The sequence below is a fragment of the Cibotium barometz genome, chromosome 7, assembly GCF_041138505.1.
Source record: "Cibotium barometz isolate CiBa-2024 chromosome 7, ASM4113850v1, whole genome shotgun sequence".
In the NCBI taxonomy this organism is placed as follows: domain Eukaryota; kingdom Viridiplantae; phylum Streptophyta; class Polypodiopsida; order Cyatheales; family Cibotiaceae; genus Cibotium; species Cibotium barometz.
In genome coordinates, this window is record NC_141052.1 from 57,237,216 (window position 1) to 57,309,304 (window position 72,089).

Below are 72,089 nucleotides of genomic sequence, written 5' to 3' on the forward strand. Positions count from 1 at the left end.
GGCTGGGGCCATGAGCTTGTCCGTCAGTTCTTGCTCCATCTTGTCCGTCAGTTCTTGCTCCATGTGAGCAACATGTTTAAATGCTTAATTGACAGTTCTTTTGGGCTTTTGATGTTTATCTTGTGTCATTATGCAATGCAAACCCAAATCTATGTGAGAGGTCTTACCTCTTGCCTTATTCTGGACAAGGGCAGTGTCTCATCCCATTTTTACACTGATGTAATGTGCCCAATACATAATGCATATAGCATTCATTCTTATGCACATTCCCAAATGTAACTCTGGTTGTGAATAATCTTGAATTTGAGTGTGATTTGCAAGCATTAACCAAGGGTTAAATGCAAAATGATGATTACCACAAATTTATCAACATAATTTAAATGCAAAATGATGATTACCACAAATTTATCAACATAATTTTACCAGAAATTACATTAAATCAAGAGTAACCAATTTGTACGGAATGATTGGAGTATCAAACCATCTCCGAATTGCAATTTGAAGTTATAGGGATCTGTATCAGATACCTAATGGTTAATTTGAACCCTCAATTGCACCAAAATACAGTGATTAGTACTGATACTGATTAGCAAATTAATCTTCTATTTTGTGTGCAAAAAACAAAGTATGCGGGAAGCCCAGATCTCAGGCCTTAAGAGTTCAAATGAGCTCAAATCCTTTCAAGGCCATCAATAGCAAATTAGTCTAGTAGAGGACTAAGCCAAGAAACACAAGATATGACCAAATATTGAATGCTTAATCTCTGTTTTACCAAAGTCACCTGCAGATTTGATGAAGAGCTTGGATCTCACTGTAGACTTGATCAAATCAAATCAAATTCTGACTTCATCAACTTGTAGAGCATGCTTGAAAACCCCTGGAGCTAAGAGGAATTAGACACATTTCATTTGATGAAGTAGAAAACTCAGTTTTCCTCCAAAAAAATGGTGCCTGCAAATCGTGCTAATGGCGGCGTTCTGCGCTGAATTGCTTCAATTGCTTTGGGCTGTGTGTAGGCCCTTGAGTCTAGTATGAGTCCATAAAAGGGCTTGGGCTAATGTTGAGCCTACAAGGAGAGGGAGCTCCTCCACTGGCTGGGGGTACAGAAAGCTTCTTGAAAATAACTAAAAAATTGATTATTTTCTAATTATCTACTAATCTTAATTAACTAGATAATGGGCTCATAAACTTAATGGATTCTAGGCTTGGCTCTGATACCATGTTAAAATTACAGCGATGTGATGAGCTATGATGGATCAAATGCTAGAATAAACATCATTAACAAAGTGATTAGATGATTAAGACATGATTAGTGAGTAATTAACTAATAGCTTAATGTAGGCATGGATAATAAAAAACCATCAAATTCTCATTAGGCCAATGCCTCAATTTATAGAGTTTACATCCAAGCATCTAATCCCACTAATTTCTCCTTGATTCACTCCACCTCTTTTGCTTGATTCTCTCCACCTCTCCCAGAATATCTCCACACTTCCTAAATCTTCTCATGCTACCCTTTATTCTCTCCCAATAGATTCTTCTCACCTTTTCACAGGTTCTCTCACATTTACACATTCTCTTTTACAGCCTCTAACCAAGGGCTTGTTCCCGCACACACCCTATTCACTTGTATATTTCAACACATAGGACACTCCTAGTTTCTCAGGTTTTTTCCTTTTGGTGTTGGGACCTTTCTGTTTTTCACTTAATAGTTCTTGGATCGATAAGGGACTTATTTGCCATAGGCTAGCACTTCAGCTATCCTAGGATATATTTTCATGGTGTTTATACTAGGTCTTTTCATTAAATCCTTCCGACTAGATCAGAACTCCTCGGTTGCCCTCAAGACTTCCACATATTTTAAATATTGTTCTTCCCCCTTGAGGCTTGACAAGTCTCTAACTCTAATTTTTGCTCGTTTCTTAGCTCTTTTGAGTACCTCTCTTTTTAAGGAATTCTCCAAAGAAGGCCTAGTGTTTTGGTGATACTACTCCTTCGTCGTCTTCGCTATCAGAGGAGCTACTTAGTGCAAGACTTTTAAGCCCCTAATTGGTACAATTTTTGGCCTTTGGAAGACTTTCTCCCCATTGATTATTCCTCCTTCCTTGGCAAAACTAGTATATCTATTTTTTGAAGCATAGGGTCATAGTCTTTACTATAATTATGTCTTGGCTATCCTCATCACAAAACTATGTTCCCATGGATGTAGGACATACATCCATTGTGGCTAGCAAGTGCATTTGGTTTTCCTCCTCATCAAGGTCTAGTAGTAAAGCTATGGAAGCTTGGCCTTCTTATTCACATCTTTTGCCACTTTATCCATTGAAGTGGTGCATATGTATTAAGTCTGAGCAAGCCGTCGCAACTGACCCCAAGTCATCCATAGTAGGCATTATGGTAAATTCTTTATACCTATGGTCTTTCAGGTTCACCTTAATAGTATTTCCCTCTTAACAGAGATAAATGATGTCATAACCCCAATCTCAAATCATCTTAAAGGAAGTCTCTCAATGAATCCTGCCATTAGGGATTCTCCTAGGGCATATTGCCTCTCTTGGTTGAGCGTTTCTTTTATGATATGCTCATGGAGCACAACCTTATATTCTGTATTTCAGCAAGCTCTTGGAGCTCTTCCAATGTTTTTGTTCTGTTTTCACGCTCTTTGTGAGGCTCAAGAGTTATTGTGGGCAATGATTTTGCCTCCCTTGGTGTTTCCTCTTCTAGTTTCTTATTCAAGGCACTCCCCTCATGGGATTCTTCTCCGATAGCTCTAATGGCGTTTTTAATGGGGGTTCTCTATGGAACATGGAAATCGGCCCTAGAAAGCCCTTTTATCTCTAGTTGGGTCTATCATATTAATTCTTATGCATCATTCAACCTCGAGGTTTCCTCACTTGGGTTATATATTAACTTCTTGGGAAGGGGTTCTTCTAATCCTCTGAATTTCTACTTCCCTTCCACGGCTTTCTTAGCCATTTCAAGAACCTCATCCGTCTTCACTTTCCTCACCTCTTTCTTCATCGAGAGTGATGTAAAAAACTGGTTGTTCCCATGAAAACTTGGTTTGGGGCTTTTACTTTTCTCAACTTGTCACTGCCAATGGTCTTCACAAATGGTTTATTTATCCCTTTACAAGATATCTTACTTAGAACTCAATTCAACATGCTCCCTCAGACTTGGGCTCCACCTTTTCCTCGGACATCTTTTCAACGCTTCTCCAAACTTTCTTGATCCAAGTTTTCTTGCTTACATTGCAATGTAAGCAATGTACCCAACAAATCCCCATCCTTGTACACAGCACACCATTGCAGACCTTCCCATGCATGTGAAATTTTTAATCGTAGTATTCTTGTGCTTAATAGCTCTAAACAAAATTGGGCATGCTTACCTTTCATTTGTGCATATGGAAAGCATCTAATCTTAATGATTATTTGTGTTCGTGCGTTTCTTGGTTGCATGTTAAATTCTGAAGCTCTTGCATGTAGTTTTTGGCATACATTCATGGGTGCTAGCACTCATAGCAAGGTAGGTCCCTTCTCCAACTCCTTTCCTGCCCTGATTTCCGACAACCTAGCCCGCTACCAAGCTCACAAGCGCCTCCAGATTGAGGGCATTCTACTCTATCGCAACTCTTACAAGCTTTGATGCATTGAAAAACTACACATACCTGGAAGGAGACATTTCAAGAAGACATTAGACCACCCACAGCCTCCAAGTAGAGAAATGCCAAAGCCCACTTCCCGTACTCACATGATGGTTCCCGAGGTGGTAACCTCTTTATTAACCCCAGATTTAAAAGTTTAATTTATTTAAAACTACTTTGTTTCAGTTCTTTCAAACTAGAAGGGCAGGCCTGTGGAGAATCCTTCTGTTTACATAACTAGTGACTATAAACATGAAGTAAAAAACCAGTCATGAGTTCTCACCAAAGTTATTAATCTGGCCTTCTCTACCACAAATGCGTTAACTCCTGTTAAATTACCAAGAGTTACAGAAAAGGGAATACCATTGCTTGCCCACTGCATATATGATCAAAACAGAAAAACTATGTTATCCACTGATACAATTTTACAACCTCGTTATATTCACAAGCCTCATGCCAGTGTAACAGGCTTATGGGATAATCCACCATGTAAAATACCTATAAAGAATCCTTGGCAGAGAATCTATGATTTGTGGCTTCTCAAATTCAGTAGTAGATAACAGTGGTAGCCTGGCTAGCATAATTGTGTGATGAAAATTGTAAGGGCAAAAAAAATTTGCCCATTTGTTGGATGATTGGTACAAACATAACCTCTATTTCTTTTTGGTTATGAAGAGAACCTGCTGCTAAAGAGACCAGCTTTATGGTATGTTTTTTAACCTAGTGTACACAAATCATTACTGGTTTCACCAGCATGGGTGGCACATGGAATCTCATTAGGGGTTTACCTTGCACCCCAGATAAAATACCTCGGGATCATAGACGTATTGAGAGCTCTAATTATTTTGCTGAGCATTACCTATCTTACTCACTGATAGTGGCGCTCTCGCCTGTGCTTAGAAACCCATCTGACCAGCTGCCAAATTTGCAAGCAGACCAGCTAAAAAGCACTCATGTCAGCAATGCAGCCAAGGCACGTACACGGAAGTACAAGTCAGATATCGCACTTCACATTCAGATTCTCCAACACTTGCAGCATTCCACTTTCTTGAGCAGTCAGACAAAGGAAGCTCCACACTTGGAGATGCATTCCAAAAGATCCTGTAGTCTTGCTCAGAACACTGATCTGTCGGGGCACAAAGTGCATGTTCAAAAATTCCTGACTGAGAGCATTAGGCAACTTGCATATACAGCCCACACACCCATCTTTACTATCGGAAAAAGGCCAGCTATACGTGCAGTGAGCCTCGGCTGGATAAAAAGAATTTACCAGATTGGCATCTATGATATTAAGGATGAATAAGCAGAATGTTCTTTTAAAGATCCTGTAGCCACATTTTGAAGTAATTCTTGCAGCTTCTTTGCATTCAAAGGCTTGCTGATATAGAAATCCATGCCTGCCGCAAAACAGCGATCCCCATCTCCTGACATTGCATGGGCAGTCATCGCAACAATAGGGGTGTGTCTATCTTGGTTGTTAGTTTTCTCCAGTTCTCTGATCTTAGCAGTCGCTTCGAATCCATCACAAACAGGCATTTGAACCTACAAAGTATTAGATCACAGTCTATTTTTAGTTCAACAATGCGTAAAACAATCCCATAATCAAAATAATTTACCCCACTTGACATGAAATCACACAAACCTTTGTAGATTAATTTCTAAAAGGAGCACACAGCTTTAAGATTATACTTTAGCATGCTGCATGCAGCGGGTTCCTTGCTGTGATACCACTGACCGCCAATACACATGCATTGGGCCTGCGTAATATGCCATACTGTAAGAAGCCATATCATCCCCCAGTGCGTAGTTGTTGCCCAGCCTGTATTTCTGTTTTTGAATGCTGTATGAAACTCCAAATACACATCCGCGTTCTAAATTTATTAAGAGACTAAGGTTATGTAGAAGAGTGAGAGAAGGGTGTGAGTGTGAATGGACTTAAGGTCCACTAGCTCACCTATTTAAAGGTGGAGCTATGAGGCATTTTGTATGGAGCAAGGCCTAGTTGTATTCATAAACAACTTAATAAGCAAGATATTGTTCTTGTATTTTGTGAGTCTCTCCTCTCCACACACTTGATCTAGCATGAGCACCACGTTTTCTCAACATGGTATCTAGAGCTTGGTTGATTTGAACCACTTGTGGTGTAGAATAGGTCAAATATCTTCATTTTTCCCTTATCTTTCTTGTGTGGAGCTCAACCCTCTCATGGTGGAGGACTTCCAGCAGCGTGTAGAGGCAAGATCTCTTGGAGATTCCTTCATGGAAAATGTGGAGGACACCTGTGCGAATCTAATCGTACCAACAATTAGCTGATTCCTTCCTGTGCTGTGACGGCATTGCTCACGGAGGTCGACGGCTGCTGTTTTCTGTTCCTGCGCTGGTCGTACAGCCATTGCCCAGCTGTAGACCATCATAAGGCAAAGGGCCTTGGGGCTTTGATAGCCCACTCTATGAGGAGTCCACAGCTCTAATATGAGCTCATTTCATCCACCGACGCGCCGGCTACAAAGAAAAAACCAGGCGCCTCTTTCTTCTTTTCCTTCAAGCTTCCATCAGGTTACGGGAGATGGAAGGTGACCATAATATGGGTGTAGAGAGAAAGAGAGAGAATGCTCAAATGTACAAATAATTTGCACGAGTCAATAATGATTCAATAAATTCATGTTGAAAACTTCAACGAGTCCAGTGCTTTTATAGGCTTATAGACTTATAGCCTTACCTTTTGACAGATCACATATATTGGGGCAATGACACATGGCTAAACATAGGACATCACTACATATCACACTCACATATAATATCTAGCTATAAGTGGTTGTTCACATGCATAAAGACACTAACACGTACTAAGAGTTGGTTCACATATGAAGCTCCGAATACCCAACAACCCCCCTTAGGAGTGAAGGTGTTGAGACCAAACGCGGAAAGGAAGTAGCTCCCTTCTAACTCCATCACATGCTACAAGGGAGTGATCTAGCCATGCACACCTCTCATGCCATGCTAATCCTCCAATCAACAAGTAACCAAAGCACCAAGGCCAGCTCGTAACGCATTGATTATTTAACACAGATTCCCGGGACTCCCTGTGCAGAGAACCCATATTGACTCCACACACAAGAAAACTAGAATGCCCAATCATAGTCTTCCTCATTGAGGGAGACACTGTTTTGCTGTAATTATATCTACTTCTTTAGTCAGCTCCTCCAAATCTTCGGCAACAAGATCTAGATGGTGCTTTTCTTACTCTTTTTTCAAGCTTTTTGTAACGATTTGCTTCTTTGTGGCCCATTCATTTGCAGTACCAGCATTATATCTTTTTATTGCTTTTCCATTTCTGTGCTCCGACAAAAGCCTTTTCATGGTCAAGGGGCTGCTACTAACTTGTTGTTCCTCTTTATTTCTTCTATCCTTCTCAAGAAGCAACTAGGCTTTCATAGTCTGTGACTGCCACACGAAGGATTTCCAAAGTCTGCTCATACCGAGTGACCCCTTGCATACTCTTAATGAGTACAACAACCTTGCCTTCGCCTTCAAGCTCACAGTTAATACTAGCAAGCTGCTAGACTATCGACCCAAACTTGGCTAGATGATCACTTAACTCTTCATTTTCATTCATCTTAAGATCATAAAACTTGAGCTTCAGAAAAACCTTAAAGTTAGTGATTTTATTACCGAAGATACCTTCCATTTTCGCCCAGATTTGCTTGGTTGTGAATTTGAAGTCTATGGAGGAATCTGCAAGGCTTAGGCTGATCAGGGCGATAACTCTCTCATTGCATTGCCCCACATCTTTTGCTTGTTTGGTCCCAGTATCTCATGGATCTTGGTCGTCTCCTCAAACTACCTCACATACTCCCTCTCGCATCAGCAAGAGCTGCATCTTAGTTTGCCAAGTAGGGAACCCGGTGCCAGAGAATCTGTCAATTGTTGCTATTGATAGTGCCATGATATCAAAGCAAAAGTAGGTTAAAATGAGATGCTCATGGTGATGTCACAGGAGAAGCTCCAACACAGGAGTTTCGGTCTAGATCCTCTGGTTGTTGGTTCCTGTACTCTAGAGGAGGATCTCGAATGACATGTTGGTTAACAGAATTGACTTGGATATCCCCATTCTCCCAAAGATATCTATAAGCTAGATCTCTCGGATTTTTTTACATATACTTGAGCAAGATCCCCAAAGATGTCCATAACACCTCGATCTCGAGCCCCTCTGCCCTGAAGAAGTCTATTAACATAAGGGTCCCAAAAGTATGTCAATAAGGCTTCTTTTTCAGCCAATCGCTTCGACAGTTTATCCAAATCCTCAGAACAGGACTATTGCTGTTTGTCAAGAGTCTCATGAAGTATAACAGTCATCTGCTCAAGAAGCTTGTCTGGATTATTACTCAATAAAGCTGCCTTGTCCATGATAGAGAAGCTATCGAGCCCGGATTCCACCAAGATCTTTTCCTTCCCAAGTGTTGCTGTCAAGCCTACTTTGCTAGAAAGGTTGAGCTCTGATGCCAATGAAACCGGACGGGAACCCGGAACGATGAACATACACTTCAAAAGCCCAACAAAGATATGAACATTGAAAACGCAGCAGAAATGACCATAAACAATGCTAAAAGGAACACAACACTCAGCCGGAACGGCCGGCCCCCCATAGAAACTTCTTTATTAATTGAGAAGCTTTACAAAATACCAAGGTGCGGGTGTGAACAACACCAGATCTTTCCACAAGTTTCCTCATCAAAACACTTGCACAGGACTCAAAGCACAAACCGCTCCAAGAACCAATACGAATCAACAGCCCGGGTTGGTGTCAATCCTAACACCGAACTCTGTGCCAAATCAGCCCTGAAGAGGTTCTCAAAACAATCCCTGAATACCTCCCAAACACAGCCCCGGCACTTCAGGAACAAGAGAGAGAAAAACTGCCTACTACCCACTGTATGTCCGGTGCAAGGGAAAGAGAGATAATCTGCCCACTGTATGGCCAGCAAACTGACCAGTCAGCTACCCCCTTCTGTACGGCCAGCAAACTGGCAAGAAAGCAAGGAAAAGCTGCCGCATGCTGAAGACTGGGTGAAGAGGGAGCAAACAGAATTTGAACGGCCAGCGCATCTACTGCTGAAGGTCCTGTATGGCCAACGAAAACAGAGAAAAAGCCTGCCCGTCTGCTCTCGCCCAGAACAGAAGGGACTGCTGCCCACTGTACGGACAGTGGGAGAGAACACTTCTCAACTGCTGCCCGCCTACCCTCCCATCATGCGCATACTTGTTGTGTTGTTTTAAAAGAATCCACCAGTCCAAAAATACCTATGCTTGCTTTTTCCCCGTTAAAAGTGGCAGACCCTCCAAAAATACCACAAACCTCTCTTTTTGGGAGATAAAAGAGGCGCCCACTTAAAGTGTTCACACATGGTTAAAAGGATTAGGTCCACCTCATATATATATATATATATATATATACACATATATATCTTGCCCAAAAGCCCACATGTCCACCCACGTATAAGTGTGAACACATATCCTTATAAACCATAAAAGTGAGTAAAATCTTGTAAACTCATGTCCTGTAAACCGCCTTCAAATAGAAATATTCCAAATAAGCCTTCACACACGTTCTGTGATAAAACTTGGCTTTACACAAGCGTCTTCCATTCTGTGGTTTTGCTGCTCCTGTGGAAAAAATCCCCGTTCGGACCTTGGTTCTACCTAGTGTATAAAACACTGATCTAGACGGGTGAGGGACCAAATGGTGACATGAGCTTTCAAGGCTCTCAAAGCCTTCCATTTTGCTACAAACTTCTTGATCCTCTCCTTTGTTAAGAGTAAAGCTCCAACAATCTTTGCATCAAGGCTCTTAAGGCCATTGTGGCCTTCACCATCACAACTGATTAGAGAGAGTCCACTCTCTTTTCACAAGCTTCCAACATGCTATATGTGTCATGCCATGTGGCAATCCCTTTTCCACATGCTTCCATGTGACTCTCACCATCCACACATCTCATGTGGCATTCTTATCTTTCCACAACACACAAGATAATATCTTGTAGTTCTAAGGTGTGTTTACGCACACAACCAAATAAGCCGAGCTTACATATTTCGACATAAATAAGGTGTAGACATGCTTTTCAAGATTCATCCATGATTTGCTAAACTTACGTCTAGCTAAATGTTCAATTCTACATACACTTCTACCACCTGATAATCCAGAGATTATCTTACTAAGTAAACGAGTTGGCAATGAACTTACTAGTAAATCAACTGAGCGAGATGAAATAGTTTTTATGTTCATCGTGGGAATATATCTCATCCAAGAGCCAATAAATAATCATCTAACTAGAGGTGTCATCACACCATGGTCATCCAACCTAACTATATAATCCAAGTGCCAATATATAATCATCTAACTAGAAGTGTCGTCACACCATGGTCATCCAACCTAGCTATAAATTTTGAACCTATGTTTTATCGGCTTAACCTTGCAAGTGCTAGTCATCTCGATATCCTAAAAGACGGATGCCCAACTCCAACTGACACCAGTGGCTAACCCACTAGCCAAGTTAAACAAGTAACAAGACCAACAAGCCCTACTAAGTTCATTTGCTTTATACTTAGCTAACTATAGAGAAGGCAAGCCATTAAGAGGATACCAAAGAAAGAAGCACAATCGCCAAGAAAGCATGTGTGGCTATATGCTAGAGTGGACCGCTACTCCTTAACGGTTCACACATGGAGTAGGTAGACATTACTCTCTGACAACCTGCCCCCTAATGTTTCGAGATTCAAATGCAACCCAAGACAGGGCTGGCTAGCTATGAAAAGTCACGCACTTATGGACCAAGTCTACAAAGCACACAATGGCACCAACCATGACCGGGGAACTACAATGTCTAGTCACATCCCCTTGCGAATACATACCTACATCGTGACATCAATTCCAAATCAGCCATCAAAGCTACCTTCAGAGAAGCACATGAGTATGGACGCTTTGTCATCTATTGTATCACATCAATTTAACAGTATCCTTTCTATACCTGGACGAATCCACAAACATGCCCAAATTCACCTTTTAGGAATGTGCATGTTATATACTCATGGTAGTCAACCCACAAGACTATATAACTATCAACTCCATTATGCATAGTATGGACTAGATACTACGACATCCCCACTAGCGTCATCAGTGCCCAATGGTGGGTGTAGAACTTTGTATCAAGATATGCTCTCACACACACACACACACACACACACACACAAGAGCATATATTCACACAAAGCCCTTCGTACTGAGTTTCTGTAAACCTCCAGAGATGCAGGGCAGACTCAGCCATAATGAAGCCTAGCACTAAGGGAAGTAGCAAATAGAAAGAATTAGTACAGCAAATAAGTAGTTGATATGGCAAATGCACCGCTAAAGATAGAAAGAGTAAGCACAATATCAACTGGCCGCAACTCGGACGAAAACTTCACAATGTATATGCATGTCCGCTAATACGGCTGAATTATATACCTAGATGAATCTAGGAACATGCCCAAATTCACCTTTTAGGAACATGCATGTTATATATTCATGGTAGTCAACCCATAAGACTATATAACTATCAACTCCATTATGCATAGTATGGACTAGATACTACGACATACCATCATCAGTGCCCAATAGTGGGGTGTAGAACTCTGTATCAAGATATGCTCACACACGCAAATTGTGATGTGAAAGATCCTACTTCTTGTAAGTGTTGCTGCCTGCATACACCACAAATTGTATCCTCTCACATAAAGCCCCCCAGCTTGCCAAAGAAAAAACGATGAAGAGCATCCGCATGGCTAGTTACGGTGTTAGATGATGCTAGATACTATGCGTTTGGGCAACCACTAGGCATGTATCCCACTTGTGTGTCCAAACATTTAGCTGCCATGTCTCAGAATGTCCACACACAAAAGCTACCCACGCCCATGACTGACTAGGTGCTTGATTATGTTATTACTCATCTGCCCAAATTTAAGTGTCATGCGAACTTGCCACTTATACAATGGTTATAAAACCTTAAAATAACAAAATGGACCTGGAAATTACACTCATTATCCACGAAACCCATAAAATCACTTATTAGGCCTTACACAAGTTCAAGCACACACGTCCATGGCTTCCCAAGCATATGTGGCCCCGTGGATATTCACACACATTTGAATCTAAGCAATGTTCATAGTAGAAAAACGTGTAAACTATATACAAGGTAACATGCTAATACATTGTGCACTATGTGTTTGGTTGACCTTCCATCTTTCAAGCTTGCGCATCAATATCATGGATTAACGCCTCTCCACACAAGTAGTTTCCAAATGGAAATCTAGTGAATCAATTGGATGTCTTTGAAGCTTCTTTCTTCTTCTCGTGACATGGTGAATGGTTGGGTGGTTTTTCTTCCATTCACGAAATGCTCTCACTGTAGGTAGCCAAGCTAGATCACAACTATTGGGTATTCGGAGATTCGTAGGCCGATCCTATGGAAAACCATAGGCGAGGTATTGAGATATATTTCGTCACTCCAATCAGGCACCATGTCAATCTTGAACAAGCATGCATCTAGAAGATGATCATCTATTCCAATGGCCGGTTCGCCATTAGGAAATTGTGATATATGATCAACTCAAAAATGTTACGATCCTTTTCTCACAGTGATTGTGAAGTTATATTCCAAACGTAAAAGCAACCATCGAGAAATCATCTTGTTGTGCAAGGCTTGTTGACAAGATATAACAATGCCTAGTGGACCACAAAGAATACAAATTTGTTGGCCAAAAGATAGTGTTTGTACTTCTTCACACCACAGACCATGGCCAACCTTGCTCTCTGAACCAACCCTTGTATGTGTTTATATACCTAGATGAATCCAGGAACATGCCCAAATTCACCTTTCAGGAACGTGCATGTTATATACTCATGGTAGTCAACCCTTGTATGTGTTTATATGTCCATGGCCAACCCTTCTCTAAACCAACCCTTGTATGTGTTTGTGTCCATGTGTGCGTTAACCCACTTTTATGAGTGGATAAGATAAGTGTGCCACATGTCATTGGTGTGTGTGTGTGTGTGTGTGTGTTGACATGTGTCCTGTGTTTGTGTCAAAGGATAAGGCTACTCTAAAGCCTACAAAAAGCACTTTACTTGGTCAGTTGCAGCACTTCAATCATATCAATAGAATCATCATTGAGTCATGAATATACTCTCTTTGTCCCTCTCTCTCTCTCTCTCTCTCTCTCTCTCTCTCTCTCTCACCATCGCCAGATCAGAGCCATTATTGCTTGGCATCGGAGGCGCCTACCTAGCTTCTACGAGCTCTCCATTCTAGACAGCCCCATGGCGGAGATGCTTGATCTAAGGAGAGGGCAACACTTCAACTGATCAGCATACATGGATCTACCTGATATACATTTTCCATTATTTTCTACTCAGTATCATCTCGGAGTCTTACAATTCTGTTTTTATAACTGGAAGACAATCCGTTTATTGTACTTTTTAGTCTCATTTAGTTGTTCTCTTTGATGAGACACCAACTTCACATGTACTCTCAGTTTTGGTCTCATAGGCCATTATGGCCTCTTAGAGACGTTAATATATCATTTCATTTCATTTCTCTCTCTCTCTCTGCACATGCACACCATGAAGCCTTCTCATTCGCATTAGCTCCAGCCTGCACTCCTGTGTAGACCTAATACAGTCAGTTTTGGTCTCATAGGCCATTATGGCCTCACATGTACTCTCAGTTTTGGTCTCATAGGCCATTATGGCCTCTTAGAGACGTTAATATATCATTTCATTTCATTTCTCTCTCTCTCTCTGCACATGCACACCATGAAGCCTTCTCATTCGCATTAGCTCCAGCCTGCACTCCTGTGTAGACCTAATACAATCAAATGGTATCAGAGGCCATCTCTCCTTTGCCCTGTATACGGGACATCAACCTCTGCGCCGCCATGTACTTTCACCCACTGCTCCTCTTCGACTTGCTGTTCTGCCAGCACAGCCCATGAGCCGCCACCTCCCCGGGCTGGGATGAGCTGAGCTGGCTGCTCAGCTAGCTGGGTGGACAGGGGAGGCAAGGACCGTGGCTGAGCCGCCCGCTCTCTGGGTGGGGCTCCACCTGCTGGGTGGTGACTTTTCAACTTTGTTGGCCTTCCCGGCCCAGGCCCTTTTGTCGCTCTCTTGCCATCGGCTTCACACCGGTAGACTTTTTTCGCCCTCTTGCTGCCAATCGCCCCAGCTGCCTTCTGCCAACTTTTAAGCATCTACTCAGTGCAGCCAGCATCTGCCTCAGACTTCAGCCACCACCTGTATATTGCCTCCTCTGCAACCACCATCACCCCTTCTTAAGCGTTGCTCTCTTTCTCAGTGCATCACCATTGTTACTAATACTCAGCTGATCTACATAGCCTTTGCTACACAGTTCTTAACATGGACCGACCCACTTCATCCAATACCTACAATATGGCCAGATTCAGTGTCACAAGCTTCCCAACATGGCAGACGAAGATGCAACTATTGCTTATGAGGAACGGCTTGTGGAACATCGTCAAGCGAGTGGACAAGAAGCCCGGACACAAGGAAGGTGCTGAAAAGATTCGTCTCTAGGAGGACCGAAATGACCGGGCAACCGCTCTCATTGGGCTGAGCCTTGCCCATACATCATCCCGTTACATGCGGGTAAGATGGCAAAGCACCTTACGGTAGAACAGGTGGACAAAACCATGTTAACCGGCGAAGTCGTTAACAAAGATTAGGAAAAGCTTATACATTCCACTCAAGTTACCAAGTCATTGCACATGCAACTAGTGTTCCATGCAAGCAACGTTCCATAATATATTAGTCCGTCCACCTCTTATCCATGTGTCTTAAGTGGTTTGGTATGATTACAAAAGAGTAGTTGCCTTTGTTGCCATCTGCTCAAGAGGGTTTGAAGCAGGCCGACCAGGTTGTGGAGCTGGTAGACAGGCTAAAAAGCAAGCCAATAGTGGGGCCCAGATCATCGGCATTCCAGCACAGAGCAGAAGCACGAGGTACTATATTTGGTCCTTACCTATACATCTAGGTAGACAAATGCATTGCAGTGAAAAACCAGTTTACAAGTAGACAAATGCACTACAGTGAGGCAACTCACATCCATCAAAATGAGATCAAATGCTTCCTTAGTAGACTGCTCCACAGCTTCTGCTCCATTTCGAGCCAAGACAAATGTATGGCCCCATTTTTGTAGCAGCATTACGGCCACCCGTTGGTTCACAATGTTATCCTCTGCAACTAATATATGTAAGCTTTTTCCAGAGCTTTCGCTCCCCTTCGATACTTTGCCCTGCATATCCAACATACAGAACACTTGATAAAAAAGTTTATCGCACCATCCAGTGGCAGGCATTGAGAGCATGAATTGCGATTGTATAACACAACCAAAGGCATGTTTACCTCCAAGACATATGATTTATCTTGGGTACCAAGAGCTGACTGTAATACCCTCACAAGTAAGGAACGCTTGATGGGCTTTGATGTGTGACAGCTTAGTCCAAGTTCCTTGCACCTACAAGAGATACAACTAGCAACATTATACAAGCCTCTTCCCCATATATCATCAGAATCTAAGTGAGAAACAAACTCAATAAAGCTTTCATGAAAGAAAACACGCAACTTTTTTCATACCTGGTTGCATCTGTGTGATTGACTGATGTTAGCATAATAACAGAAGAAGAATCACAATCTGAAGTATGTGGTTGATTAGGACCCGGCAACACGTGAGTTGTCTTTCTTTGAGATAAGACTTTTTGAGAAGAAGATTCCGCACAACTCTCCCTTATACTTGGAAGAGGTGCAGCTGAAACAGAATATCTTGCCACCAAGTTGGGCCTCGCACGAAGGAAGTGAACCAGCTCAGATGCATCTGTTCCATCCAACCACATGTCTAATAACACCACGTTGTACTGCCAACCTGACTCGACTGCTGTCAGCAGTGCTGATTTGGCATCTTCCACACTCCCTGCACCATGTGCTACCATCCCCCAGCTCTGAAAGGTCAATTGCACAAACAACTCAGCAGGATGCTTTTTTCTTTTAATGTTCAAACATTTTTCGCGGACAATATATGTGAAGGTTAGGCTTTATCTGTTGTACATTAAAATAATTAAAAGCTAAAATTTACACCCATTGCCGGGTTGCTTGGTGGCAAGGGGTTACATTGAAAGCTCCCATGGCAGGGACCAGGGTTTCACAATGCCCCAACTTACACCCGTAAGGAGATAAAAATATGTATACATATACACATATATAAACATATGTAATATATACACACATACATATATAAATATAGATATAGGTATATATATACACATGTATAACTAAATGTGCACACATACGCATACATAAACATGCACACATATACATACATACATACGCATTCATATAAGTGCAACATATACACACGCATACACATACATAAAAGTGCACAAATATACATACACACATGCGCAAACATATAAGTGGACACATAAATACATACATTTGCATACATATATGTGATACACACACACACACACACACTTTTTTTTGTGAAACCACTTTATATTAAAATAGTAATCTGCACAGTCATAGTCACCTGAAGCGGGTGGAGCTATGAGAACGAACTAAAAAAACTGGGAAAATTTCTTCAAACTGCTGGAGAGAAAGCTCACCAAGATCATAGCAATCTCGAAGAGACCAGGGTAGGGCAGCACGAAAATAGGGGAAGGGATGAACAACATCACCAAAAAAGTGCATATGATTTCACACACACACACACACATGTGAGCGTCAGACATACACACATATGTGCATACGTACACAAACCCACACGCGCACACATGTACGAGCAGACGTACACAGACCCCCACACACACATATACGTGCAGACACGTACAACCAAACAAGATGAACATGCTAGTACAAGTTCCGAGCAGGAGGGGAAGATCACCTTGTATGTGAAGGACTGTAGCAAGCCAAAACGCGAAGGCACAAGGCCCAGCTATATACATGCCCAATAGGGGCAATGGACCAGCACCACACGACTGAGCATAAAAACCCACGACTCCATAAAATGGGGAAAAGGTGTGAGGGATGACCAGCCCCTCATGCTAACATGGTCAGCCCTAGGGGCTCAAATAGGAGACCAACCCCCTCTCAGCACCGGATGTTGAGCGAACTCCAAGAAGCCAAAGACGCCATCCTCGATCAAAGATAAAAGACTGCAACAACAGGTTGCAGGAAAGCTCCACAAGCAATCTCCTGGGCGACTCAGCTACAAAAGCAATAGAACAAGCTACCAGGTACATTGCTCCTCTAGAAGAAAACAACCAAGTAGGTTGCTTTGTGCTACTCCAGATAATGGTTCCACTCCCAAGTGTAAGAACACTCCCCAACGTCGAATGTCGTGTTTCCAACTTGGAGAAGGTCAGAAATATCTCACAACCAACCAAGATCAAATCTTGTAGTAATCCATCCTGGGAGAAGCAAGCTGCTCCTCACTGGAACCCTCTGAGTCCATCTGCTCAAACTTTGTAACAAGCCAAACGCTGAAAGGAAGCATCCTCCGGAAAGGTTGGCATCACAACCTTCGGCTGAAAACGATGAAGCCCAGGTGAAGGTAGAGCTACCAGCAGCAACTGTCTAGAAAACACAGCAACCAGAGGGCTGTGAATCTGAAAACGCAGAGGTGAAGGGGCTGTAGACAGGGCAGAATATGGGGCAGCAAAAAAACGCTGAACCTAGAGCGATGATACCATGAAGGCATGCACAGTGGACAATGGGAAAGTGGAAACGCAGGAGAGAAATGAAATGAAATGATATATTAACGTCTTCAAAAGGCCAAAATGACCTATGAGACCAAAAAGGTTACAACAATTGGTGGATCTAATACAATGTCTGTGTAAGAAAAGCTAAAACAACTAAACAACGAACTGAAACTGAAACAACAACTATGGGGAAAAGTAAGGTACTAGGAGCTCCTAATGGATAACATCTGGGAAGGAAAACTCCAGCAACAAAGGTAAGCATCATATACATCACTATCCAAAGATGTCTCTCATCGATCGATGGCGGATATCCTCAATGTCCTCCATGGTGAGTACTCTGACTAGACATCTCCCATGCTGTGCTAGTATGGTCCTAATCCTCTGTTGTTGTCTCCGCCGATGTCGAGATGGGCCTCTCATCTTGGGGCGCCTGGACCGCCCCAGCTCTATAGCCCGATCAATCAGTGTACCTCTGGTGCGGCTATACTCTGGGGCTAGCTGCAATGCCTGCTGGCCTGACTGCTCAATCTCTGGTCAAAAGAAGTCTATAATCTGCCTCTGTAGGTGTCTCTCCCTCTCTGATCCCCTCCCTCTCAAGAGACCCTCTCTATGTCTACGCAGCTCCAACAAGTATAATCCGAGGCATCTCTGATCCTGGTATCTCATGACTCTGGAAAGTGGTCCGAAACCCTCTCTGAACAGGCAGTGAAAACGGCCTCGTATCTCATAATATACTGGACAGTGACATATGTAATGTAACTCTGTCTCTAGCTCCATCTCGCACAACTAACAAATTCTGGCCTCAGCTGGTACTCCTCTGAATCTTGCTGTCTCAATCTCTAGCTAGTGTGAGGATGTGCCCATCTGACCAATAGCACACCGTACCCCATGAGAAAGATGAGTATCCATGTAGCTGGGTCTAATCACAAACCCATCCTCCGTGAGCTGGAGAAGATGATCTCTATAGAAAGCCATCTTCGTACCAAGCTCGTGTGTCGGTTGTATCCATGTCCTCCTAGTGTCCAGCTGAGTCAAGTCTTGCCTGATAAGTCTGGTAATCTCTGCCCGTGTGAGAGAGAGGGAGGGTGCATCCAAGGAGTACTGAAATGGAGGTAGCCTGTCCATACTAAAGCCATGCAGCTGGAACCAAGCTGTCATCTGTGCATACCAACATGATTCGTCTCCCTGTGATGCCAACTGTCGTGAAGACTCCAGGGCTAAGCGAGCATATCTGTCTCTAGGGAGAGACCAAGTGCTATGTATAAAGGAGACTGATCGAGTGAGTGCCTCTACTACCAAATGGGGGGCAGCCATCTATCTCTACACAGATAATATCATGTGGTACAGAGACCTTGGCCCTAATCATCCGGGAAATCATAGAAACCAAGGGCCTCTCCATACATCTCCATCCATCAATGCTACCAGCTCGGCTGTGGTGATCCACTAAGGGTCCCCATATCTCCACTCCATACAGCATGGCTGAAGTGACCAAAGTGTCAAAGAGCCAAAGCTTTGTTCGAGGTTCCTGAAACTGAACCTGCGAACACATCCTCTCTAGTCTCCCCAATGCTGCATAAGCTCTAGTCAATCTGGTCTCCGCTGCTCTCCTCAAGGAAAATAGTGGGCCACTAAAAACCACACCAAGGTAAGTATATGCATCTGTGTACTCCACTGTCTCCTGACCATATGTAAAGGTGGGTGCTGACCTCCTAACCCACTGTGCTGTGGTGTTAAAACACCACACCTTGGTTTTACCAAGGTTAACAGACAATCCACTATCCTGTGCAAACGTGTGCAATGCATCCAAATGACGTTGCATCACCTCTGGAGAATCTGAGATCAACACAATATCATCAGCATACAATAACAACGGAATCCATGTCCCTGCTAGCTGTGCTCCTCTGTCACCCTCCCGCTCTACATAGTTCGAAAACTCATCCACATACATCCCAAATAAGGTGCGAGAAAGGGGGCAGCCCTGTTTCACCCCAATAGTGGAGTGAACCATCTCAGATATACCCTGAGTAGTACGTACCTACCCCACAACTGTCCTGTATAAAGCCATGATTTCCCAAATCAGCTCTGTGGGCACTCCCATCTCCTGTAGTCTGCACATCAGTCTGGCTCTCAATACTGTGTCAAAAGCTTTACGGAAATCCACAAAGCAACAATAAACCCTCCTACCATATGATCTGCCCTCCTCAATAATAGCTCTGAGTGTCAAGATATGGTCAAGAGTGGAGAAACCTATCCTGAACCCTGCCTGCCTTGATGCACGTATGCCCTCTCTCTCTGCCCATCTATGCGGCATTTTCTAGTGGTAACTTCATAGAGACATCTAAGGTACGAAAGGCAACTTCTTTCCTGAAGGGTAACGCTCTTCAATGGTGGTCGACACTTCTTCATTAGGAAATAGCACCTAGCACTCGGGTGGAGTTCAAGCAAGTCTTCTCTTCCTTATGGTTGACACCGACTTTTGAGGTGGATGTTATGTGAAACCGGCCTCTGATAGAAAACCAGAGTGCGGTAGGAGCAATCACCCGTCCACTTGTAGTCTAGATGATAAACAAAACACAGATTGGGACTAGAGTGCCCAAATCTGAAAACACAGCGACACCTGTTGGCCCCAAAGCTTGGCGCCCCTTGCGGTATTTCTTTATTCAATTAAAATAATATGTATGGCTGAGTACAACACAAAAACCAGCCAAGAGTTTACACCTATAAGTCCAATCTGACTGCCCACAAATCCTTCTCAGCACAGAGGATCTATGCACACAGATCTGTGTCCTCAAGCAACACACTGTGCCTCCCTCTGATCAGCCAAGTTCACAAAGCAGGCCAGCCATGGGCATACATCTGGCATAACTCAAGAGCATGATACATCTTCTCAGCTCAAACATACATATGCTGTTCAATCCCTGTCTTAATCCCTTGTCAATCTGCCATACTCCTCCTCTCACAAGGAGCCAGATAACACATACCTGTAGCAGACATCAAGCAATAGAAAGAGAGATAGATGAACAGAGTCAAGGCTTACCAAGTTCAGCTCGTGAAACAACACTGGAGGAAGCAACAGCACTAATCTGTGCCTGCAGGCACTTGAATCCACAACCCTGCTTCACACGTGTGCTTGCACTTGCCTGTATCTTCCTCCTGATGCTCACTCCTATGCTGTCCTTGTAAAATACAGATCTGAAAATCAGCACAGTACCCGTCTGTACCGCCTCGGGATACGTGCCAGGCGTTGTACTAGCATAAACAGCCTGCTGTCCACTTCTGTACCTGCCTGAATCAGCATACACAGGTCTGTCCAGCACCCAGAAAAGCGCCGCCTGCACCAGCAGAATTCAGAAAAGCATGCGTCAGCCCTGTCCGTACACTGTACGGCTGTCGTACAGGGCTGTACGACCTGTGTACTTGCTGGTACAGCCTGTACTGGCCTGTGCGCAGAGTTTCCAGCAGTAGTCTGTGCGCAGCCAGCAGCAGAGAAGAAAGAGAGAGAGAGAGAGTCTGCCCAGTTCTGGCCGTACAGTGCTGTACGGCTGGTTCCACTCAGAAAAACAGCAACCCAACTGGTCTTCAGCAGTCGCCTCCTCCTTCTTGAGCTTTTCCACGCTAGTTCTCAAACGCATGAGGGCTTCTCCACTTTTGCTACACGACTCCCCAAAAAGGGAAGAGAGAGAGAGAAGAGAGAGAAAACTCCTTCTCAATTTAATCCCTAGGGCCCCAACTTAATAAGTTCCTAGGGCCACTAAGGCCTAGGGGCAAACTTCAATAAACATTAAAACTTAATGTTTTAATGTTCCCCCTTCACACCTAGGGATGTCCACACATCTTAAACACTGTCCGGGCACCCCCCATGTGAATCATAAAATATTATGACCCTGCAACCACCATGCCCACACTTGTCCTGCTCCATTTTCACAGGGCCATGACATTATGATAACTTGGCATCGATTAGATTCCAGAGATTGTAACAATCTGGAAGAATATAACAAGAAATTTTGGGATGCTCTGCTACCGGTCACATCCTTTAGGCTCATGTCACACATTGAGCAGATAGAGACTTATCGCTGTGGGTTACCCAAGGAGCTTCGAAATTATTGCATCAAAACAAAGGTCATTAATATGACTCACATGATAGAAAATGCTCAGACTGTGTCACACATTGAGCAGATAGAGACTTATCGCTGTGGGTTACCCAAGGAGCTTCGAGATTATTGCATCAAAACAAAGGTCATTAATATGACTCACATGATAGAAAATGCTTACTAGTCAGATGTCTGGATTCAAGGATCAACGTCTCTTCTCCAAGAAAGCATCAAAGGAATCGAAAGAGACCAAAAACACTGAACCACGAGAGAAGGGGCAATCCAAGAAGAGAAAATTTTAGCCCTTACCTCAAAGGACAGATGAAGAAAGGAAAGAGCTTATAGCTGGCAACAAATGTTTCTCTTGTGGAGAAGCAAGGCATCGGTACTATAGGTGTCCGAAGAGAGCACCTAAAAACGCAGATGATTCACAGGAAAAGCCTAAAGCAAAGAAACAAAAACCATCTGATGGACTAGTACCTGACTTGATAGGGATGAAGCAAGGGGATGCATCTTCAGAGTTATGCAGAGCATGGGGAAGACTTCGAGATCAGGAGGTTTTGATCTTTTTCGATCCTGGAGCTCGTGCAAACTTCATCACCCCTGAGCTTGCAGCAAAGTTGGATATCAAACTAGAGGAGATGGGTGTGTTACATGAGGCTACTTTGGCATGTCCTGGACATTCGGTTGAGGTAACACCGATCATTGGGAAACTACGTCTCAGTGTGCAGACTTACACGAACAGAGAGGATAATTTCTTCATAATGCCTTTGGAGGGTTGTGATGTTTTGTTGGGTGTGCCTTGGAGCCATAAGGTTAAAGCGGTAGTAGATACTTTCAACTGGAAAATCTCTCTCACAAATAAGAATAAGGAACACACTCTTGATGTAAAGCTTAAAGGGGAATCTATTCCTGTTGTATCGGCCTCTGCCATTTCTCGTCTAATAAAGCAACATCTTTCTGTTTACTTACTGTTTGTTAAAGAGAATCAGGATACCACAAATTCTAACCTATCTGAGTTGGATAAGGAAAGATTGGATTTTCTCAAAAGTTTTCAAGATTGTTTTTCAGAGGCTTTGCCAGGGGCATTGCCGCCTACTAGGCCTGAGGATCATGGGATTGATTTGATTCCTGGAAGTTCACCACCGAATAAGCCACCCTATAGGGTGAGTGCAACCCAACAAGAAGAGATTATGAGCCAAGCGCGTGATCTGTTGAACAAAGGGTTGATTCAGCCGAGCTTTTCGCCCTATTGTTCACCAGTGCTTTTGGTACAAAAGAAAGATGGTTCTTGGCGGATGTGCATTGATTACAGGGCACTGAATAAGATTACCATCAAGAACAGATTCCCTATACCTCGAATCGATGATATTTTGGATCGGTTACAGGGAGCAGCTTAATTCAGTCGCATTGATATGAAGAGTGAATATCATCAAATTCGCATCAGGCCAAAGGATGTGCACAAGACAGCTTTCAGGACAACTTTTGGACTCTCTGAGTTTTTGGTCATGCCTTTGGTCTTACGAATGCTCCAGCAATGTTTAACAGGATGATGGATCAGATTTTTCGACCCCACTGTGCTTTTGTGGGCACTTTCTTTGATGATATGATTGTGTTTTCTCACTCAGAGAAGGAGCATCGGGAGCATTTGACCAAAGTCTTTGAGGAACTCAGAAAGCATAGGTTAGTTGTCAATGGAAAGAAGAGTGAATTTTTCATGCAGGAGATTCACTTTCTTGGGCACATAGTATCTAAGGATGGTGTCAGGATGGATCCAGCAAAAGTTGAAGCGATAAAGAATTGGCCGGATTTGCAGACCATACATGATGTGAGAAGTTTCTTAGGACTTTATTCATATTGCAGGAGGTTTATCCGATTCTTTGCAGAAATTGCTTCACCTTTATATCACCTGACCAAGAAAGATGTAAAATTCTGATGGACAGTAAAGGAAGTGGAAGTTCTCAACAAGCTTAAGAAAAAGCTTACCACTAGTCCAGTTTTGGTTTTACCGGATCTTCATAAACCTTTTGTGGTGCAGTGTGATGCATGCGGGAATAGCATTGGAGCTGTTCTTATGTAACACGCGGAAGCTCTGGGGGTCTTCTTTCAGCCCTAAACACTCCTGGAAACATGCTAATGCAAAACGCAGATATGGAGAGAGAGTAGAGAGAGAGAGATATGCTGGTTATAGTACAAAAAGGTACTCTTACACAGCCCTAGGCTGTCTTCCTAAAAAGGTGATAAACACCAAAATTCTGGTCCTAAATCTGGACCCTAAGGATCCAATCCCTACTGGACTGAATAAAAAGAATGAGGAACCCTTGTGCCTATTTATAGGCCTTCCACAAGACATAGTAAACTGGCCGACTGCTGGTTGGCCAATCAACATCCATTAAATGCCCATTGTACTGCCCGACTGGGCTTTCCTCTTGTGCTCTAATGTGCCTGCAGCCGACAAATGTACAGCCGCCTCCTGAAGTGCAGCCGCCACCTCAGATTCTGGTACAGCCGACAACCAAACCTGCAGCCGACTGTCCTGGTCCTGCCTTGAATCCAACGCAACTGTCAGTGCATCCTTCCACCTATCTCCAAGTCCAACACTGGCCCATGTGCACTCTGTGTTGGGTTTTATGCTGTGTATGCACCCAGAGGAGTGCTAGTGATCATCAGTAGATTACTGGGGCACTTTTTACTTCAGTTAGTGGAGGTTTTTTCCCCCAGTTTAGTTCAATTTCACTTATATGCAGTTTATAAGTGTTTTGGTCCACCCGGCACATTTATGGCCGGACATGTGAACACATATCTTTAGGGTCACTATCAAGTGGCTATTGTACTTCACTTTTTTATCAATCAAGCATACTGAAGTCGTGTTCTCTCTGCATCTTGGTTTCCACGCCTGCTTGAACTTGTGTAAACCCTAACCCTAACCCTTCATTGCCTTCAATTGGTATCAGAGCATTGAAGCTTGCTCTGCCCTGCCCGTACACTGCCAGTGTTGCATTGAAGCTCTGCCCTGCTCTGCCCATTACCTTTGATACAGTCGCACAGCTCCGTACAGTGTACCTGCACCAGTCCGTACACACCTGCGCAGGGCAGTACTGCTCCGTACATCTCTGCTTCTGTACAAGACAGCGCCACCTTCAGTACCCGTACTGTACCTGCAGCGCACGTGTATACTGTACCTGCTTCGAATGACTGCGCCTGTCAGCGCCTGTACCTGAAACATACATCTGAACCTGCAGCGCACGTGTATACTGTACCTGCTTCGCAAACTGCGCCTCTGTACAAACCTGCGCAGGACTGTGTAGACAGCCGTACAGGCGACCTGCTGTGGAACTGGTCGCCCTGCTCCGTACAGTGCACAGTACAGAACACGACTGCAATAGTACAGTCAAAGTACCTGCACAGTACAGCCGACCAGAATCTGCTACGTCAACATTCGACTGCAGTTTAGCCTTCCGCTTCAGTACTGTACCTGCTTGCCCAGTTTCCGTACTGCTTTCGTACCTGCTTCCGTACAGCACCTCGACTGTAGTTGCTGTGTACCTGCACAATACAGTCGACTGTACTACTGCTCAGCATAGTGGTAAGCATTACATATTTTGAATATTGGGCATTTTTATTTTCTCTGTGAAAATATATAGGCACAACAGGCAGATTTTCTAGCAAAGAACAATACAGGTTTTTTGCACAGTTTGGGTGCAGCAAATTTGGGCATTTTTGGGGCATTGTGTACGCCATTTGCTGCTCTACTCAATCATTGGTGCATTGAGCTGCATATTCAAAGGATTGAGAGTGCAGGCATATTTGGGTGAACTGTATTCAGTGGAGTACAGTTATTATCAGGGTTTCTGCTATTGGGTTTTTTGGTAAACAGGTACAACATTGTGCGTAAGCATAATGGCAAATCAACAGCAAAGTGATCTATTCACATATTTGTCTAAGGAAGACAAATTGGATGGCACGAACTACTCCTTGTGGAGTTTTATGATGAAGAATGTGCTTGTGGCAAAAGGTCTTTGGGATTTTGTTAGTGGTGATGAACCACGTCCAGGTCCATTGGCTCCAGAGACTCCTCCCCAAGGGGGTGCTCGTGGACGAGGACAACAGGTACAGGCTCCAGGACAGCCATTGCCTGTTCAAAGAACAAATGCTCAAAAGACATGGGATGCCAGGGATGCACAAGCTTTGTCACTCATTACATTGTCAGTACAGAGGTCCATTATACCTCATATTCGTTCAGCTGGCTCTTCACAGAATGCATGGGTGACTTTGGAGCAGATGTATGCTGCTCGTAATGAGGCTAGGATCTCATTTTTGAAAAGAGAGCTGGAAAATCAGAAAATGAATGAAGGAGATGATATGTCTAGCCACTTAAACAAGCTGCAGGATTTGAGAGAGCAACTCATCAATGTGGATGAGATTATTCCTGAGACACAGCTTGTGTCCACCATCTTGCACTCTTTGCCAAGATCTTACTTGGCTTTTCATACCTCTTTGAACCTCAGCATGAGGAATGCTGTTGAACCCCTCAAGTATCAGGAACTTGTTGCTCTCTTACTACAAGAGGAGCAAATGAGGAAGAATATGAATATGAACACAAATGCTGAACAAGCATTTACTACAGGTCAAAAGGGGAAAGGAAAAACTCAGCCAAAGAGTGAAATCAAAACTCAGGTGATGGTGGTTCTTCACAGGATACCAAGAAAAGTGATGGACAGCCCAAGAAGAAGGGCAAATGTCATTACTGTAAGAAGCCAGGTCACTACATCACGGAATTTTGGAAGAGGATTGCCAAAGAGAAGGCAAAGGAAGCTGGGATGTCTGTTAATGATGCTTCTAAACCTCCTCCAGAGACTGCTTCTTTTGTTGAGGACAGGGATTACTGTTTTTATACATGCAGCTATGATGCCTCTTGGTCTTCACAGGCACTCAGTTTGACAGAGCATGCATGTACTTGGTATTTTGATAGTGGTGCCTCAAAGCATATCACATCTCGCAGGTATTTGTTTAGTCATGTTGGCCCTGCCCCTGTCGGCAAAACTGTTCAGTGTGCCAACAATGCTTCATATCCAGTTCGTGGCATTGGGGAGATTCAGCTCACAGCCATTGATGGCTCCATTCTCCGCCTTACAGATGCCTTATATGTACCAGGGATAAAGAAGAATTTGTTGTCCATTTCTTCTTTAGCACATTGTGGTATGCAAGTCCACTTTGATGATGATAAATGCATGGTCAGAGACAAAGCTAATGCCTTGACCTTGATGCTTACTGGTACATTATGTCATGGACTTTATCAGTTGGATGCATTTCAGCCAGTGCTGCTTATCATGCATTCACTCTTACTCCAGCTATGGTTGATGCGGAGTTATGGCATGCTCGCATGGGGCATGTAAATTTTGGTAGTCTTATGCTTATGCAGCGACATAATATGTTTACAGATCTACCTCTCATGGAGAAGCCTCCAGATCACATTTGTGAAGGATGTATTTTGGGAAAAATGCACAGGTTTTCCTTCCCACGTGATCAGGCTCTAAGAGCAACTGCAAAGTTGCAACTTATACACAGTGATCTTTGTGGTCCCATGCAGACGAAGTCATTAGGTGGTTGCTTCTATTTTGCAACATTTATTGATGACTTCTCTCGTATATGCTGGGTGTATCCTTTGACACAGAAATCACAGGTATATGATGCATTTTTGGCCTTTGTAGCACTTGCTGAGACAGAGTCAGGATGCAAAGTGAAGACTCTCCGTTCTGACCGAGGGGGGGAATATATGTCAAATATGCTGAATTCCTTTCTTGGGAGTAGAGGTATAAAACATCAGTATACTACTCCTTACACTCCACAGCAAAATGGGGTTGCAGAAAGGAAGAATCGGTCACTCATGGAGATGGCCAGATGTATGCTAAAGGCAAAAAGGCTACCACATATCTTTTGGGTGGAAGCAGTAATGTGTGCTTGTCATATTTTGAATCGATGTCCCACAAAGGCATTGGTTTCTATTACTCCTTTTGAGGCTTGGCATGGCCGCAAGCCTTCTGTATCGCATTTTCGTATCTTTGGGTGTCTTGCATATGCACACATACCCAAAGAGTTGAGGAGGAAGCTGGATGATAAAGCCACAAAATGCATTTTTGTTGGGTATAGCCGTGAGAGCAAGGGCTACAGGTTATATGACCCACTATCCAAGAAGATATTCACTAGTCGGGATGTGATTTTTGATGAAAAATCAGAAATATCCATGGCTGGTTATGAGGCAAATCAGGCTGAAAATGATGTGTTTGAAGGTCTACTACCCATGGAGTTTCATTCCACAGTTGGTGATCCAACTCATGAGGGTACAGGACAGCCAGCAAATGATGTAGGTGGTGCAGAAATTCAGCAGCCAAATGAGCCAGAAGCTGAACCAAATATGGGGCAGCAGGCACCACAGGTCAAACATATACCTAGATGGTATTTGAGGACATTACAGGACAGCCATTTAGAGGGTCCTCTTGTTGGTCGTACTCGTAGGGAGACAAGGACCAATGAGCATGCACACATCATGGATTTGAATCTGGTTATGGCAACCAGTTTACAGGATGATGATGAGCCTGATTCATTTGTGGATGCACGAGATAATGTGCATTGGAACAAAGCCATGCAGGATGAGTTTGATTCTATTAAAAAGAATCAAACATGGGATTTGGTTGATCTGCCCAAAGGCAAGAAAGCAATTGGTACTAAATGGGTCTATAAGTTGAAAAGACATGCAGATGGATCCATTGACAGGTACAAAGCCCGTCTAGTTGCAAAGGGCTATGCACAGAAAAAGGGCATTGATTATGAGGAGACATTTGCTCCTACATCCCGTATGTCGACACTTAGGTGTGTCATTGCATTGGCTGCACATCGTGGTTGGGTTGTTCACCAGTTGGACATAAAGACTGCATTTCTACATGGGGACCTCGAGGAGGAAGTTTATGTATTTCAGCCCATGGGATTTGCAGAACATGGTCATGAGGGGAAAGTTTGCAAGCTGAAAAAGGCCTTGTATGGTTTGAAACAAGCTCCACGAGCTTGGTATGCAAAAATAGATGCTTTTCTACTCACTCAGGGATTTGTGAACAGTCCATCAGAAGCCACTCTGTATGTAAAGAAAGAAGAGACAGATCTGCTGGTCATCAGTCTTTATGTGGATGACCTCTTGCTCATGGGATCAAATGATGACAAAATTGCAGCTTTTAAGGAGATACTGCAACAGACATTTGACATGTCTGACTTGGGCCTTGTACATTACTATTTGGGCATACAGTTTGTGCAGGATAACAGAGGCATTGGGTTGTTGCAATCACGCTATGTTGCTAAACTTCTGGAGAAGTTTAAATTTCAGGATTGCAAGCCTATTAGTACTCCTATGGAGCCTGGGATGAAACTGTCACTACAAGATGACAGTGTTTCCTTTGATGCCACTACATATGCTCAGGCTATTGGGTGCCTCATTTACTTGTGTAATACAAGGCCAGATATTCAGTATGCAGTCTCTCAGTTGAGCAGATTCATGCACAGCCCACGGTTGTCACATTGGCAAGCTGTGAAGCGTGTATTCCGTTATTTGCAGGGTACCTTGTCTCTTGGATTGCTTTATCCTGAGGGGGGTGACATGCAGTTACACGCTTACAGTGATTCAGATTGGGCTGGTGATTTTGATACCAGACATTCCACTAGTGGAAATTGTTTCTTTCTTGGCTCTTCATGCATTTCTTGGCTAAGCAAGAAACAGACCACAGTGGCCACTTCATCTTGTGAGGCAGAGTACAGAGCAGCCTACACTACTACTGTTGAGTGTGTTTGGTTGCGTCGTCTCATGACTGATATGGATATTTCAGTGGAGGAGCCTACACCTATCTATACTGATAGTCAGAGTGCCATTGCTGTGGCCAGGAATCCTGTGTTTCATGCTCGCACGAAACACATTGAGATTCACTATCATTTTGTTCGGGAGAGACTCCAGGCAGGAGATATCAGTCTGATCTACTGTCCTACAGATCAGAATGTGGCAGACATCTTCACCAAGGCATTACCACGTCCGAAATTTGAAGCATTCCGCAATGCTTTGAATTTGTTTCCTTTTGGTGGATGATGTACAGTGATCACATATCACTCCAGGGGGGTTTGTTGGGTTTTATGCTGTGTATGCACCCAGAGGAGTGCTAGTGATCATCAGTAGATTACTGGGGCACTTTTTACTTCAGTTAGTGGAGGTTTTTTCCCCCAGTTTAGTTCAGTTTCACTTATATGCAGTTTATAAGTGTTTTGGTCCACCCGGCACATTTATGGCCGGACATGTGAACACATATCTTTAGGGTCACTATCAAGTGGCTATTGTACTTCACTTTTTTATCAATCAAGCATACTGAAGTCGTGTTCTCTCTGCATCTTGGTTTCCACGCCTGCTTGAACTTGTGTAAACCCTAACCCTAACCCTTCATTGCCTTCACTCTCTACTCCAAATCCCTAACTCTAATGGTCTTTTTCTGGTTACCTCTGCTGGAGAATCTTTGAGAATGTCCATGGCATATTCATGCACATGACATCTTATGCAGGAAGGACATGTTATTGCTTATGAGAGTAGAACTCTGTCACCAACAGAAAGGAATCTACAAGTATATGAGAAGGAGCTTCTTGCGATTATTCATGCTCTTTCTACTTGGAAGCATTACCTTCTTGGAGCTGATTTCATTGTTCAGAGTGATCATCAGACTCTTCGCTATTTCCTTACCCAAACGAAGCTTTCAAAGAGGCATATGAGATGGGCAAACTTTTTGTCCATGTTTCACTTTCAGATTGTTCATGTAGATGACAAAAAGAATGTGGTAGCGGATGCCTTGTCTAGGAAACCACATGTGGCCGCCGTTTCCATTATCTTTCATCATGAACTTGATGATATGCGAGAACAGTATGTTCATGACTCGGATTTTGAGAGGCTTTTTGATCGTTTGACCGAAGGAGAGCGAGTTGATCATTATTCTCTCAAGGAAGAATTTTTAATGATGCATGACAAATTGTGTGTCACATCTCAGTTCAGGTAGAAGGTTTTGACAGAATGCCATGCTCCGCCTTATGCAGGCCATCGTGGTATTGAGGCTACAGTGAAGACTTTGGAGACATTCTTTTATTGGCCTACTATGCGCAGGGATGCTGATGCTTTTGTTCGTGATTGTATCATTTGTCAGAAGGTGAAGTATGACCGTCAAAAGACACTTGGGTTACTTCATCCTTTGCCTATTCCAGATAGACCATGGGAGAGTATTGCTATGGATTTTATCTTTGATCTTCCTAGGACAAAGAGTGGGAATGATGGCATCTGGACTATCATAGATCGTTTCAGCAAGCAAGCTCATTTCATTCCAGTCAAAAAGAAAATTAATGCAGAGTAAATGGTGAGGATATTTTTTACGAATATCTTCAAATACCATGGGATGCCCACATCTATTGTCAGTGACCGAGATCCTCGAATGACGAGTTTATTTTGGAGAGCATTGTTCGAGAACATGAAGACTTCGTTGAAGTTCTCATCGTCTTTTCATCCACAAACAGATGGGCAATCGGAAATTGCCAACTCAGTTGTATTGAATCTTCTAAAGTGTTATGTTTCGGATCATAAGGAACAATGGGAAAAGTATCTTCCTTTGGTGGAGTTTGCTTACAACAACACCATTCACACTTCGACAGGAAAGGCACCTTTCGAGATTGTGGAAGGTGGAAAGAAAGTACCTCCGATCCTGCATACAAAAGATAAGATCTTCGAGGCAAATTGTTTTGTGGAGAATATGGATGAGCCTTACAAGAAGGTCAAGTTGGCTCTTCAAAGGACTCAAGAGAAACAGAGGAAAGCAGCAAACCTTCACCGTCGATCATTGGTTTTTGATTTGAGTGATTGGGTGCTTTTGAGATTTGAGAAGGCTAGACTCAGGAAAATGAAGGGTAAACAGAGCTTATATCCTAAATTGAGTATGCGGTGAGAAGATGAGTGATGTTTCATATCGTCTTCAGTTACCGGATCTTTGGAAGATTCATAATGCATTCCATGTGAGTCTTCTTAGACCTTTCAGAGGTGCGGTGCCTATAGAGCAGGTTGATGAGCCGCAACCAAAGGTGGAAGAACTTGATGAGATTCTTCAACCGGAACAGATTTTGGCACATAAAGAAAGTTTCACGTCGATATTTGGTGAAGTTTGTGAACTATTCACCTATGGATTCGAAGTGGATGGAGGAGGGTGACTTGGCAGATTCACGGAGGATACTACAACTTTACCTCGAGGCTTTTGGTTTGGAGCCTACCTTAGAAAGTGCTTCAACAGGTTCAGCTATGGATTCTGGAGTACTACCTGTTACTCAAGAGGGGGGTGACTCCGCTCCTTTGTCACAGAGTTCACTTGGATGAGATCTGGAAGTCGCTTGATGTTCTTATCAGCACACCCGAGATACTGACCTGACAGTATATCTACCTATGGTATTTCTATGATATATGTGTACTAGTCACATGGTTTGATTCATGGATATACAAATATCTTCAGAGAATGGGAACGCCTATTCTAGACTTTCGTTTGATATGGATCTATATTTACTCGTGTTCATGATGTACTACTGATCATGGGTCCTGTGGGATGGCCACGAGCGGAGCAGGTAAAAGCATCCAGGGGGGACATGACTATTCACGAAGTGGATTCTTTCGATTTATGTATTCCGATGTTTTGTTTTAGTTGGCAAGACATAGCTTTCTCGTTGTTCTCTCATGTTCTATTTCAATTGGCAGATCTTTTGAATGAACAATTGAGGACGAATGCTTTGTTTTAAGAGGGGGGTATGTTACAGGACTAAGTATTTTACCTCTTTATCTTACGCATTGTAATCATGTTTTGAGTATGTTTAACATTCACTAATCATGTTTTGATCTGTGTATACATATGTAAGTTTGTACACATGTATGAGGATACAGATACATGTTTAGTGTGTGTGTGAGTACATGTTTGTTCATGCCCATTTGTATGTACATGTGCATGTATATGTGTGTTTCTCTTACCTTGATGTAAGAGCAGTAGCGGAGGCACGTTCTGGGACAGCCCAGTCAGTAGTTGCCATGTGGCACATGTACAGGTGCAGCTGACGTGGCACATGTAGCTGACACGTGGCGCTGTCGTGTGGCTAATGCAGGCGCTATCGTATGGTTGGCTGCAGGCGATGGCACATGTACAAGTGACTAGCTACAAGCAGGCACCAGGCGCTGCAGTCAGCCAAGCGCAGCCGCGTGTACGCAAAGCACAAGGCGGGCAGCAGAAGCGCTGGCAGCTGGCTGCCACGCAAGCAAACAAGCGCAATCAGCATGGGGAGCAGCAAAGCATGGGCGGCAGCGAAGCGTGGGGCGCCGGGCAGCAAAACGCGCAGGAAGAAAAAAGCGCATGAGAAAAGCGCCGGGCAGCCGAACACAGCATGGGATTTTTTTTTAAAATTTTTTTTTTTAAAGAACTAAGCGCCATGTATTTTATATATATTTATATATATATATATATATATATATATATATATATATAAAGAGAAAAAGAAAGAGAAAAGCTACTCGATGGTTTTTGGAAAAAAAAAGGCTTTGTAATAGATTTTTCTAAGGGGGAAAAGCATAGCTTTTTCCCTCAAACTTGTATAAATAGAGGCCAAGGCCCTCGTATCCCACAACACATCTTGGGTGAAAGCTTGAAGGAGATCTCCTCCCCGTGGATCAAGGAGGAATCTTCTCGGGAATTGTACAAGAGCTACGCCGACTTTGAGTTATAAATAAATACCTGCGGGGGCGCCACGCTTTGGGGCCAATTGGTCTTTTGTGCAACAGCACTCTAGCTCCACTTAATTATTTTCTTCTTCTTCCAAATTTATTATTCCAGTTCATAAAGTGATTAAAGTGTGATTAAGTGTGTTCACCGCCCGTCAAGTTGCTGAAGGCCGGTTTCACATATATATACATATGTGTGTGTGTGTGTGTGTGTGTGTGTGTGTGTGTGTGTGTACATACATACATACATACATATATATATGTAGATACATATATGTGTGTGTGTGTGTGTGTGTGTGTGTGTGTGTGTGTGCGCCTATGTGTGTATATTTATACATACATACATACATATATATACACACACGTATGTACGTACGTACGTACGTACGTACGTATGTATGCATATCTGCACATGCACATGCACATGCACATACGTATACATATCTCCATGTGAGTGTGTGTGTGTGTGTGTGTGTGTGCGCGCGTGCGCGCGCGCACACACGCGTGCAGATATGTAAATATCTGCATATGTATGTGTGTGCATATGTATCTACATACATACATACATACATACACGTATATGTATATGTATATGCACTTCTTTTGGGACACCAACAACACTTCGCATAGCAAAGCCTCATGCTCTGATACCATTATGATGCATCACACTCCACACAGAAAAGTTTCTACAAGTCTGGGATGACTAACACATGCCCACTCATAATGGCATCCTTGAGGCGAAAGAAACCCTCTTTCTCATCAACAACTATCCATTTGAAGGCTGCCTTCTTCTTACTGAGCTCATGCAATGGCGAAGCAATCTATGATAAAACGCTTGTAATATGAGTTTCGTACTTCATGTATGGAAGATAGCTCAGGCCAATTCCAAATGGCTTCAAGCTTTGCAGGGTCCATCTTGACGCCATCCTTTGACACAATGCGCCCCAAATAATAAATATTTGAGAGGAAAAAATCACCCTTCTTCACATTGATAAAGAGCTTGTGCATACGAAGCTCTTCAAATGACAAACACCATCGCCAAGTGTTGGCGATGGTGTTCCTCCTCATTCTTGGAGAAGCCACCTGTGCACGGGATTGGAAACCAATTCTTGATAGTAAGCTTATTTAAAGCCAGGTCATCCACACACAATCAGAAGGAAGCATTCTTCTTCTACACTAGCCAGACCGGTCAGCAATATGGCGAAGAGCTTAGCTGAACCAAACCTCAATCCAATAGCTCCATCACCTACTTCATAATCTCCTCTTGCACTGCTCCACTTACCCTATAAGTGGGTCTATTTGGTGGGGAGCTACACGACACCAAATCAATGTGGTGATCCTCATGTCTCTCAAGAGGTAACTCTCCTAGCAATGCATCTGCAAAAAGATATGAATTGTGCAAACTTATAACCATTTGAAAGCATAAACCAATTCTCACTAGTAAGAGGGCTACAATTTGAATTCAATTGGACTGTTTTGCTACTGTCCCGCCTCTTTCTCTCTCAGGTTTGAGAGGGGGCTGATTATTCCTGGTGCCTCGCTTTGTTGGAAAGCACTTGAGACAAGTGTTTGAGAGCTAAGATTTGTTCTTTGTTGCTGTGGATATGGCTCCTCCCCGTACGAACAAGGATGACGAGTTGAAAGGACCCAACTACGCTCATTGGAAGCTTCAGATGCGGATCTGGTTCATCCACAAGGGTTTGTGGGACATTGTTCAGGGCACTGAAAGGTAGCCTAAGCATCCTCAAAACTCTAGGCGGTGGACTCAGGATCAAGAGGATGAATTTGCTATGGAATTACAAGACTGGGAGAATCGGGACTCGAAGGCGCATTCTATGCTTGTGCGGACCATCACCAAGGAGGTCTCACCGGCAATGCAAACTCTCACCATTGCTCATCAGGTATGGTCAAAATTGGAGGATCTCTTTGCACGAGATTCATCGATGAGAGCAGTTACCTTGCAAGGGCAGCTCTATGGCTTGTTATTTCCTGAAGGCAATTTCAATGCAATCTTTTCTCATGAAGGCCAAGGTTATCCATGACCAGTTACTGGCTATGGGTGCTACTTTGTCCTCTTCTCAACTGGCTGCTCTTATCCTCACCAAGCTTTCTCCAGACTATGATGTGATTTCTTGATCTTTGCAGTGCCAGGTCACATCCACTCAGGTGGATTTTGATGATCTTAGCTCCCTACTTTTGGAGGAGTCCGTTCTCATCTCACAGGGTAAGTTGAAGGTGTCGATCAACAGTTCTGACCAGGCACTTTCCTCATTTCAAAAGAAAGGTCGGAGTCATTGCTTCTCTTGCGGGAAAAGAGAACATCTATCCAAGGATTGTTTGTCCAAGAAGAAGGACAAGACCAAGGACAAGGCTTCATCTCAGAGAAAAGGCAAAGACACGACACAGGATAGTGATACAGATTCTAGTACCCGAATGAACGAACAAGAAAAAAATTATGGAAGAATCAAACTAGAGCTCTAATACCAGATGTTGAAACCTGCAGGTTCGGATTAGCGACAACAAGACACTCACAATAGAGCTCAAACAGAGTGAGAAGCAACCAACTCGATGGTGATTACCAAGTTGAATGAGTGGTACAAGGTACAAAGCATAAGTGCACACCAATGGATAGGTGTTCACATGCACAAGAAAAAAACCTCCTGACAAAAGTACCCCAGCTAGTCCTACAGTGTTCACACACCACTACATATTACATAGATGTCTACAATATAAATGTATGTGTGTGTATGTGTGTGTGTGTGTGTGTGTGTGTGTATTATACATATACATATATACATACATACATATATATTTTTTAACACACACACACACACACACACACACACACACACACACACATATATACACATACACATATACACACTTTTTTTTTTGTGAAAACATTGTTTATATTAAATAGTAAACTGTACAGTCATAGTCACCCGAAGCAAGTGGAGCTATGAGAACAAACTAAAAAAACTAGGAAAGTTCTTCAAACTGCTAGAGAGAGAGCTCGCCAAGATCATAGCAATCTCGAAGAGACCGGAGTAGGGCAGCACGAAATTAGGGGAAGGGATGAACATCACCACCAAAAAAGTGCCAATGATTTCTAGTGGAATAGATGGTCCAAAGAGCCCAAAATCGCACCCATGCGAAGAAATCATCATACCCCGGTAAGGCCGGAGATAAACTGCCAAAAATCCAAAAAAGTCGCCCAAAGCACTGTTGAGGGAATCTATACTGCAGTAGTGTTGTCAAGTGATGAGGAAGATCGCGAGAATGCAAGCAACTCCACAATAAGTGAGGTACGGTCTCGGGCATAAGGCGGCAACACCGACATAAAGCTGGAGCAATATGCCTTTGAGCCAGTAGAGAACCAACCGGTAGCGTGCCTATAATGCATCGTGAAAAAAGACCCGTTGCTTAAGTGGCAACTTTGACTTCCACACCTTTTTTAAAGTCAATTTCCACCAGGGCAAAGGCTTATCCATGTGCCATAGCTTGTTCCCATGTTCCACTATCCAAGGCTAAGGAATAAGCAAACGGTAGGCCTTGGAAGCAATGAGGAGATGGAATGGGAATGAGGCATAACCCGATTGTTGACGATCAAAATGCCAATCCTATAATGAATCCTCCTCTTCAAGAAGGGATACCGGCTAAAATGGAGCCAAAAGTTCAGCTATGGCACGCCATATCGGCCTATGAAGCATGCCCAGCTGCCATTGCCTGGTGGCCCTCGAGAAAGAAAGAACCATACTATACTCATCAACCACATCCTGTACCATACATATTCCCAAAGTCGATAGATGATAAGTCTTTCTTGGGTGATCCAACACTAAAGGCCAAGGAAAGGCTCGACTCCAATGAATGCTCTGAGATCGGAGTGAGTTCCATGTATGTGGAGGTCTACCTGACCAGTGGATGAAACATAAGATCTACTGCCAAGTTGTAATCAAAGAAGTGGCATAAGGGCAACCTGGTATGCACCCAGTAAGATGACCAAAAATGACATCCAAGTGATCCAAAACCCAGTGACCATAAGCATCTACTTTCATGTGTGCACACATGGCTGGGCTGCATTTGACGGACAAAGTCAATAAGCAACGTGGCTTTACGTGCCAGCATGTGATAGTGAATGTCGAGAATGTTCAGGGCCCCATGCATTTTTGGCGAGCACACACAAGCATGTTTGAGCAAATGAAGCCCTTTGCGATCCAATTGTGTACGCCAGAGACAAGCAATGTCACGAGACATAAATGCATCTTACTAGTCCAGGGTAACAAAGGAAGGTGAAACTAAATGTACACCATGATGATCGACTCGACAGTTCGCAAGTGGACATGCAAAGGCCAAGTGGATAGCCTCCAGTAATCAATTTTGCACTCCAATCGAGTCAACACCAATACCATATCATCTTTCAAAGAAACATCCCAACCAATCGGATATCCCAAATGCCTGACCAACTGACTGGGTGGAACAATCTGGCCTGGCCAAAGATTAGAATGCCAAAGATAGTGGCGGACTGATAACAGCTTCGACTTTCAAAAATTGACATGCAACCCAACTGCCAACCCATAAAGCAAAAGGGCATCCATAATCCGTTGCAAATCTGTTGGGTTATTTCTAGGGAAGGAGTCATCAGCATAGGCTTGTGCCACAAAGTGAGAACCATCCAGCATCGCAATACCATGCAAGCTGCCCTGCTGAGTAAGCTTGTCAATATATGATAGCAAGGGGTGTGTGGAAATGGCATAAAGTAGCGCACTAAGTGGGCAGCCCTGACGTACCGATTTACCCAAAGTCCAAGCAACAGAAAGTTCCCGACCAAAAATGCATTAAGCAGTACCCCTTGGTATAGCCAATAAATCACATTTCGCATTTTGGGTCCTAAACCCATTCGATCCATCACCCCAGCTATGAAGTCCCAGTGGACAGTGTCAAATGCCTTAGCAATATCTACTTGCATGATAAGACATCCTGGTCAGTGTACTTTGCATACTCAATACCCATGTAGGCATTTGCTATGTTGTCCATAATTTGCTGCCTGGGAACAAAGCCGTATTGTGCTGGGTGCAATCCCGAGCGAAGGTAGCCCGTAATGCGATTAACTATCATTTTGGTGACCAGTTTATAAACAGTGGCATAAGAGAGATGGGCCTGTAGTCACCTAAATTCTCACAGAGTTGCTTTTTTGGGAGCAATTTCAACAAGCCTTCCTTCCAAGAATGAGACAACATGCCGTCACGCCAACATTGATTAATCATGCATAGCAATGGAAGCTTCAATTCCGGCCAAAATGTGTGAAAGAATTCAATCGTCAAACCATCCCACCCAAGAGACTTCCATTTCCCCAAACCTCTAAGTGCAGCTTGTAGTTCTTCCTTGGTAAAGGACTCTTCCAAGTCTTTTGCCTCATCAAGTGATAGGATCGGTGTAACCTCATCCAAAAGCATAGTGCGAGCAGCCAATGCATCGTGTGTAAGTGGCATAGGACGCGCAAACAAATCCCTAAAATGAGAGTGACATATTCCCGCAAGCTGTTGCTTAGTAGAAGTCCACGTGCCATCAGACAACATAAGACGTGCTATGCCTTGCTTTTGTCTAGATCCATGGAGACCTTTGAAAAAAGACTTTGAAGAGCATCCCTTATCAAGCATTGATTTTTGCCGGGCACGCACTTGCCACGTAGCAATCTTTCGTTTATCATTGCCCTTGATACAAGATTCACCATCCATGAGTGTGACATTTTCCTCGACAGCACATATATAGACACACACACACATATATATACATATACACACATATAGACACATACACACACACATAGACACATACACACACACACACACACACACACATATATATACATATGCATACACATGTGTATAGTATATGTACATGTACATACACACACACACATATATATATATATACACACACACATATATATATATACACATATATATATATATATACATACACATATACATAACATCTACATATATATTTACTTTTACATTTACATTTATGTAGATGTAGATGTAGATGTAGATGTAGATGTAGATGTCGATGTAGACAGATATCATGATATGTTTATATAAATACTTATGTATGTGTACATATATAGGTATAAATATATGTACATCGACATATATACTATATTTATTGAATATTCATATTTATACATACATACAGATATACAATGTGTGTGTGTGTGTGTACACATAAATATGTATATATATATATATGTATATATATATATATGTATATGTATATGTATATGTATATGTATATGTATATGCATATGCACACATATACATGTGTGTGAGTGTGTGTGTATATGAACAAATGTATACATATATGTGTGTGTGTGTGCACTAGCGCGCGCGCGCACACACACACATTATATATACAATAGTTATATTTTCATTTTTATTTTGAAATTATTTATTTGGACATGTCATAAAACTACGATTTCCCATCTTCATGATTTGAGTTAGGGCATAATGGCTCCCTCACCAATATTGGCCTTTTCTCCTTCTAAGTTTAGAGCTAAAAAGATCCACAATGCCATATTTTTTATAATGCTCCGCGATAAAAAAGTTAATGTCAATCACCTTCAGTAAGTCTACCAACACTCCTCGGCTGGTCTCATTGTCATCCACAACAAGCACGAGAGCATCCTTAAATAAATGAACCTTCGAAGTGCAAGATGAGGGTACGTGGAAGCTGGCCGTGAACCAGAAAGTGCTTCCTTGGTCCTCCATTCCATCACTTTCCACCCACATCTTTCCACCCATTGCAGCAGCAAGCTTTGATGAGATCACCAGGCCTAGTCCCGTTCCTCCATAAACTCTGCAGCAACCACAAACTGTTTCACAATCTTTGATAAAAAGCAGGCTCATATCAACAAAAAACTGTACTCACAGAGGGTCTTGTCTAAGCAAAGAGCATGTTACCTTTCCATATCCAAAGAACATATTACCTCTGTGTAGAAGAGTCTACTTGGGAGAAAGCTTGAAACAATAGTGATTGTTTGCTTTCAGGAATTCCCAGCCCTGCAGAAGCAATTTGGAGCACGTCAGAGACCTGAGAAACCACATCTTCGACATTTCAAAGCTTTAAAGGTCAAAGACTACATGAAGCGTACCAGTATCTCTGACTGCAAAAAGAAGCTCAACAGCATCAGCAGTTCTGCTTTTAACTGACGCAGAAACAACCACCTCCCCTTTCTTCGTAAACTTGATGCCGTTACCTACAAAGAAGATACTTCTTGTCAAGTGCTCTCTGACTCTCTGAAGCTCAAAGCAATCACCACTACTTGAACTTATAAATAAGGTGTATATAAGTTTTGTGTAATATCTAATAATAAAAGATTAAACACCATAATTAAAAAATTAACATAGAAATCTAATACATATATAGAGTTTCTAAAATATGGGTTGTATTGAGACTATATATAATACTTTAGTGTGTTTATACTACTAAAATATCAATGATGAAAGATATGTTTAATGTTATAAAGTACCATATTCATTTTGCACTATATATTCCAATTACTATATTCTACATTGTTATATTAATAATCATTGACATTGATTTTAACCTCTCCCTCTTTGCATACTTTGTGAACCTATTGTAGCACTTTTGGTCTTTTGTATTGTAGCACTCTTGGTCTTTTGTAAACGTTAAACTCTCTCTTTTAACCTCTCCCTCTTTGCATACTTTGTGAATGTATTGTAGCACTTTTGGTCTTTTGTAAACATTAAACTCTCTCTCTCTCTCTCTCATTTCTTCATGAGTAGAGATAGCCCTGTCTCATGGCGGCACTTCAGAGAGCCCCGGACCCCGACACCTATTGCAGACCCACAGACATGGCACACATATGCAGAGGGTCTATACCATGCCCCACAGCAGCCACCTATACCTCAGCCACAGGAGCCTCGACCTACCACAGCTAGCTTCTTTACCCACTCGATGGTACAGGAAGCTATCCGCCGCCTACAGCATGGACGGGCCGCCGACCATATGGGCCTGCAAGGTGAGCATCTCATATATGCAGTAGATTCTTTAGCTCCTTTTCTTGCACACCTGTTTAACAGGGCACTAGCAGAGGGTTTGCCTGCGGAGTGGACGATGCACACCATTGTGCCGATTCACAAAACAGGGGATATGCTCGATCCGAGCAACTACAGGACGGTTATGGTTGGCCACGTGCTAGCCAAACTCTATGGTGCAGTGCTGGAGCAGGAGCTTAGCTTATATGCTGAGCGAGCAGGTTTACGCTCATCAGGGCAGGCAGGCTTCAGGAGAGCTTTCTCTACCACTGACCATGTATTCACTTTGAGATGTATGATTGATCAGGCCAGAGTGAGGAACAGAAAGCTCTATTGCTGCTTTGTGGATTTCCGCAAGGCATTTGACACAGTACCACGAGAGAGGCTCTTTCAGCGCCTGCAGTCTCTTGGCATACCAGCAGATATGACATGGGGCATCTATGCATTATATGAGCAGGTTTTTGGGCGAGTCAGATGTCCAGGAGGTATGTCCGAGACTATTGCTAGCACCATTGGTGTGAAGCAAGGATGCCCACTTTCCCCCACGCTATTTGGGTTATACATTGATGAGGTGGCTGACTTCATTACACGGGGAGGCGGAGATGGAGTTGATTTAGCAGGTACCTCAGTACATATTATGCTCTATGCTGATGATATTGTATTAGTGTCTGAGTCCCCAAGTGGTCTACAGCAGCATCTACATGCACTCCATGATTTCTGCACGCAGAGGGGTCTTACTGTGAACCTTGGGAAAACCAAGGTTATGGTCTTTCATACATCGAGACAGGGCAGGAGTCAGCTGACATTCACTCTCGCAGGATGCCAGGTGGAGGTGGTGACATCATACGTGTACCTAGGGGTTACCTTCTCTGCAGCAACCACACGCTTTACCATGGGTTCAGCAGCCAGAGCTAGATTGACACGGGGATATGCAGCATTGGCTATGCTAGAGAGACAGTGCCACCAGGCGCATTTTCAGGAGCCCCGGACGAAGGGGTGGCTATTTGACACATTAGTCACACCGGCATTGATGTATGGAGCAGCAGTATGGGCGCCAGGCCTTGCTACTCATTGGTGGACACAGATAGAGAGACCACAGGCCCTCATGATGGCACGCATGATACGCAGCAAACCGTCAATACCTCATGACATTATCCGAGCAGAGTTTGCTGCGCCTCCTATGATGGTAGAGGCCATATTTCAGACTATATGCCTGCTAGACAGATTCAGAGAGATGCCACAGGACAGATTATCATACAGAGCTTTTCAGGCATCTAGACAGTTGGCTGAGGCAGGAGACAGAGGATCATGGTATGCACAGGTCACACATTGGTTCTCACAGCATGGCCTAGACATGGATCATCTACCACCATTCCAGTATGACAGGGATGCACCACATATCCGTCTCTCTCATAGTGAGAGGAACAGAGTATTGAGACAGGATCTATGGCAGCTCTATACACGAGAGACATGGATATCGCCTACACAGCCTCTTCCACCGAAGATGCTATACTACAGAGATCACTTCATGAGTATCACTGATGATGGATTTATAGAGAGGCCTAGATACATGGAGGGCTTTTTACCACACGGCTCCCGAGTGGCTATTGGTCAGCTCAGAGTTTCATCACACCAATTGGAGATTGAGACTGGCAGAGCAGCACGGATCCCTCGAGAGGAGAGGGTATGCAGATTGTGCAGAGAGGAGGTGGAGAGTGAGGAGCATTATGTATGTTGATGCAGAGCATATACAGCCATCAGAGAGAGATATCCCATTTTATTCAGAGAGCCACATTCCCTACGCCAGATCTTTGAGACAGCAGACCAACCATACTGGGGAGATACATTCTAGACATACAGCGCCACAGAGAGACATTATTACAGGCTCAGACAGCTCCAGAGGGGGGGCGACAGACACAGATTACTACATTTTTTCAGAGAACCATACCCCTCCCAGCCCCTACACGGCAGGGAATTACTCTCCAGAGAGCAGAGACACTTAGAGCCCGCAGGAGACAGAGGACACCTGGCTTTCGGACACCACGCCTATACCAGAGAGAGATGACAGAGATCAGAGCTCAGTTTCACAGAGAGGGTGCGGAGCGACTGGCTCGCTTCAGAGCACACCCAGGCATGTTCTTCAGGGAGCTGTGGACACCCCCTTCACTGATGTATACCATTTTATACCCTCAGTATGGTACAGGATGGAGCTAGCTAGGTTGCATATCATGATTGTATACTCCATGCATATAGCTTTGCATTCTCCTAGTAATAGAGCTCCATCCCCTGCACACCCAGATTCAGCTTTTTTATTCAGTACTTTTTCATTTTGTTGGGATGACAGAGGATACCCCATACAGGTACTCCGATTTGTCTCATAGGCCGAGTTCGGTCTTTTGGAAGACGTTAATAAAATCTCTCTCTCTCTCTCTCTCTCTCTCTCTCTCTCTCTCTCTCTCTCTCTCTCTCTCTCTCTCTCTCTCTCTCTCTCTCTCTCTCTCTCTCTCTCTCTCTCGGCATGTACTTACTGGAGCTCAGACATCATAGGGATGCATTATTGAGATGGCATACCGAAAGGTAGGTCAATACAGATTTCTTCAGATGTCATGCATCCACATCAGAGCCCACTGCCCCCACAAGCGCTCCGGTCCTCCGCCCTAGGGGGGTCCTCAATGATAGAGCTCAACCTATCTTGCAGGCCAGACTTCCCCAATCCAGAGCATCAAGGTATTTCCTATTCTAGGTACCTTACACAATTGGGATGAAAACTGTTGGCTGCTACTTGGGTTTGGGACTTGACAGGGCATGCTCGGGCTTGCCTCCATTCACCATCATTTCTTGATTCTGCGTCAAAGTCAAAGTCCAGTCATATGCTGAGGCTCGAAATTCCATACAAGAAACGGAATGTTTTGTATCCAACCCCCTGAGAGACAGTTTCAGCTTCTCATCTTCCGACTTCCCCAACTATTGTGCCATGGTTATGACCTTGTTTGAATAGGTCAGCACGGGAGACCCATTCTCGGAGAGTTTGTAAAACTCATCCTCCAAATTGGTCAAATACTAGGGTGGAAGGAACCCAGCTTTGAGGTCGGACACAAAAGTATCCCATACATAATGAGTCGTGCTTGTGTTTGGATCTATATGGAGATCTAACCAATGTTGTCACCAAGTAACGGCTTCCAGTGAGGTGTGGAGCCACCAGATGGACTTTATCTTGAGGATTTGGAACTTTAGCCGCTTCTCGACCAAGCTTATGTTGATAATCCAACGTCGCGCATTCTACCTCGGGTCGGTATTCAGCATCCTTGCGTTTGGCCTCCTCTATCTGTCGTTCCTCAACAAGTTCCCTCTTCTTTGCTACTCCATGAGAAAAAGCATATGTTGAAAATTTTTGGGAACCCTACTCTGTAAACTGCTCTTCAAGCTGCTCTTTTTTTCCTCTGTTTCTTTTGCCCAAACGAGTGATGAGTGGTTTCGAAGGTGAAACCAATTGCTCCAATCATTTGAACAAACCATGAACAGGTGAATTGCAACCGGCCTTTAGAAATCTGACGGGCAGTGAAACAAACACTCGCACACAAAACACTTCATCACCCATGGGGACCTGGAAAAGGAAACAACAGGGGGAGCTAGAGTGCTCCTGCAAATAGTACAAGGACACCGATTGGCCCCAAAACGCGGTGGCGCCCCTTGCGGTATTTCTTTACTTGATCAAATTTGAGTATAAAGTACAACTTGTAGAATCCTCTACCAATAGGATCCCTTATAGTTTCACCCAGGACTTCCAAATAAGAACTCTCGTTATTACAGCACAGCATACCATAGAGAAGGCACACCTGTACAACACCTCCCTGCTTGAAAAGGTCTTCTCCATCTCTACCATGGATCCCTCAAACCCTTTCCCGAACGGCAGTAGAACTGTACCAAACCATATGTCCTTCCCTAAAGTCAAAGCTTGCATGTAATCTCGAGAAGACTACAACCTGTTCACATGAATCCAAAGACGGCTTTCCACATGAAACCAAAGACCTGATTTCGATAAACCAAAGACCTGTATCCCATAAACCATAGGCCTGTTTCCTCGATACCAAAGTCTTGTTTCCTCTCGAATAAACCAATGTCCTGTCTCCATGACAAATATACCATCCAAGCATGGTTGCCAAAACCCAGAGAGAGAAAGACAGAGGACGTGTCAAGCAATCCCTGAATACACATAAGTCCAAGACAAAGAGTAACAACACAACTCTTCCATGAACATCATCATGTACATCTTAGCTTGATCCTCTGTATCCCATTCTCTAAAACAAGGCCTGCAATCCACGAATAAAGAACTGTCTGACGGAGGTGTCGATGATCTGGTAGATGGCGAGAGCGATCATGGAGGTCTTGTTGGTAACGAATTGGGCCTAGACGATAACGTCATGGTTCTAGATGATGGGACGGTTAGCGCGCTACTGAATGGCCAAGGGCCTCTCTAAGCCGTAGGCGTAGATGCCCTGCAGGAGCTCATCCCGAACACCCATCGCGTCGGAGCTGTTGTACATCTTCACGCCCGGACTTGTCTCATAGGCCATGCCATCCTTGTCCACCTGCGCCCCGCCTCCGCCACCACCTGAGACCGTTGCTCCGCGTGCACCACCACCACCACAGACCATCACTCTGCTTGGCTACTTTCACACACACAACCGCCACGTGCATGTGGACTACTCCACTCTGCCGAAGGGCGCCCGCCTGACTGCTTCCACATACGTAGCCTGCCTGGCGCTCGCAGCCCGCCTGGCTGTTTTCCATACGTGCAGCCGCCTGGCACCCGTTGCTTGCTGCAGCCTGCCTAGTGCCCACACATGGCCTGCTCCAAGGAGATGCGCCTGCATATACCACACGCTACCACACGATGACTCCCGCTTCGGAATCCGCCACCCTTCCCTTTATAAAGAGGTGCCTCTAGTTGCTTTTTCTCCAAAAACTAAAAGCAATAGCAAAAATGCAAGCCTTCAAATATAATAATTATTTTTAAGCCTTCAAAGGTTATTAAACCTTGTAAACTTTAAAATCCTTTTGTCCCCCTTCACACTTGGGCTGGCCACACATATGGGTTTCTTTTTCATATCCAAACGGATGCCGTTCACACAACCCGTGCCCGTGCCCGTACCCACCTGCTTGTTGTCCAGAGAAAAACACAGGGTCGTAACATGAATCTTTACAATGTAGCCTTCTTAGACCCAAAGCATGCAAACTCCTAGAATCTAGGAGAGTTGCTATTTTTGGTAGACTCTGATGGAAGTTCCGTTCGCATCAAAACCTCTAGATTTTTGGAAAGATAAAAGACTTACTGTCATGTGCATCATAGATGCCATGGACATTCTTAGGGGCTAGTCCAGAGGAAGGCAACCAGAAAAAGAGCACGAGAACCAGAGTTGGGGCACAAGGAGCAGTAAGTTGGACTTGAAGCAAAGCTGGAGGAAGAACCAGAAGGTGCTGTCGGCTGCAGGGAGGGTGTCGTCGGCTGGACCAGATCAGGTCGGCTGCAACAAACACCTCAAGCCATGGAGAAGCGCAGTCCGACCAGCTAATTATGTGTTTCAGGCCCAGTCGGCTGGTTCGACAGCAGTCGGCCAGTTTATATATTGCTCAATAACCCTATAAAAGGCCATAGTTGAAATCATTCAACCCTCTAGGGGTGTGGGTCACTAGGATGTCCCATAGGGGACAGAATTTTGGGGTTTACCACCTTTTCTTCAAGGCAGCCTATGGCTGTAGACAAGTACCTTTTTGTACCATATGAATATACTGAATTTCCAGCACATCTCTCTCTCTCTACTCTCTCTCTATATCTGCGTTTTGCATCAAATGGTTTTCCAAGAGTGTTTAGGACTGAAACAAGAGTGTTTAGGGCTGAAAGAAGACCCCCAAAGCTTCCGCGTGTTACATTGGTATCAGAGCATCAGGCTCAACAAAGCTAAACACTGATTCAGTCCCATATGATGGTGTACAGGTCCAAGGTACAGGAAAGTACACGGATACGAAGCCCAAGGCAAGGAGCACAGAAGCGGGAAGAACTCCCAGGAGGTTTGTTGGTGGTGTTCCACAAAGCCAAAGGGGATGGCAGTCCTGTGAGCCAGATAGGTTCTCGGGCAACAGTCCCAAGGGAGGTTTATCCTCCAAGGGTGATGTGAGAGTGCCAGACTCGTTTATCAGGAATGAAGACCAAGACAAAGTTCAGAGTCAGGGCAGGAATGGATTGTGGTCTAGAGAAAACCAGATGCATAGATCTTCGTCAGAGACAGAGTGGTTTGGAGAACATGCTGGGTTTTTCAGAGAAAAAAGGTTGCCAAGGATGGATGATAACAGAGGGACTTCGGGACAGGATTGGGATGATGACAGTCATCCAAGAGCAAGTTGGAATCCCGTCATCAAGTTTAGCAGAGGGGGATGTCATGTGCATCATAGATGCCATGGACATTCTCAGGGGCTAGTCCAGAGGAAGGCAACCAGAAAAAGAGCATGAGAACCAGAGTTGGGGCACAAGGAGCAGTAAGTTGGACTTGAAACAAAGCTGGAGGAAGAACCAGAAGGTGCTATCGGTTGTTGCAGGGAGGGCGTCGTCGGCTGGACCATATCAGGTCGGCTGCAACAAACACCTCAAACCATGGAGAAGCGCAGCCTGACCAGCAAATTATGTGTTTCAGGCCCAGTCGGCTGGTCCGACAGCAATCGGCCAGTTTATATATTGCTCAATAACCCTATAAAAGGCAATGTGTGCCCATAGTTGAGATCATTCAACCCTCTAGGGGTTTGGGTCACTAGGATGCCCCATAGGGGACAAAATTTTGGGGTTTACCACCTTTTCTTCGGGCAGCCTATGGCTGTAGACAAGTACCTTTTTGTACCATATGAATATACTGAATTTCCAGCACATCTCTCTCTCTCTCTACTCTCTCTCTCTATATCTGCGTTTTGCATCAGATGGTTTTCCAAGAGTGTTTAGGGTTGAAAGAAGACCCCCAGAGCTTCCACGTGTTACACTTAATAAAGCACCTTTTGTCAAATTCTTTACAATTTGGGATATTTTTAGCATAGAAGGTTATGGAAGTATCACCTCTTAAATTAAGACATGCGGCATCTAGAATAGGACAAGTGTCTCTACACTTTTGTCATTTCATCTTACTGTCGTCAATTTAGCTAACACTTGTCAATTAAAGTAGTCACTTGTCATTTGGAGCTTACTCTTTCCATTCATCAATTTCAAGGCTGCATACTAGAGAATACACTTGCTCCACATTGTCAACAACGATCTATAGCAGCTGTCCTCACCAGATTGCACCATATTTGGTGAAACCAAGGTGTGGACAGAGAAGATAGCTTGCTACCCAGACAATGCAAAAATTAGGGTTAGGATTTCCAAACCCTAAAAATCAGAATTTTCAGATTTCAACCCACTTTATTGGATGTACCCGGCTGGGAGCTGAAAAAGGTTCAGGCCCTTTGTGCCCGTGGTTTGATTCGATAAATTCTTGCAAAGGGGGAGGGGCATGTTCTCCTGTCAATGAGGTCTTGTTTCTCTTTTCTCTAAATCCTACTTTATTTCATTATTTTTGATTGTTGATAAAGAGGTCTTCTAACAAGTAGTTCATCAAATTGCCAAAACATCTCATTCGTAATCATATGAGTTATATATTGCCAAAAAGTCCAACACATTGGTGATGTGGCACCATGATTGGTGACGCACCGTGATTTTGCAGACTTATAGATGGATGAGGATAATACCCCACACGCATGAGCTTCCATGTGTATGGAGATAAATTTTCACATGTATCCAAAGATGCCTATTATCATCAATATTGCACATGTAGCTAGTTGTCTATGTTTTATTCTTTTCCATGATCAAGTTATCTCATGGAACTATTGTAACACTTTGTTCGGTCTCATATAGACCCATTGTGTCTTTTAAAGCTGCTTAATATAACTTTCTTTCTTTCTCCCAATTACAACATGCCCGGCATCCGAGGCCTACTAGACACAGACAACCCTCAACCACACTGCAACTTTATATCCGAGAGATCCTTGGAGATAAAGGAGTGATGAGGTCACTGATGCGGAAGAGACATATTTATACCTAATGCCAAATAGAGGACTTGCATCTGAAAAAAGCACAAACCAACTTCCTGACACAAGGACCTGCATACAAAACTCACCAATCAAATTCACGAATATCTGAAGTAGCCTCCCTGGATCCCCCATGATCTGGTCAGGGACATCCGGATCAATGCTACAACAAAGCTCCAAGCCATTTTTTATTGCACGTGCTGCCAGCACTGACACAGCATGCTCCAGCTGGTCAAACAACGAGAATTGCATTTCCTCCATCTCAAGCTTCCCTGCTTCTATCTTGCTAAAGTCCAGGATGTCCGTGATGAGACGTAACAGATGCTGTGCTGCAAAGCGCACCTGGACCAACCAAGGGTGCATGCACACTATAAGGCTCCTCAACCAGAGCAAAAGCCAAAACTTGAAAATAGAAGAACATCTACTGATGCCAAAACCAAAAATAGTTGCAGGATTGTACATAGTCAAGGTGCTCTTGTTGCTCAGGAGTTATTTGTGTGTCTAAGCAAAGCTCTGTAAAGTTTATAATTGCATTCAAAGGAGTCCTAATCTCATGGGACATGTTAGCAAGGAACTCTGATTTTGATCTGTTTGCAGCTATGGCCACATCCTTGGCTTTCTCCAGCTCCACTTCTATTCTCCTTCTCTCGTCTATTTCCTTTGCAAGGCCATCATTAGCACGAGCCAGATCCAAGGTTCTTTCCCTCACCTGCTTCAATAAAAACTTACATTAAAACACATCATCTGCTAATATCATCTGCTATTCTATGCAAGCACCAAAATGTGAGACTACAACCTTATGCTCAAGTATTAACTGATGGCTTGCAATTTGGTGTGCCATGCTATTGAATATATCCTTCAGGTCAGCTATCTCATCACGAAGGAGGATAGTCCCCTTCCTCACCCTTGTTCTCATATCACCTTGACCAAGAGAGGCTGCAGCTCTTCCAAGCTCGATAATAGGGGAGGTGAAAATCTGTACCCAAAAAACAAAAAGGGTAACATTACATTAGCAAATCACAAATGACATGGCTGATAGTGGGTGGCAGACTGCAAGTGTTTGCAAAGAATCACAAGAAAGATCGCTAGACAGTAGATGAAACTATATCCTGCATGTGACCATATCCAAGTATGTCAAGAAGTCCGTGGTACTCTGTAGCTTCGGGGGATCCAAAGAAAAAAAAACAGAGTTGAAAAATTGACAATGTATGCTAAATGAGGCAACCTGCACGTGACCAGAAAAAGAAAACATTAAGATTCATTTCTGTCCTTTAAAATAGGTGGTCTCCTGGCTGACTGCTGGGCACCCTGTTTGGGCTGTTCTAGAGGCCTGTCTACCCTCCACATCCCATGGTCTCATGAGCTGCTGACAACACTGCTCACATAAGTACATGATTGCGCTCAAATAGCTAAAACAGAGGCTTGTTACTCGAGAGGAACAGGATGCATGCTTGAATCTCTGAGGAGTGCAAATATAGGCTTCTAAGATACGAGCGCGCTCTTCACACCTAATTGATAACGTGTGTAGATGTTAAACCTGGATTATGACATGTGTGAACATGTTTATCTTGGATTGAGGTTTCAAAGACGGTCCCAGTCTGCCCTAGCTCTTTTTTTTAAATTAAACAATCACAGTTTCAGTTTTATGACACAAACACAAACATAAGAAACACATAGATTGTGAAGAATGCGATTGAGCCCAAAATTTATTTTATGAAATCACGAAGTATCGGGCCTTTGGCCATATATTCAAAAAATGTCTAAAGAGGTGGCTAATTGGAATCCTCATTGGATTCGGAGTGATCATCATCATTGTCTTCGTCATCCTCTTCACTTCCTTCCATCGCTTCACGCTCATAATCAGGATCCTCCTCTTCCTCTTCCCCTTCATCCTACATACATTTCATCAAGCCCAAGATAAGCAATAAAATACAATTAGATGTGGAAAAGAGAAGGGTTTAAGCTCACTCACCTCATCTGCTTGAGTCCCCAAAAGGGACTCATCCAAGTGTACGCCTCGCGTACGTATCCACGCCCACAACTGCGGACGTGGGCCTTGTTGAGACTTTGATCTAGGCATGTTTATGGATCATACGGGTAGCATAGTTGCAATGAAACACGTTTCATTCATTTTTTATGAAATGAAACATTTCAAAACTGCTTCTTTCGAATGAAACGCGTTTCTTTCCCTCCCAATACATTCCAAGAGGCTACTGATGAGGACATTGAGGATGTTGAGGATTGAGTACCAACACTCTAGATTGAGGACTCTAGTCTTTGGGGCTATTAGGCGCCTCTAGTTTGTCATGCATCTATCAGCATGTTTTACTTTGTGTATTTCAGACTTCAATTTTCTTTTTTGTATCAGCTCAAGATTCAGACTTTTTGTGATCACCTTGAGTGCTTAGTGGACCACATCAATCTTGCCTGCTTTATATATTGTTTCTTGAGTTTTGAGCAGTTGCCATTATTGATGATCGAATCCAAATCTCGATTCTTGATGTTGCCAGTTTATTTATTCCAATTAGTCGGTTGGGTGCTCGCTGTAACTAGGTCACCCTGAATCTTTAGTTTTAACTTGTAAACATGTTTTAATGTGTAAATGATGCATTTTAATATTATTCTACAGGCAAGGCAAAATATTTTTTGCATATTATAAACTTATATATAAATTTTGGGACCTATACCTCCCTCTTGTATGAGACATTTTTGAAACATGTGGGATTTGAAAGAAACGTTTTTAAAACGCATTTCAAAAAACCCATGGCAACTATGACAGGTGGTGCCCATATGGAGTCCAAGGACATGACAAGAAGGTTTGGACATGTTTATGGATCTTTGGGCCGTGATCATGAGTCGTCCAATGGCATGGTTTGAGGGTAGTGACTCCTTTCAGTGTCGTACGATTCATGGGCAATGCCCATATGAACTTTTTTTTTTCAACTGGCCTTTGGTCCAAGATCCTCCTGTAGTTTCACCACCCGTAGGTGCTTGATTATCCGCTCGTAGGCGATGTTGCCGAGGAAGCACCAAGGGGGGATTTTGAACCCATAACCTCTTGGTCCTAGGCAAAACACCTTCACCACTTAAGCTATCACCTCATTGGTAGTGCCCATATGGACTTGAGCGGAGCTCGTATGGATATTGGCAAGTACACGTGGTGTACTATGAAGGCTAGACAGGATTTATAGTGTCAAGATGAAAGATGAGGATTTTTCAAAAACATTAATGACATGTGTACATGCTAGGGCCACATGGCCACCGAGGGGGGCAAACTTGATAAAAGGACCAAGCATTTTTAAAGCATGTTGGGGAAAGCAAGATTTAAAAACATATAAGTTGGTTATATTAAAAAGAAAATTAAAGAAAAGCAACCTGACCCATATAAATATGTGGCTTGGGTTATTATGGAATCATCAAGAGCAAGGAGCTCTCCACACCATCATTTAGCGGACTGCTTCATCTGGTATACTGGACTAAGGCTGTTTGATGGATCAGCACCGTGGCCACTCCTACCCTTACTTAATCCTGCAAGGATATTCCCTTCACTGCCTACTTGAACACACGAGTGTTTGTTCGGTGGTTTTCTTTTTTCAGATGGTGCTCACAAAAACTTCTTGTTGTGAAGACCTTTGAGGACACAATTGCTAACTAGATGGGATCAAGACGACATGCCTTCAAGTGAGTCAGAGCAAGCAAGCGACCCTTGTATTGAGCCAAGGCTTTTGGATCCTACAGCCACAAGACCGTCAGCATCGACGGCCTTTGTAAAGCTATGGGGGGAATGGAAATCTTGTACTCAAAAGAAATCACTCCTCTTGGATTGTATTTGGTATTAATAAATCCTTGAGGGGGAGATCGGCCCAAAGCATTATTCCAACCCTACTGTTGTGTCCTATGATCTATCTCTTTGTGTTACTATTTGTTTGTTAATTCATGTGTATTTAAGTGTTGTCACTCAACTTTGAACTTGAAAGAATCACATGACAAGTGATCATTGGAACCTATAGTCAATAACTGTCGCTATGGTCCACTATGGTTGGTGATTGCCATATGTGAGTGGCCATAGAGACACTTGGGTAGTAGTCCACAAACTGTGGACTGGGGACTAGGCCATGAGATGGCTCTTGACCATAGACCACCGTGCTTAGCCTTATATAAGCCCTATATATACAAGTCGACCATAATTCAAGCTATCGGCCTGTTGTTGATGGCCACGACTGAGTAAAATATGCTACATTTTCACACGTGTGGGATCGGGTTGCTGATGTGGCACTCTTGTATGATAACCACATGTGATATGACCTGTATATACTATAATATGTCCTCATATTGTTGCCAGCCACCTGTGATATGACTTGTATATACTATAATATGTCCTAATATTGTTGCCAAATCTAGGATTAGATGTGAGGTTTAGCCATGTCCACGTTGTCAAAGTCATGCAACAGCAACACGCACACCACCCTAGGGCACTAAGCAACGTCGATGGCTGGGCTCACATCTCCTAGCCGTTACTCCCCCCAAAAAACCAGGCCAGAGGAGATATCTAAAAACAAGGTGCCACCACACCCTATATATGGGTCTTCGACTTCCCATGCTCTTGCATATGGGATAATAATCCACAACTTCTAGTCATGCGAAAACCCGAGAGTAGCTACAAGAATTGCCACCTCCAACACCCTCCCTCAGTTCGAGCACCTCGATCAAATAGAGGTTAGGACTGCCCAAGACCACAGGCCAAGCTCTGATACCATGTCAAAGTCACGCAGTAGCAGCACACACACCACCCTAGGGCACTAAGCAATGTCGGTGGCTCGGCTCCCATCTCCTAGCCGTCCCCCCCCATATAAACCCTCCGGATGCTTCTCAGCTGCTTGCATTTACCCTACTTGGACCTGTACACTCCTTATGACAATGCCCTTGAGAACTACGACGATGCCCTTGTGGTGCAAGTATGACGCCCTTGGGGTGGAGGCTTGTGATGTGGCTACACCTGATGATCTGCTACACCTGACATAGCGGAAGCCTTCATGCCTTTAATCGCAGCCCTTATGCACCCTGTAGGAACCTTAATGCAAAAGGCATAAGAGAAATACTCCTGTGAAAATGTAACATAAAGGGCAGATTTTACTCAGTCGTGGGCATCAACAACAGGCCGACAGCCTGAATTATGGCTGACTTGCATATGTAGGGCCTATATAAGGCTAAGCATCATTGTGGCGGCTTGAATCCTGAGGTTGTCCAATGTGTTGTAGATTACATATACTGAAAACCTGTGGGATCAGGTTGCTGATGTGGCACTCCTGTATGTTGGCGGACTGTGATATGACCTGTATATGATGTAAATATGCCGTAATATTGTTACCAAATCTGGGATTAGATGTGAGGTTTAGTCATGTCCACGTGAGTGCACATGACAACCATAGACCACCGGCTGTCGTTTAAACCAAGATATGGCTTGATTGCAGTTTGTTGTGCATGGCAACCAAGTCAAGATTTGGACTCCTTGATCCCAAAGTCATCGGTTGTGAATAGATCGAGAGATGGCTTGATCATGGTTTCGCTGGATGCAATCCGATCAAGAGTGGCTTGTCTTTTGCAGAACATGGAGCTCTCTCAGCTGCGGGCAACTCATTAGAAGCCAGGAGGATGTCACAAATCTGCTAATTGATAACATTTGTGTACGGGTTAATCCTAGAGTATGAACATGTTCATCTTGGATGGAGGTTTCAGGGACGAAGTCCTTGAGACTTTTGACCTGGGCACGTGTATGGATCATATGGGTGGTGCCCAAGAATTCAAGGCTGAGAATAAAGTATGAAAGCTGGTGGCATGTCACCCACCTGCATGGACAACTAGCATTGTCCTCCCTGTCCGTTATCTAAAAGAGTGCAAAAACTCCAATCAAAGCACCTTCAAGGCACTGACCGCTTGAGATCTCACAGATCACTTTACGACCGTATGCCATCCATAAACTTAGTCTGGACCTCCTGCAACAAGCGCTCACAGTCTAGACTCTGAAGTCACCACTTTCACTCCCCCACTAGAACTGGTCTTACTTGTGGTGGTTTGAACAATTCTATAACTTCTTGCACTCATATGCTGCTAGTGACGATTGTCTGGACTCTCTAGAGCACCAATGGCCACTCTCTTGACGCTCCTTGCAACTATAGTCATGGCGACATTTGCTCTCGTAACGCCTCTCCAGACTGTAATCATGATGATGTCAACACCAGTTGTCACTATGGCCATGGTGGTGGCCCATGACAAAAACTGAAAGAATCCTCGCAACCAGCATAGCGATCATACGCACATCCGTCATGCAGGCTGTCATGGAGACCATCTCTTTGCTACTTCCTGCGGCCCAAGGTTCCATATGCTGCTCCCCGAGCAGTTTGGAGCTGCCCAAGATATTGGAGCTGAAAAGAGATGCCCAAGGCGTGGATAGGCTTGTGATGGAGCTTGAGAAAAACCAAGATATTTGATGAGAAAAAGGTGCTCCTCTGAGCTCTGACACACCAGCAATGAGGGTTCTTTTGCCTGGTATGTAGCCAGCAAAAGGTCCCAGTGGACCCACTTCATTGAAATTCTTGTTTGACCTTTGTTTTCATGCAATTGAACTAAAATTCTGGTGATCCCAAGAATACTCCCTTTTGATATTGAAGTACCTAAAGGAGGGGGATAGGCCAATCTTCGGCACCCAATGTGATGTTGATGGTCTTTGATAATTTGTGACATTTAATTTGTGGTTAATTGTGTGTTTCATCAAGTTAATAATTTAAGTGCTCTGAGATCCACATTTATACAGTTACGAGCTACGTTTAAAGGAACCATGTTCATGTGTTGAGAGGGTGTGGAAAATCTAGAATGTCACCAAATTATTACTTCGTAAGTGTCGTTTATTGAACCATCTCCATAACATCTGGCCTTGGAGAATCCAAACCACAACAAAGACAATATATAGAACCCCCACTGTCCGTCCAAGTTTGTATTCCCTTTGCAACCATGACATAGAAATGCATCATGCAATAACTATTGAGGATGAAAAAGAAAGTAACTAGCAGAGAATAACCTTAGCTAACCCCAAGGAGGCCATCACACCCAGAAAGACGAGTACTACTATAGTGCTAACTATCACAATCCGAACATTTCGAACAGGTGCATATGCCTCACGCACTTCCAGCTTTGCCAACAAACCTGACACAACATCAAGAGCAACAGTCAGTATAACTGCCATCACTCAGTCTTATATAACACACCAATGCAGTACAACAAAAAATGTTGGTACACACCCCAGTGCATGAACCCAACAGGTCTGTATGCTGCGATGACTTCCACACCATTGTAATCCCGTTCTCTCATAATTCCCGACTCTCCAGCTAGAGCTCGAGTCATTACACCTTCATTTGGAACTACGGTAACATTTGCATTCTGCAATGCTGGGAAGAGCAGATGGACTGTATTTGTGTTTTCTAGCACACCTACTAACAGTTCGCCAGTTCCTTGAAGCCCAGTTCTATCATAAATTAGCCCCTCCAATTTTGTAGCATTAACCCAAGTCAGTAGCACTCCAATCAGAATTTGCCTCTGCATAACAGATGAGTTACGTTCATCAAGAAACCCTAACATGTATTGAGAAGAAGCTACATACAGTGAGCTCACCAGTATCTACAATGAAGCAACGAACCAAAAGTAGCAGATGAGAAAAGATAATCAGCACTAACAGGAGGGAATATATAAATGTTTACCCTAAAGATAATCAGCACTAACAGGAGGGAATATATAAATGTTTACACTAAACCTAATGTTTACCCATAAACAGGAGGGAAAATACTAATGTTTACCCTTAACCTGAAGCATCCAGATGTAAACATTCAGAAATCATACGATTAAAAAAATGTTTACTCCTTGCCATCTAAAGCATCCAGATGTAAATATTTAGAAATCATACGATTTTAAAAATGCCCAAAGGGACAACAATGGACAAAGTAACTTGTTCAGACGTTTGTGAACTACCCCGTAATGCCATTAGACTGCAACTACTATGACTTGCCCAGCATGGTCAGATATACATGGGGTATAAGCTCCCCAGCACAAGCTCTAGACCTCCTGCAATCTGCAGAAGTACAAAATATGCAAAGGACTAACTTGACTTAGAAGATAGGTGCAGGATATTGATGGAGCATGTGCGAAAGAATTTTGGGTACCCAAAGGAAGTCCCTAAATCCCTTTTAAGGGAATTTAAGGGTCACATGGAAGTACCCAAAATCCCTTCATACAAAGCAAAGGGGTCACAGCTTGCTGCTTCAAAATGCAGCACTTAGGTAAGCCATGGAATCAGGAAGGAAATGGACCCTTTACAGGTGTGCTCAAGCTTGTAGGACCTATGTTTTCAAGATCAGCCTAGCCTTTTTAGCCCACTTCTCACTATAAAATAACACCCCCTAAAGCGCACATTTAGAGTCCAACCTCTTGATGAGATAGATCCTCTATAAAGTCATGGATGTGGAGGACCCACTTTGATCCCCACATTGTAGCATTGTACCGGCGGCACTTACAGGGCTGTTGTTTCCTCGCACAGCTCTAGTTGGGTTTTTCTTAACATGTTTTCTCCATGATACTGTCACTTCATGGACACATTGTAGCACTTTTGGTCTCATGAACCTTTGGTCTTTTGTAAACATTAATAAAATCAATCTCTCTCTCTCTCTCTCTCTCTCTCTCTCTCTCTCTCACTGTGAGGTGGTCCCATATGCCTTCAAGGCATTCCGTGCACGTTAATATGACTTTCTTTCTTTCTTTCTCTCTCTCTCTCATGTATGCATGGGCAGCATGCATTGGTACACACATGCTTAGTGCTCGTACGAAGTAAGACCACTTCCAGGTTCCAATACCAAGGGGATACAATTAGACAATACCTGATAGATGGCTCTTGAAATATTGTATATCCACCCTGTAGGAGTCGGTAGAGGATAGCCAAGCTTTACCCCCTCAAGCCGAACCAAGGAGACATCCGCTGGATGCATTGTGTTCTCAAACCAAGACTCCCCAGTGGCGATAACCAACTCGCCTTTACTGTCGTATATAGCGGCATACAGAAAATCTGATATCACCGAAACTGCAGATATTAGATCAAACTCTGCTAGGCTCCTGTTGTTACCTGCTTGGTTGACTAAATATCTATTTATTAAAACCCGGGTGGCAATCAACTCTGCTTTGTCTGTTTCACTAATCAAGTAGCCTTTCAGCTGTTCCTGCCTTAGAGTAGAGACAGTGATAAGCCTGCGTTCTATCTCCTCCACAAGTTGCTCATGAGCCTTCAACCATAGCACCAATGCCGGAATTCCAGAAGTAAGCACTACCTGGGTCACAAACAAAAGACTTGTAGAAAAAGGATTTTTAAAAAATCAAAACCAGGTTACGATGAATAACCATGGCATTGTAGCAAAGAGAGCATGCATGTAATTGTCATGGAGACCATGCATGTGGTTGACAAGGAGACAGCGTTGCTTACCAGTAAGCCAACAAAAATTGTAAGTTTCAGGCAGATGGAGGCTCTCAGGCTCTTCCTGTTTCGGACAGCCTCCATCGAGTAATCGTCTGACTGTGCATCCAGGGACCTCATGTCAATGGAGGAGCGCTCCGAGAGCACTGCATCAGAGGATGTCACACCTGATAGCACATTTCTCCGTGTCCTGTGGTTACTCATGCAACCAAAGCATCCACCGGCCATGGTTTCTCTAGAGCACTTACCAGTTCTGCTAGAGAGTCGCCTGGTTCCTCTTGCAGACTGGCTTTATTCCAACAGTAGCGAAAGAGAGTAGTCTTCTTTAGACAGGATCAAAGGATCTCTAAGCCTGTTGCTCTAAAAGAGATCAGCTCACTGCAGCAGCTCTATGTCTTCTTCTTCTTCTATTTCAGAAGGGATCAAAGTCTATAGCTGTCTGCTTCCTTGAGAGAGATCAGCACACACATCGCCTCTTACAGCAGTATACATAGACCATGGCAATAATCCTTGCACCTAGACCATTGCCTCTTTCAGCAGTATATATAGTTAGGAACCATGGCAATAATCCTTGCACCTAGACAATTGCCATGGCCTGTCCTAACCTCTATGCAGCTGTGATTATTTGAACCTTTATCTCCTGTTTGTAAGAAACAAGTCCCATTTACCCGACCCAGCATGAAAAGCAATTAGAAAACTGCCAGCTTTGCTTCAAAGCACTTATTTGCCTGGACCAGAAAGCAATTGAAAAACAATCCCCTGTAACTGAGCCTGTGCGCAAAGCACTGAGAAAACAATGTGTTGCCTGCACAAGCACTTAGAGAGCATCCCTTTTGCCCTAACAGCATGCGATGGCTGAACCAGCTTACAAAGCAAAAAACTTAGAAGCATGGGACTGAAATGCAGCTATTTGGAATGGTAATCACTGCTTGAGCTTCTTCTCCAATATTCCTCTATTTCCTGGTCGAAGAATAATGGCTTCACAGAGCATCCAACAGCGGCGGGCGAAAGATGCAAACACGAAGAAGGGCATCCAATGGCAGCGAGCACCGCCTTCTTGTTGCAGATGGTCGCTATGGCAAGAGATATTAATAAGAGGGGCTGCCAGCTATGGTGGAAGGTTTTGGGAAAGGGGAGTCGGGCTGCCGCTAAAGCCAGGTAGTACAATTTACGAAGGGGAGAAAGAGGAGGGCTGGTTGGGAAGAGAGAGAGTCTAGAGAGAGGAGAGAGAATCTGAGAGAACAAAAGAGGATGTGGAGAAGTGGAGCCCAGGAGGTGGTGCGGCTCAAGCGTGTGGAAAATGGGAAATTTGGCTCGCGGAAAGAAACAAAAGGCGGCAGACTCCAGAGGGGTGTGTGCGGGGCCCCCACTGCGGGGAGCGTTGCGATAATGACCCCTCCGCCCTCTCTGCATTATTTCCCGGATTCGCGTTGGTTCCCAGAATTATAAAAATCAGTTGACGGGGAATTATAAAAATCAGCCCCCGTCCACGTGCGACTCCTGCGATTTGTTGCGTCCTTCACCGACACCAACCCTTCCTTGCCTACGTGTCGAGTCGTCTCTGCTCCTCCACCCCATGCAGTCCCGGTTACACATCCCCCTTTGCCGGTGCGCAATGGCCCTTAGAGGAGGTTGGCTCCCCTCCTCACATTTTAGGCAACTATGCCAAAAGAGGCATATTTTGTCATCGACTCATTCAAACAATTAACATCGGTCAGGGTATGATTGCTTTAACCAAGGTCCACTTAAAGAAAGGCCAAATACCTCACAATAGCCGTGCCGCCTTAGATGGGGCTACACACACACACATATATAAATATACACACAGAGGGGAAGGGGCTCCTCTCCAACTAATTGTTCCAAGCACCAAAATTGACAAGTGCTTGTTTGCTATGTCAATTGCCTACTTAGAAAATAGTAAAAAGGTTCACTTAAGAATGACTAAACCATACGAAAGTCACATGCATTACAGAAAAAGTTCTATATCAATCTCACGCCACACTATTGTGATGCTTTGATGTTTCCAACTCACCCACCTATGAAGAGGATTGATCTCTTACATTAAAAGAAGTTACAATAAAATTGCCACCCACCTTTGTTTCAAAGTTTCTTATGATTAATTATCGGTGTGTTACTCTTGCAATGCATTAACTTTTTGGGACCGTCCCCCAAGTAAATACCCTTTGGAGAACACACTTGCCAAAGGCCCAAATAAAGCGGATGAGTACTACTAGAGGACAAGAGAGCCAAGAGAGGGTAGAATCCGTTGGAAAATGGAAGTCATTTTGGGGAATGTATGAAGCATCAAGAGAAGCAATAGTTGCACATGTGTCCACTTCATTTACAACCTAAGTGCATGCCTTAGAAGGAAAATGAAGTCAAAAGAGTGGTTCATCTAGCTATTCTACCCTTACCTTTGTTTATCTGCATGGAGTTGATGGTAGTAAAATGTGATCTAGCGAAAGCTAATTGTGAGTACGAGAGAGATGGTGAGCCATTGGATTTGTTTATAAATATCATGATACTTTTTATTTTTGACATATAATGCAATCTAGAGAATTTATTATTTAGTACAAAAGTATTGGAGATATGTTACTTCGCTTCATCTTTCCAAGGCAAAAAAATTAATGTATTAGAGAGTGTAAGATTCCCTATGTGTCCCACAACATCTCTACATTTTACTCAATGGAATTCGCAAAATAGTGTACATGATTCCACAAAGGTGGGAAAATTATATAGCACTCTAAGATTATACATACATTTTAAAGAGGTCAATAAGGTAAGGTAGTATTAGGGGGAAAAAAATCTCTTGAATTTCCATTTTTTAAGTCCCATTTTTTAGCTTTTCAATGGTGTCTACTTAGAAGACACTAAGTGGATGCTTTTAGTGCTTTGACACAATCAATGGTGTCTCTTATGGGCTTCCAATAGGAGTGCAAAATCTCACTAGGTAATATGTTCCACTATTGGAAACAAACATTTTGCAATGTTTGCTTTTTGTGAATCAAAAGAACTTGCTTGGTTCTTATGCATATTCAAGCCAAGTATCAACCAAGAATCTTTCCTTTTTAGAAGTTTGAGATTCAATGGCTATGAGAAACAAACCCCTTCCTCTTCAACAGTCAAGGTCAAATGCATGCCTACACTTCACTTCTATGTATGAAGGTTAAACTAACAGTTAAACACATGTATATACTTTACTTATATATGATGTAGCAGGATGTGATTAAATGAAAAGTTGTGAGGTAGATGTGTTTTATTGGTCCTTTTACACACAAATGGCTCTTTGCAAGTATGGCATGGGTATCACAGATCATTGATAAATTATTCATCAAGGTCATTGTAGTGATTTTTTTCCTGCTATGCTTTGTGCATATGCAATTTGATTTTTTTCCTACTAAGCTTTGTGCATATGCAATTTGTTATGTATGTGGTCCATGATGACACTAGTTGGGGAGAAATTTCATTGTTATATTCCTCTTCGAGGCATGTCATTTTAGTATTGCCAGATGATTGACATTAGAAAGGTTAGAAGGAAACTCTAAGGAGACTCTAAGGGAGTTTGCAAATGCTATATATTATGATATGCCACATTCATTTGTGAACTCATAGTATAACCTCTAAATAATGCTTGTCTTGCTAAACATGAAAAATGGTCTCTTTTTTTATGTAGTAAGAAACTTTGACCATCACAATAGACACTCCAAAACCAATAAAGAACTTTGCACAGGTGATCTCGAAAGTAAGCTAGTCATTGGTAGAAATTAAAATATTATCACACATTCTAGTACTATAGCTATTAAATACACCCTTTCATTGCAAAAAGCTCAACGTACTTTGTACTCTTTATGCTCTAAATATGTAACCCTCAACCCGTAAAAGTGTGCACACTTACAAAGGCATAACAAAGTGCATTGATTGTTCCTTGTCAAAATTTGTTGCTATGTTGATAGGCTCGAAAACATACCAATATAGATTTCTTTCGACGGTGCATTGCTTTACTGATGTGCGGTAATGATAGCTTACATTATAATATTGGAAGGCATTTTAAAATCAATTGTCAAACTTACTTAGGCATATTCATCACTTAAGGAATGAAGTTTGTAGGTCTTGTCGATTTTGTTATGTGCTTTATTTATTTTAAAAAAAACTTCAAACTTTGTTTTTAAGCACGTGAAGTTTTAAAAATGTAAGGAGGAAAATGTGTTCAATTGCATACTAATCTACGCTTTCACATAACTATCTATCAATTTAGGGTCAAGTTGATTGATGCCTTTTGACTATATAACTTTGACACTTCTATGGTGGAAAAAGCTTGGATTGTTTGTTTTCAAAATTGCACCACGAGAATGAGATAATACATGTTTGTAACCTTTGCAACAACAAGTAGGAAAAATAACATTATTTGCACACGAATATGTTTTTGGGGCAACATTGTTTAAAGGTTTAGAATCTTATTAGACAAAAAAACTTTAAAATTCCTACCCTACACACTTTTAAGGCACAAAATTGACACCTTCCATGTGGATTCCATATCAAAACTACAAAGGCACATCAAGTGCATCTTTGAAACCAAGAGTTGCTAGCACAACACGAAGGAGGTCAACCAACAACAAATGAGCCTAGTGTGCCCCTTTTGCGAGGGCCACCTACTAGCACCCTTGAAGGCACACACATTTGCATGGGCCTATGAAGGGTCTAGCATGCTAAGGCAAGTTCCCATTTACATAACCAACCCTCTAGTATTCCACAAAAGACAAGCTTGGAGGAGTTGAAGATACGAGGGGTGGGGTACCTTTGGACTCTATACACCTTTTTATCTTCCACAATGCCTTTGCATGTAGGATTACACAAAAGAAAAGCTTGGGATAGGAGGGGTCTCTTTCAAAATGCATTTGCAAGTGGGATTATTTAGCATCCCTTTTCCCATCTTGTAATCCCCATTACCCATGCGAAATTTGCACCTCCAACATCAAGCACAAAGGGAAGTTGCCCGCCAAGACCATGAACTGTGATTCCACATTGGAAACTCACAGTTGCCGACATATCAAGGAGGAGGACGGTGAGTCAACCAATAAATGTGCACTCCATAGGGCATGCTAAGACAAGGTCCCCACTTTGTGAAGGCTCTAGCAGGCTAAGACAAGGTCCCCACTCTACCTAAGTAACCCTCGAGTCTTCCACAAAAGACAAGCTTGGGGGAGTTGAAGATATGAGGGGTACATTGCCTGTGCATGTGGGGTTACTTGGCATCCCTTTTCCCATCTTACTAATCTCCATTACCCATGCGAGATTTACACCTATACTGCATTGATGGGTTCTGTTTCAAGTTACCATGTATTGGTGGTTTCAAAGTTCATCGATAGGCTTCACTTTATGTTGCATTGATTTGATTCTGTATTGGTGCCTGTGCATGTGGGGTTACTTGGCATCCCTTTTCCCATCTTACTAATCTCCATTACCCATGTGAGATTTACACCTATACTGCATTGATGGGTTATGTTTAAAGTTACCATGTATTGGTGGTTTCAAAGTTCATCGACAGGCTTCACTTTATGTTGCATTGATTTGATTATGTGAACTTATGATAGCTTACATCATCTTAAGGAGGTCAAAAGACTATTGGCATGAAAGTTTATCAACGGTTTATATTGTGAATCAACAATACTTAGGAGCCACAGTTTGTTGGACTTGTTGAACATAAAAATGTTTCAAAAGGGAAAATATTTCATAATTCTTCTTCTAAATTAATCATGACAAGAGATGATGATGCATATGCTAGGCAAAATGTTGCACTTAACATTAAATAGAGGACAAATAAGAAAGAGAGCTAATTAATTATGCATTCATCTATTTTAATGCAAGATAATACAACTAAATAATGTAGATGTCAAGTCTATAGCAACACATCAAGGTGTCTCTTTCAAAGAAATGACACATTGGTTTTAAGGTGATACGAGCTAATAAAAGTTGACATAATAGAACGAACTAGATGAAGGCATTACTCATCAAATTAATCTCTCTCATAGGAAAACTCATTAACCTCAAGCTTGATGATACATGCTTTTAGGGCATTGAATTGTACATAGAAGGCACGTGACAAGGAAACTAACTTGTTGCATGCTAATTTTGTTCCTAGTGTGTGATTTACAAAAAAGTGTATAATAATCAAAATTCAAGGTAAATTACACACTCCAAAAAGGCTCCCACTGAGAATGTAAAGGAGATCAATCTGATGAAAGCATGACATTACATTAATGGACTTATTGTTAATGTGTAAGTATGTATGGTATATGGTTACTTTCAAAGTTTATCAATAGACTTTACTTCTCGCTGCGATGTGAGCTTCTCGTAGCTAACATGATGTTGACAAGTTAAAAGGGGACATGATAGGGATAATGTCGATGGTGGCATATTAAGTCCTGTCACACACAAATTGGGTGGTTTATCCCGTGGGCCCAATTACATAACTAAGCCAAAGGGTTTTCCAGATGTGCTAAATTTGGCACATAGCCTAAGGGTGAACCAAAATTAATACAATTGAAATTCACCTTCAAAACCTAAGTTCTAACCATGGGGAAATGCATGGTAGGCACCTTCTTGGAGCATTAATGTGGTGTAGTGCTCCATAACCAAGTTGACTTGGCCATGAGAGCCCTACCTTATGGGTCCAAGTATTTCATTATCTTTTGTCTTGTGAACTAGGCTAAGCACGAGTTCAAGTCCACGTGAATTATGTAGCCTTCATCCTTGGATAAGAGAACTTAGGAGATCGCACAAAATATGTTCTCTTCTTCAAAAGGGAAAATATTTCACAATTCGTCTTCTAAATTAATAATGAAAAGAGATGACGATGCATATGTCGGGTAGAACGTTGCACTTAACATTAAATAGAGGGCAAATAAGAAAGAGAGCTAGTTAATTATGCATTCAACTATAAAAATGCAAGATAATACAGCTACATTTTAAGGCAACTTGCACACCTTTTAAGCTCCAAAATGACATCTTTTTAGGCAACTTGCACACCTTTTAAGCTCCAAAATGACATCTTAAATGTAGATGTCAACGTCTACAACAACACATCAAGGTGTCTGTTTCAAAGAAATGATGCACTTGTTTTGTGAGTTCCCACTTCAAGGTACATTACTTAAGTGATGCGAGCTAATAAAAGTTGACATAATAGAAAGAACTCGTTAAAGCATTGCTCATCAAATTATCCTCTCTCATAGGAAAACTTATTAACCTCAAGCTTGATGATACATGCTTCTAGGGTATTGAATTGCACATAGAAGGCACTTGACAAGGAAACTAACTTGTTGCACACTGATTTTGTTCCTACTAAGTGATTTACAAAAGTGTCTAATAATTAAAAATCAAGATAAAAGCCTCCCATTAAGTGTAAAGGAGGTCAATCTCATGAAAGCATGACGTTGCATTAATGGACGTACAGTGAATGTGTATAGTATGGTGGATACTTTTAAAGTTTATCAAATAGACTTTGCTTGGCGATGTGAGCTTCTCATAGATAGCATGATGTTGACAAGTTGAAAGGGGACATGATAGGGATAATGTCGATGGTGGCATATTGAGTCACGTCACACATAAATTGAATGGGTTAACCCTAAGTTGTAACCATGGGGCAATGCATGTAGGCACCTTTTTGGAGCATTAATGTGTTGTAGCGCTCCACGACTAGGTTGACTTGGCCATGAGAGCCCCACCTTATGGGTCCAAGTATTTCATGATCTTTTGTCTTGTGGATTAGGCTAGGCAACCCACGTGAATTATGTAGCCTTCATCCTTGGATAAGAGCTGAGTCACGAACTGGCTTTTAGGAGATCACACTTTTTTACTTTTTATGCCTAAACTGAAAGTTCATTGGTTTGTCATGCTAAGTAAGGCTTAAATAGGGGTGACTAGGAGTTCACTTACATGGATAACGAATTAGGTTCAATTGCAAGCATTTAAGAGTATGATTTTTCAAGTCCCCCAAGAAAACTACATGATTAGGTTGGGCAAAATGCAATTGTCGCAAATAATGTGGATGAGTCCAATGTGGCACGGAAGCATGTTAGTTGGCATCTTTGGCCTTGGGCCATGAAAATGGATGGCTTTGACTCTAGCCATCTATCGAAGCTTTGTTTTTGCATGGGAACTAGAGTCTCTTGTGAGTCACACGGGATGCAAGTTAGAGCACCCTAGAATTCAAAAGAAAAAATTGGCATAGAGTGCGTTCAAATTCGTCGTGTAAGTTCACGGGAATCCTTGATGCCCTAAAGTTCACGGTTTTCGGGCCTTCGATTTTTGTAGGTAATGAGGTGGGCCAAAAACGGCCCAAAGATAGAGGCCATGTGGGACCGGCGACGACACGTGGCATGCATGGCGCTGAGCTAAAGACTTTCCTTTACTGCAAGGGGCCCCACTCGTTTTTTTTTTCTTATCCACGAGCTCGCCATGACTCTCGGCAATACATGCATGCATGACCGTATATGAATATAAAATTTAAAAAAAAGCGTATATGTTTTACAAAATAATAAAGGCGCAATATAAAATAATAAAAAAAGCGTATTTGTTTTACAAAATAATAAAGGCGCAATATTGCACCTGTGGTCAACCTGGCACTACGTTATGCGACCTTCCATCTCCGATGACGTGTACGCCATGACATGTCAGCAATGATCGACAGTTTCTTGCAAGTTGCAACATTTCCTCGTGATGTTGGTTGGATAGACAACGAGTTCGCCCTCAATCAAGCTAAGCCTTTTTTCATGCATGCATTTCGTTGTCACATCAGGAGAAAAACATGTCCCCCGAGAGAAAGTGACTTGGCTACAAGGAAAATTCACAGATTTTTTTTTTTTGAGGAATGTTGCGTCATCCAAGATCCCGTTTTAAGCGCTAGCAAAAATCATGGTATCTTGGAATTCCCTAACCCTTATTCCACAATGCTACTTTCCCTTTTTATGAAAAATTAAAAAATGTTAAGGAAGCACGAAGCAGGTGCACAAATCATCAAGTATAGGATAGAACAAGCTAGTCATTAAACATGTGTGTTTGTTTCTATATATCTCTCTCTCTCTCTCACACACACACACACATCTTTTTTTTGGGGAACAATAATCATATATATTAATATTAACAAAGACATCCCTTTACAAAAAGTTCTCTTACAACCCTTCTCCAAGATACAAAGCCAACAGAATCCTATACCGTACAAAGATCCTCCAATTTACGATTACGTAATTTGCATATGAGGTCCCACCTTTCATCTTCCCAAACAAAAGAAGACTACCCCCATGAAATGTGATATCCTAGCTGCATATAGGCAATCATCATGGCTTGAGAAGTGCAACCCTTGGGAGATTGCTTCTCCACGACCTGTCCACATGACCAAATCTTCACAACAACTGGTCTGGTTCCTAGGGGTCTCTCTCTCTCTCTCTCTCTCTCTCTCTCTCTCTCACACACACACACACACATTGTAAATATGTATGTATACATGTATAATATATATATATACATTATATGTATATGTATATGTATATATATATGTATGTATGTATGTGTATGTATATATATATAGGTATATGTGTGTGTGTGTGTGTGTATGTATGTATGTATACGTGTATATATCAATCCAAACTCTAAACCATGACTGTTTATGTCAAAAAATCAAATCTATTAGTTATCTCCTACATTTATTAGTATGTATCATGCTCCTTGTCCTCTCCTAACTTTTTTGAAAGACAATGTCCCAAAAAAGATCAATAGTAAATGTCTACTTCCATAACATGTGCCTTGATTAAGCATACCCTATATATCAATCCTTGATAAGCACCATAATGACTTTCTAATCCTTATTAAATAGTACCACAATGACTTTATGGCTAATCCCTAACAAGCTACCATTAAATTTCTTATCTCTTGCAACGTTGAATTTGTGAATATCTACACCATTACAAGCTAAAAGGTATAATAAGCTTCCACAACGCCACCCTTATTTTCTTAAACTAAACAATTTGTATGAGTTTTTATATAGAAAACCATCAATATCTGGAAAGTGTATGCAATATGATAATGAAGGCACATTCTATTGCTGTCTAACCAAACTCGATGTATCATCATATAAACTAACAAATTCTCCACTAAGTTCAAAGATAAATGGGAATTCAGTCAAATCAATGACTAGAATTGTCATCTTATTGTCTTTAAAAGAAATCTTTGAGAGATAAACCCAACCTCGCTACACAACCATCAACATCAAACCTAGTGGATCTAGAATGTATGACATACTGCATATAATAATTATCCTTCCTTACAAAAATGATCAAAATTCAAAACATATGAAGATTGTAACCAACTATCAAGAACATAACGACATAAAGCATGTGTTTAAATGAAAGCAAGGGCGACTCCACCTAAAGACCCAAATAAGGACCCCAACACTTCCTCCTTTCCTCCCCCCTTCTCTTAATAGGACAAACTTAAGTTAATATGTCCATAGCATGGGTTCTTTAGCACTTTATGCTACATTTCCACTAATTTATAATAATATTGTATTTTTTTAATTGTGAGAATATAATCTCTAGTAGATGAATTCTCACACAGATGCCTATTTGAAAATTTTTATATTTAAGGTTCACTTTTAGTAAGCAGATTTTGCTAAAAAATAATCAAGTTTGCATACCATCTAGCATCACCATACGTCCCATGTTTGAGAGAGAGAGAGAGAGAGAGAGAGAGAGAGAGAGAGAGAGAGAGAGAGATTAAAGTTCCAATCTAGCCTTAAGCTAAAAACGCATCAACGTCTAGAGTGTTGATGTAGAGAGTAGCTCTTGCTTTAGAGTGGCATGTATGTGTCTTCCGTGTGAGGGTGTAAGCTTGGTAGTTTTTTACAAATAAAAATTATAGATAGCTTAGTGTGTTAAACTCTGCATTAATATTTAAAACTCCTTAAGTAAGATGTTTAATGTGCAATTTAATGCAAGGTGATGTGAATAACATTTTAGTGTGCCAACATGTGATGTGCAATTCAATGCAAGGTAACATTTAGTGTGCCAAAACTATACTCTCCCATTAGTGGATGTAGAGGGAAGCATGATTCCTTGTATGCTTGAATATGTGTTTATTCCTCATAATTGTTGGATATTGTATACCATCCCATATATGTGTCCATCCTTATTGTGTACCTACTTGTGTCTGTGTGTGAATATCCCCTAAAAGGGTTATGTGTGTGTATGTGTAAACTTATTCATGTGTATGTGTGTGTGAACACTTGCTTAGGTATGAACACTCCCTTATATGTCGATAAGATCTCGATATTGTGTGTCTATATAATAAGCAACAATGTTATAATCCTTGCCAAGTGTCATTGCCTTGTGAGTGTGAGTGACTAAGTTAAAAGATAAGGCTCCAAAGCCCATAAATTAGCATTGTACACATTTGTATACACATCAATCAAATCATAAATCATTGAGTTGTGCTACCCTTTTTTTTAGTTCACCATCTATATATATATATCTCTCTCGTCCTCGTAATGTTCAGCATTCAGTTGTATTTATCATAACATTATGCACAATGTCCAAGAACAGACATAGGCTTGTCACCCTACACCCCATGTGTGTAAGCGCTCACTTTGTGCCATGTAGTTATGCTTGTTCATAAGGTGTGTCTATGTGTTGGGATTGCTTGTTCATCATCATCACCACCCGACACCTAGGAGTGCCGCCTGTCTACTCCCACAATCATCTTATATCGTTGCTCCCTGGTAGACTCCCAGCACTAGCACTGTTAGCCTTGTGCCTCCGAGAAGTTCACATGTGAACTGAGCTAATTATGGGCACTTTTTACCTTGTGTTGGCAGGTTTCCCCCCCCCCTTGAGAACACACCCTTAGTGTGTTAGTAACCACGTTAGCCCTAGTGCTAGGGCTACTAGAGTTGTACTCTACTCACTCATTATTTCATTCGAGTACATTCTAATATCGCGCTCGTCTCTATCGCTCTCTGATCTCGTGTGTGTGTTTTGCCTTTGAGTCTATGCGCAGAGCATCTTCTTTCACATCCAACATTGGTATCAAAGCCTTGTTGTTTTGTTTCTGCTCCTACTAATCTTCATCTCATTGGCACCATCGCCACTCGTTCTAGGTAAGATCTCGCTCTGTACACTTTCAATTAGATATAGGGTTTTACCTTCTTTTGTACATTGGTGTTATTTTTGTTAATAGTCATTAAACATGTGTGCTTGTTTCTATATGCATCTCTCTCTCTCTCTCTCTCTCTCTCTCTCTCTCTCTCTCTCTCTATAAATATGTATGTATAATATATATATACATTATATGTATTTGTATTTGTATATATATGTATGCATATACATATATACATTATATGTATATGTATATATATATGTATGCATATACATTATATATACATACATACATTATATGTATATGTATATATATATGTATGCATATACATTATATATACATACATACATACATACATATATATGTGTGTGTGTGTGTGTGTGTACATGTATATATCAATCCAAACTCTAAATCATGATTGTTTATGTCAAAAAATCAAATCTATTAGTTATCTTCTACATTTATTATTAGTATGTATCATGCTCCTTTTCCTCTCTTAACTTTTTTGAAAGATAATGTAAATTATCTATAGTAAATGTGTACTTCCATTACATATGTCTTGATTAAGCATACCTTATATATCAATCCTTGATATATAAGGTGCTTATCCTTGATAAGCACCATAAAATGACTTTCTGGTGTGATACCTCAAATATCAATCCTCATTAAATTGTACTAGAATGACTTTATGGGTAATCCCTAACAAGCTACCATTAAAGCTCTTTATCTCTTGCAACATTGAGTTTGTGAATATCTACACCATTATAAGCTCAAAGGTATAATAAGCTTTCACAAGTTCACCCTTGTTTTCTTAAACTAAACAATTTGTATGAGTTTTTATATAGAAAACCATCAATATCTGGAACATGTATGTAATATGATAATGAAGGTGCATTCTGTAGTGATGGAGAGAGAGAGAGAGAGAGAG

General features: G+C 42.6%; 1 protein-coding gene across 2 annotated transcripts; it reads right to left on the reverse strand.

Moving 5' to 3' along the window:
- Window positions 1-4,020: 4,020 nt before the first annotated feature.
- LOC147637237 (uncharacterized) lies at window positions 4,021-60,173 on the reverse strand. Of its 2 annotated transcripts, XM_086800848.1 has the most exons (15): window positions 59,027-60,173; window positions 58,431-58,874; window positions 56,805-57,099; window positions 56,585-56,709; window positions 50,306-50,485; window positions 49,970-50,218; window positions 49,599-49,851; window positions 40,497-40,601; window positions 40,332-40,404; window positions 39,964-40,201; window positions 15,327-15,688; window positions 15,096-15,207; window positions 14,794-14,985; window positions 4,914-5,185; window positions 4,633-4,769 (listed from the first exon to the last, which is right to left on the reverse strand). In XM_086800848.1, the coding sequence occupies exons 1-14, from the start codon at window positions 59,243-59,245 to the stop codon at window positions 4,925-4,927; spliced, it is 3,108 nt and encodes a 1,035-aa protein (XP_086656974.1). In that variant the 5' UTR covers window positions 59,246-60,173; the 3' UTR covers window positions 4,633-4,769; window positions 4,914-4,924. The 2 variants fall into 2 exon arrangements, with proteins under 2 accessions (XP_086656973.1, XP_086656974.1); XM_086800847.1 differs by having other exon boundaries at window positions 4,021-5,185.
- Window positions 60,174-72,089: the final 11,916 nt, after the last annotated feature.

Coding starts and splice junctions, on each gene's coding strand:
- LOC147637237 (XM_086800847.1), bottom strand. CDS start 59,245: ATGGCCGGTGGATGCTTTGGTTGCATGAGTAACCACAGGACACGGAGA. Junction 56,710..56,804: donor TGTTGGGTTCATGCACTGGG/GTGTGTACCAAC, acceptor ATGTTGTGTCAG/GTTTGTTGGCAAAGCTGGAA. Junction 14,986..15,095: donor ATAAATCATATGTCTTGGAG/GTAAACATGCCT, acceptor TTGGATATGCAG/GGCAAAGTATCGAAGGGGAG.